Source organism: Papaver somniferum, chromosome 6 (assembly GCF_003573695.1).
Source record: "Papaver somniferum cultivar HN1 chromosome 6, ASM357369v1, whole genome shotgun sequence".
Taxonomy (NCBI): Eukaryota; Viridiplantae; Streptophyta; class Magnoliopsida; order Ranunculales; family Papaveraceae; genus Papaver; species Papaver somniferum.
The window spans coordinates 124239062-124311150 of record NC_039363.1 but is presented as its reverse complement, the minus strand read 5'-3'; the positions used below and the strand labels follow the sequence as shown (position 1 = coordinate 124311150).

The 72089-nt window shown below is 35.5% G+C and overlaps 3 protein-coding genes across 3 annotated transcripts; 1 reads left to right on the top strand and 2 right to left on the bottom strand.

Annotated features, from left to right (window-relative positions):
- Positions 1–18871: 18871 nt before the first annotated feature.
- Positions 18872–19943, top strand: LOC113289157 (probable carbohydrate esterase At4g34215). Its single transcript, XM_026538343.1, has 2 exons — positions 18872–19552; positions 19642–19943. The coding sequence occupies exons 1-2, from the start codon at positions 18917–18919 to the stop codon at positions 19879–19881; spliced, it is 876 nt and encodes a 291-aa protein (XP_026394128.1). The 5' UTR covers positions 18872–18916; the 3' UTR covers positions 19882–19943.
- Positions 19944–20059: 116 nt separating this feature from the next.
- On the bottom strand, positions 20060–25032 carry LOC113289155 (sodium/proton antiporter 2-like). Its single transcript, XM_026538342.1, has 10 exons — positions 24548–25032; positions 24072–24248; positions 23744–23872; positions 23375–23551; positions 22515–22621; positions 21812–21932; positions 21574–21635; positions 21189–21491; positions 20741–21035; positions 20060–20620 (listed from the first exon to the last, which is right to left on the bottom strand). Exons 1-10 carry the CDS (start codon positions 24809–24811, stop codon positions 20501–20503), a joined length of 1755 nt encoding a protein of 584 aa, XP_026394127.1. The 5' UTR covers positions 24812–25032; the 3' UTR covers positions 20060–20500.
- Positions 25033–30958: 5926 nt separating this feature from the next.
- LOC113291439 (zinc finger BED domain-containing protein RICESLEEPER 2-like) lies at positions 30959–31507 on the bottom strand. The gene has a single exon (XM_026540974.1). The coding sequence runs from the start codon at positions 31505–31507 to the stop codon at positions 30959–30961; it is 549 nt and encodes a 182-aa protein (XP_026396759.1).
- Positions 31508–72089: the final 40582 nt, after the last annotated feature.

The window sequence follows — 72089 nt, the reverse complement described above, 5'->3', positions numbered from 1 at the left end:
TCTTTGAATGGAAATTAAATAGGGTTATCTGTTAGAGGCATATTGGTATCAAACGTCTTCACTTCAGCTGAAGAAACTCTTAGGATATAAAGGGCGTCATCAAAGGGAATCAATTGTCTAGAGCCTTGTGAGGTTCAAGAGACGTAAGGAGCGTGAATGTAACTGAATCGCTTGGAGAGTAAATTCGGTTTATACTCCAGTCCGAAGTATGATAGTAGGCTAGTGTATGTGGCAGCTTAATACAGTTTGGTGTTCAAATATGGACGAGGTCCCAGGGTTTTTCTGCAGTTGCGGTTTTCTCTTTAACAAAAATTCTGATGTCTTGTGTTTTTCATTTTTCGCATTATATTGTTTATCTTTATAATTGGATTTGCGCAAGTTGTGTGTAGTCAATATTGTGATCCATTATGAGACTCATTTCTTAGAATTCGTATCTTGAAAGATAGATAACAAGTTTTATTACTTGGCAGAATTCCGATTGGATTATTTTGATACGACTATATTGATCTTGGATATTGACTTTTGAGATCGTCCAAGTACTCTTCTTAACAATCAGGTTCACGGACTCCTTACATACTGATTGAGAAAAGGTAGAGATATAAACTCTATATATATATATTGTCAAGGATCATTCAGTTGGTCTACTTGCAATTGTATCAAGTTTTGTCCATATAGGTTGCCGAACAAAAAAGTTGGTGGTGTACTTGGTACCCTCTCCCTTTCACCAACTATTAAGATCAAACCCAAGTGTTGGATTAACGTACAGGTACAAATATTTTAATTATAATAAAACAAATATAATACGAAAATAAAGTAAAGAACACGCCAAAATTTTGTTAACGAGAAAACTACAATCTCATAGAAAAACCCCTGGACCTAGTCCAGTTTTGAATGCTAAATGAATTAAGACGCTACAAAAAGTAAACCTGCGATTTCGTGTAGACGAGACCAACCAATCTAAAATCCTAGTTACCCAGCAGTATTTTTGTTTTGATAACATCTAGCAGAACCTGAATTCTTAATAGAGTTAGAATACTAGATATCCTAGCAGAACAGTTGTTCTATTTAGGACTAGATCTAGTAGATATTCTTAATGATTGAGAATAACTTATGCTATCAATCTGTCAACTGGTAAGACAAGATTCCTTTGGATCGTATTCCAAATTTTTAAAGGATCAAAACTGTTTGGTAACCAAGCTCACTTCCCAATGATGATACCTAGGTATATGATAAAAACCCAGTTAAGGATCTTCCGTTTGAGATATGTTACCAAATCTGAAACTCTTAGGTTAAGAGATCAATCAAAACAATGACTACCGAAATTATCAATCTTGATTACAAGGTTTATAATAAAATCACATACAACTTATAGATCTCAAAATACTTATGTTTATCGAAATAAATAGCCTTTTAATCCCGGAAAATAAAGTCACAGAAAGTCACACCAAGATCAAAAAAACAACAACAAATTATTCAAATCTTCAAAGTCTTTAGTCTTCAATTTAATCTTCAAAGTAACAACTTGAAAAATAAATAACTTGATTCCTCTATTGATTTGTTGCATCGAACGAAGTCTGTTAATGATGGAAAATTAATAAATTTATCTTCCAAATCTAGAATCACTTAGATCTGTAGTAGTTAAATCTTCAAAGTTCTTGGGTGGCCTTATATCAAAAGAAAATGACCATAGAATAAACAAGAACTAGTCTAGAAGATAACTGACTCGTTGGTTCTTAATTAAACAATAATCAAAGAAAACTAATATAACAAAATGATTCTAGTTTCCCACCAAAGGTACCTGTAGACGCTTCTTGATTCCAAAAAAGCTTTAAATCGAATCGGACATAAGAGATTTCACCTAATTAGATTACTCTCCTCTAGATAAGAATATTCAAAGTATATTCATGCATTACAAGTAATACTTCAATCAGCTTCCCACAATGACAAGTGCATGTGTCGGGATCAAATTTGTAAGACAAACAAACTTCTATATTTATAAACTAAGGTAGTTTGGATACTAAGTAATTACCAAATTCTGAAAATTCTCAAAGATACGCAATAAATACATATTCTTGGTTTTGTTAAAATTACAACTAATATACCTTGAGTATCAAGGAATATATTTGAACAATAGATAGATAAGGTGTTCAAATACCTAGTCGACATTCTTGAAGTTTCCTTATTAACCAAATATATTTTCGGTATGTACACCCTAAAGTGAAGACAAACCAAAAAGTTGCACTAGTGGAAAATAGAAGTTCCGTGACTGTTAGGACAGTTCATATATACGAGTTAAAAGATCTGTTTTAACGGTCTCTGATGGGGTCGCTAATAAAGCGTTTTTGTTTTTCTGCGACCATAAGCCGTGGATTTCAGAACAACGACTGATTTTAACAGTAACGAGGTACCGACTCATTAAATCGGTCGTGGATTTAAATTATACTACCTTCGTCCCACTATTAGTTGACCTGCTTTATAACTAAATTAGTTAGGTCAACTAATAGTGGGACGGAGGGAGTAATATAAAAAAAATAGATTCAGATTTGCTGAAATGCCTGAATGGTTGAATCTGAAATAATTTGAATGTACGTCAAATGAAACTCAAATTAACTCAAATAAAACCCAAATTGTAATTCAAATGAAACTTAAAAATTTAACCCAAATTTAAACTCAAATTGAGAATTCAATATTCATTGATTTTTTCCATTGGCTTTAAAATTACACAAAAAAGGATGAAATCTTAAAATCATAACAATACATGTCCAAGCTAGCTAGTAAGTTCTAAGATTAAACAAGAATATGCTAAACCAACAGACAATTGATTAAACAACAAAACGATAAGCTCCTTGCGATAACGATGAACTTAGCCAATACTTCATAATGGTGTACCTGTAACAAAAGAAAGATATGATTTTGAAAAGTAGAAGAAAGAAAAGGGCATAAATCTACTTAGCCAAGGAAATCATATAGGATGTATGAGTATGACTTACCAGTAAATTAGTGATGGATATGGTCATTTCCTTCAAATTAGATCCGACACACGGTAGAACAACTCCACTGCCACTAGTCACTAAGCTAGTTAACAATACAAGAGATAAGATAACCTAACATAAGGAACTTAACTTGCAAACCCAATTTGTATATATCATATCTCACATACATGTGAAATTTATTTCCAAAGTAGAGAAAGTAAATTGTAAAGATGCATGCTTTAAGAGACAACACCAAAATTATACTTATGCATCTAACTGACATGAGTACGTACCTAGTAAGGAAAAAGAGAGCCAGCGCGCTGCTAAAGATTTTAATAGAAAAATACGCTTTATTGTTCCAAACTTTGAAACTTCATCCTGAACGTCATCTTTAATATCCAAATCAAAATCAGGTTCAGTCTGTAAATGCAAAATAAACATTTAGCATACCATACGAAATGCGAATGGATCTTACTTGAATGCAAACAAATTAACTGAGAAGAGAAATTTTTGCAAGCCTCAGATGTTGGATCGAACATATTCTTCGGTATCATGCATTCACTTGGGACACCCAAAGAATCAAGAAGAGGCGCATATACTGCAATTACCGGAAGAGTGGAACCTGGTAAACCAGGTATAGAAGCTTGTCCAAATAATGCAGCAGCTAGTGGGTTGATGGCAGGTGTAACACCAAGAAATGATGTTTCTGGTAAAACAAGGGAAGCTCCATTTACAGCAGGAACAAGGCAGCAGATGATAGATGTAGAATTAAATTCACTTAAAAGATAATAAGAAGAGGTAAAAGGAGGAGAAAAAAAGATGGATAAGCAGCAACTAACTTTGACGTGATACCACTTCGATCTAACTTTTGCATGAGCATGGCTCTAAAGCAGGCTTTCAAAGACTATACGTGAAAAGAAACTAATATCATGTGTCAGTAAAGAGTTCAGATTTATCATTGGTTAATTCAAGGATGACATGTAGGAATACTAACATTCATGACTATATCATATAGTAACATGCTAGACAAAACATCTAGGTCCTCGATAACCGAAAAATATATAAAAGAGTAATTATTGAATTCTCACCTGAACAAAAACTCTCAATAGAGTAGAATTCAATCAATAAGAACTAATCTTATTCGAACTCAACGGTTCACAAACTTTCAGAATTCACAACACATCCACAATCCCTGATCATCATTGATCTCACACACTTCTCAGCTTCCTTCCTACAAATCGACCCTCATCCCTCTTTGTGACCGAATTGACCCTGGAACGGACATTGTCTTGGCTTATGCCGGAGTCTTACAGATTGATCTCTCGAACTCAAAGCACTCCCGTGTAGTGAATCTTTTTGGAAAAGGTTAAGGCAATTTTCTCAGTTGAGGAGTCTCCGCCCGCTCGAGTCTCCACCTTCCTAAAAAAACAGCAAATCGTTTTCACTCATCAACACAAAAACAAAAGAAATAAGAAAAAGGTAGCCGCCCACCATGATGATTAGACAGAGTGCAGATCAGAATCGGGTGCTACCTCCAACATGAAGACTTGTCATATTTGTCTACAAGAAAATCACTTTAAAAGGTTAACAACGTCAACTTGGATCAAAAATCACCTTGTTGGAATTAAGAATAACATCATACATTCGCCACTACAACTATCATGTTGTTAGAAACATAGAAAATCCCATTACAAGAGCTAATTACATGCTGGTACATTAAAAATCCCCAAATCAGTAATCATTTGACATCAACTGAAACAAAAATATTTCAAAGTAAACCTATTACTCCATCACAATCACAAAAAGAAAAACATGCTTGTACATAAAAATCCACAAACCAGTGATCCTTTACAACAATTCAAAAAAAAAATAGTTAAAATTAAACCTATTACTCCATTACCTAGACCCTAATACATGATCCATAAACTAAATCTAAACAAACAAACCCAACTTCGGTATCATGAAAACAATTAATAAAACCCAAATACCAGAATCAGATAAAACCTATACCCGATGAAGATTTTCCTGCAACCTAAGCTGTTGAAGATCTGACTGAAATCAAATAATAAACAAATATAATGGTTAAAATCCAATGAATACAATCAATCAAAAACAGAACAAGTTAAAAATAAAATAAAATTAAAACTCAAATCGAAACCCTTACTGTACCTGATGAAGTTTGTAAAATCAAACCCTAACTGAGAGATCAAACTGAAATCAACCGAAAAACGAAAAATGGTTAAAACCCAATGAAGGCAATTAAATAAAAACCAAATCAAGTTACAAGAAAAGAAAAAATTTAAAACTCAAATTCAACCCCTATAATTGCAGTTGATATTATTCGGAAAATCAAACCCTAGCAGCACTAAATTCATATATGTGGAAGGTTAATCAAGTTTCTATTAGGTTTTCAGATGAACTTAATAGTGGAGTTTCTGGTTCGGAAGCGAGCTTTTCTGGTTCAGAGAGAAGCCATTTTTTCTACTGCGGCGGCTAGTTTTGGGAAGGAGAAGTGAAGAGAGAGAAAGATAAGTGAGGGATATATAGGATCGATAATACCAAAGTTACAATCCAGCCATTCATGGATTAATGAGACCGTTGACCATGGAAATATTAGAGCTGCAGCGTACCCCTAGGGGTCTCTGAATCGGAGTTCCAAGAGGGATAAAATGGTATATAAATTTTGTTATTCAGTTACCGTTTATTGAGCTCTCGGATTTTTTCCGGTTTTTTATTAAATCAGAGACCGCTTTGTCTGGTCAACGGTCCAACTACCATCAACGAGGGTCTCAAATGTGGGTAGCTAAACGCCTATTTTCCACTAGTGTTATTTTAGGTTAACTTTTTATGTTAAAAACATAAAACGATATCGGTTCAAGTAGTGATCCTTGGGACTGGTCCTGCTATAGATCCCCAGGGAAGGGATTAGTCATGCTTTAGATCCCCAATGGGAATTGGACCACCAAAACCCTTTGATTTCTTTTAATTACGAAAAAAAGTTTCGCAAGTTTACTTCCGTTAAACACATATAATTAAACATGATTTCCTAGGCATGGAATCAACCGAAAGTTCAATACACAATCTAGTAAGAAGTTATAAAGATAAGCGTTATACATCGTAATTCCAATATACATAAGTCGTATAAACAACTTGTATATTATTCCTTGACACTTTAACCATACTATAATGACCTAGTCATCACTACTATAGTTTCATAAATATAACTTCGTATTTGTGTTTTCAATGAATAAAAACTTGAAAGAACAAAGATATAAATGGAACAGGTCATGCCTGTAATTACTAACCTCAGGCTGAAGGATGATGTATTCGTTGTCTTTAATACGTCTTCATATCTTCATGAGTAACTAGAACAAGTGTCAATATTTCTATGATTCCTGGTCTAAACTAACGAAATTGACTCTAGTCCACTTATCAACCGACACCGAGTCAGTTGTTGCTCAATGATTTAGGAACACAATATCTGTTTCAAAATTGACATACACCTATTGCACACCGAAACACTCAGTTTTCTTACACATGTGTTTTGCATATACACCAAAACACAACAAGTAATCTTTCTTCTAGAACTTTCTTAAAGGTTTCTGTGATTTATCTCTCATATAAGTTCATATGGAGGAGATTGTCCTTCCAACGCCTCACCTCCGTCTCCAAACAACCAGAGCAAAACAACCTGTTTATTTAGGCATAACCCTAAAAGCAATTTTTTCTCCTCTTTTACTTGTTTTTTCTTCTACCATTTTTTGATCATTATTCATATTCCTCTCTGGTTTCTTGTTCTTTTAGTTCGTTCTGTTGAATATGATGATTCAAAGAAGGATTACGAGCTTCACCAGGAGATTTTATTGCGAGACTTGTGCTCTTAAACATCCGGTAACTTATTTTTGATCTTCTTTTTCATTTTTTTTCAGATATTTTTTTTCCTCATATGTTCTTTGAACTAAGATATAGATGTTTTTCAGAAAGTGTGTTAGTTTTTCTCTCTTAAGGAAACACAATTGTTGTTTTTTCCAAATACATGTAAATCAGTAGAAAACCTAAGGACCTAAAAAGATACCTAACTCTTTGGGATTTGTTAAAAAATTAAACATGTGGCAGTATTTTTTATGGTTTTTGGATCTATGATTTCACAGCGAAGAGGTGCAGGATAGCTCAAAAGGTGGGAGCATGTCAGGGAGGAGAAGGCCTCAGCGGCCAAGGTATTCATTTTATCTCTGTCAAAACTTGTTTGGTCCTTGAAATAATGGCAACTAATGGAAAAAAGAATGATCATTACGTTTATTTTTATTAGAGTTTATTAGGAACTTGTAAGCGTTAAAAGGTGGAAACTTATTGGTTCATAACCTTAGTTGTCCCGCTTATATATGGTGAACGTGTGCTTCATAATCAGAAGCTAGATTATGCAAAGTGGAAGCTTTACTTTAAAGAGCATCTCAATTCTCAGTTAGTATTGTAACTCTAGTTCTTGGAGAAAAGTGTCATGTTATTTCTATTCGTCTGTCTGTTTGATCATAAAGATGTTTGTATTGGTTATTTTTATTGGGTTTGTGTGTGCTTATGTGACTGAAAGATGATTTGAATTTTACAATTATGATAGAATTCATCAACAAACTTGACCACGAAGGCAGTTGACAGAATTTTTGTAGAAGCTTTCGGAGCCTCTGCATTGTAGGGAGATGAAGATATGTGTGAAACAAGCTGGTACATAACCCTCCCTTCATCTGGAATTAAAAATAATTTATTGGTTAAACATGTTTATAGTTTTAATTTTATTTTACAATTATTTTCTGATTGGAATTATTAATTTCTTTTTTTTTGCCTTCTAGGGAAATTGATGACCCTTCTATAACAAGCAAAGTCTGAAGGCATGTGAAGAACCAAGTCTATAGTTATCGCAAGTTTTAATAAAGATAGTGTGTGAATGCGTTTTTTGATTTCACTAGACTTTCTATTAGCTAAAACACTTATCTACTTTGGAATATCCGATATTGATTATCATTGTATTTGAAAAAGCGGGGTCTAACAACCACTCTCAATATTTCGTTCGACAATCTGTATGGACTAACTCTAATATAATTCCAAGAAAATCAACTAGATAGTCAGACTCAATCAAGGAAAGATATCCAAGAGTTATATCTCTTTCTCAAATCAATCATCAAATCAACATGAATGAATCCGTGAACTGATTGGTATGAAAATAACTTGAACGGTACCAAAGACCAATGTTCAAGTGTCAATCAATTTCAATCAACAACCAAAGGTTGGATTTACCAATTGATTGAACTACGCACAAACTGTGATATTTCAATTATATAAACAAATTTAATGCGGAAAAGAAATAATACAAACACCAGAAATTTTGTTAACGAGGAAACCGCAAATGCAGAAAAACCCCGGGACCTAGTCCATATTTGAACACCACAATGTATTAAGCCGCTACAGACACTAGCCTACTATAAGTTAACTTCAGACTGGAATGTAATCAAGTGCTAACCAAGTCTCACCCGATTAAGTTACAGTCGTGTTCCTTACGTCTCTGAATCCCATCAGGACTCTACGCACTTGATTCCCTTAGATGATCTCACCCACAACTAAGAGTTGCTACGACCCAAGGTCGAAGACTTTATAAGAAAATATGTCTCGCACAGATAAGTCTATTTTGATAGATAAATTTGTCTCCCACAGAAGTACCTATGAAGTTGTGTTTCATCTTTTGATAAATCGGGGTGAACAGGAACCAATTGATAATCTTGTTTTATATTCTCGAAGAACGACCTAGAAATATCAATCACCTCACAATAACTTAACTATATGGTAGTAGAAAAAGTTATTATGGAATCACAAAGAATGAGACGAAGAGCTTTGTGATTACTGAAAAAGCGGGGGTCTAACAACCTCATCAAATATTTCGCGTAGCAATCTGTATGAACTAACTCCAATATAATTTCAAGAGAATCAACTAGACAGTCAGACTCAATCTTAAGAAAAGTATATCAAATAGTTATATCTCAATCTCTCAATTCAATTCGCAATCAAACAAATAATAATTTGCGAGCCCGATTGAATATAAGAGAGATAACTTGAACGGTAGCAAAGACCAATGTCCAAGGATCAATCAATTTCAATCAACAACCAAAGCTTGGATTTACCAATTGATCGATTTAATGCACAACCTGTGATATTTCAATTATATAACAAAATATAATGCAGAAAACAAATAACACAGACACCAGAAGTTTTGTTAACGAGGAACCCACAAATGCAGAAAAACCCCAGGACCTAGTCCAGATTGAACACCACACTGTATTAAGCCGCAACAGACACTAGCCTACTACAAAGATTACTTCGGTCTGGAATGTAGTTGAAACCTAATCAATCTCACCCTGATTCAAGGTACAGTTGTGTTCCTTACGCCTCTGATCCCAGCAGGATACTACGCACTTGATTCTCTTAGATGATCTCACCCACAAGTAGGAGTTGCTACGACCCAAAGTCGAAGACTTGATAACAAATCTGTATCACACAAAAAAGTATATAGGAATAGATAAATCTGTCTCTCACAAAAATACCTACGAGTTTTGTTCCGTCTTTTGATAAATCAAGGTGAATAGGAACCATTTGATATACCGGACTTATATTCCCGAAGATAGCCTAGAAATATCAATCACCCCACAATAATCTTAATCGATTAACGAAACAAGATATTGTGGAATCACAAACGATGAGACGAAGTTGTTTGTGACTACTTTTCTATCTTGTCTATCGGAGATATAAATATCAAGTCAATCTTACGATTGCACTTAATCACGATATAAACAGCAAGATCAGATCACGCAACTACATAGAAAATATTTGGGTCTGGTTTCACAATCCCAATGAAGTCTTCAAGTCGTTAACCTACAGGGTCTCGAGAGAAACCTATGGTTAAAGGAGAATCGAATCTAGCTTACACAACTAGTATCACACAGGAGGTGTGGGGATTAGGTTTCCCAGTTGCTAGTGTTCTCCTTTATATATATTTCAAATCAGGGTTTGCAACCTAAATTACCTTGGTAACAAAGAATTCAATATTCACCGTTAGATGAAAACCTGATTAGATTCAAGCTAATATCTTTCAACCGTTAGATCGAACTTAGTTTGTTATACACAAATGAAATGTAACTTCATTTAGGTTTGAGTAACCGTACCTAAACGTGTACACTTAGTTGGTTCTACAATAGTTAACCAATGGTTATCCATATGAGCACTTTTATATCAACCTTATTCATCTTCACCATAACTAGTTCAAATGACTCAAATGAACTAGTTAGAGAGTTGTTCAATTGCTTAGATCTTATAGAAGTATACAAGACACAATCGAAGCAAAATCGGTTTTGATTCACTCGAATCGATTCATGAACATTATAGCCACGGTTTGCAAAGACTGCATTCCTTAATATATAAATGTTTTAGTTCATGAACAAATCAATTTTAGAAAGTAACATACCTAAGTATGCGAACGGGTATGCGTACTTAAATAACCGGATTGAATTTGTTTTTCACTTTCAAACTCCAGCAGAAATTCACGGACGTAAACTTTTCGCCAGTATGCGTACGGGTACGCATACTCACCCGGATTTCCAACAACAACCAGTACGCGCACGGTATGCATACTTTGGGTTCCCGGTTTTGGACTTTTACATAAATGTGAGAACACACTATGTTTATATCCAAAGATGGTTACATGTTCTAAATTCTCATTTCAATCATTGAAACTTTCTTAGAGGATGTTATATAGTTGTTATTCACAAACTATTTTTCATCAAAGCGATTTTCGAGTTGTTGAAATAATCAACATGACTTTCGTCACGAGCAAAGATGAACTTAGCCAAAGCGAAATCTTACTAACACATATTTCGAGAAATAGATAAGCGAGATAAAATCGACTCGAAATAGCAAATGTGTATAATCGAAGTCTATATAGCAATACGACTTTTGTCTCAAAATAAGAGATAGAGTAGATAAACTTTTGAGTGATAGATAAGTTCAAGTCTCCATATACCTTTTGTCGATGAAGTTCCACAAGTTCCTTGAGTAGTTCTTCGTCTTCAATCGATGAACGCCGTGGAGTCTAAGGTTCAACTACACTTACTATCCTAATCCGAGACTTAGACATAAGTAGACTAGAAATCAAGACTTATAGTTTTGGCAACTAAACTTGAAAAACAAGCTTGAGATAGCAACGCTTGCGAGTTCGACCGAGAAATACTCTAACAACCTCTCCCAATATTTCGCTTAGAAATATGTATGGACTACTTCCAATATACTTTCAAGAGAATCAACTAGACATTCAGACTCAATCTTAACAAAAGTATATCAAAGAGTTATATCTCAATATCTCAATTCAATCCGCAATCAAACAAATAATAATTTGCGAGCCTGATTGAATATAAGAGAGATAACTTGAACGGTACCAAAGACCAATTTTCAAGGATCAATAATTTTCAATCAACAACCAAAGGTTGGATTTACCAATTGATCGATTCAACGCACAACCTGCGATATTTCAATTATATAACAAAATATAATGCGGAAAAGAAAAAACACAGACACCAGAAGTTTTGTTAACGAGTAAACCACAAATGCAGAAAACCCCCCAGGACCTAGTCCAGATTGAACACCACATTGTATTAAGCCACTACAAACACTAGCCTACTACAAAGCTAACTTCGGTATGGAATGTAGTTGAACCCTAATCAATCTCACACTGATTCAAGGTACAGTTGTGTTCCTTACGTCTCTGATCCCAGCAGGATACTACGCACTTGATTCCCTTAGCTGATCTCACCCACAACTAAGAGCTGCTACGACCCAAATTCGAAGACTTGATAAACAAATCTGTATCACACAAAAAAGTCTATAGGAAGAGATAAATCTTCCTACCACAGAAATATCTACGAGTTTTGTTCCGTCTTTTGATAAATCAAGGTGAACACGAACCAATTGATATACGGACTTATATTCCCGAAGAACAACCTAAAAATATCAATCACCTCACAATAATCTTAATCGATTAACGGAACAAGATATTGTGTAATCACAAACAATGAGACGAAGGTGTTTGTGACTACTTTTCTATCTTGCCTATCGGGGATTTATTTAAAGCCAATCTTACGATTGCACTCAATCATAATAGAAACAACAAGATCAGATCACACAACTACAGAGAAAATATTTTGGTCTGGCTTCACAATCCCAATGAAGTCTTCAAGTCGTTAACCTACATGGTCTCGAGAGAAACCTAAGGTTAAAGGAGAATCGACTCTAGCTTAGACAACTAGTATCAGACAGGAGGTGTGGGGATTAGTTTTCCCAGTTGCTAGAGTTCTCCTTTATATAGATTTCAAATCAGGGTTTACAATCTAAGTTACCTTGGTAATAAAGCATTCAATATTCACCGTTAGATGAAAACCTGATTAGATTCAAGCTAATATCTTTAAACCTTTAGTTCGAACTTAGCTTGTTATACACAAATGAAATGTAACTTCATTTAGGTTTGAGTAACCGTACCTAAACGTGTACACTTAGTTGGTTCAACAATAGTTAACCAATGGTTAGCCATATGAGCACTTTTATATCAACCTTATTCATCTTCACCATAACTAGTTCAAATGACTCAAATGAACTAGTTAGAGAGTTGTTCAATTTCTTAGATCTTATAAAAGTATACAAGACACAATCGAAGCAAAATCGGTTTTGATTCACTCGAATCGATTCATGAACATTATAGCCACGTATTGCAAAGATTGCGTTCCTTAATATATAAATGTTTTAGTTCATGAACAAACCGATTTTAGAAAGTAACATACCTAATATTGCGAACGGGTACGCGTAATTAAGTAACCGGATGGAATTATTTTTCACTTTCAAACTCCAGCAGAAATTCACGGACGTAAACTTTCAGCCAGTATGCGTACGGGTACGCATACTCTCCCGGATTTCCAACACCAACCAGTACGCGCATGGTATGCATACTTTGGGTTTAACCGGTTTTGGACTTTTACATAAATGTGATAACACACTATGTTTATATCCAAAGATGGTTACATGTTCTAAACTCTCATTTCAATCATTGAAACTTTCCCAGAGGATGTTATATAGTTGTTATTCACAAACTATTTTTCATCAAAGCGATTTTCAAGTTGTTGAAATAATCAACATGACTTTCGTCACGAGCAAAGATGAACTTAGCCAAAGCGAAAGCTTACCAACACATATTTCGAGAAATAGATAAGCGAGATAAACTCGGCTCGAAATAGCAAATGTGTATAATCGAAGTCTATATAGCAATACGACTTTTGTCTCAAAATAACAGATAAAGTAGATAGACTTTTGAGTGATAGATAAGTTCAAGTCTCCACATACCTTTTGTCGATGAAGTTCCTCAAGTTCCTTGAGTAGTTATTCGTTTTCAATCAATGAACGCGTGGAGTCTAAGGTTCAACTACACTTACTATCCTAATCCGAGACTTAGTTATAAGTAGACTAGAAATCAAGACTTATAGTTTTGGCAACTAAACTTGAAAAACAAGCTTGAGATAACAACGCTTGCGAGTTCGACCGAGAAATACTCTAACAACCTCTCCCAATATTTCGCTTAGAAATCTGTATGGACTAACTCCAATATACTTTCAAGAGAATCAACTAGACATTCAGACTCAATCTTAACAAAAGTATATCAAAGAGTTATATCTCAATCTCTCAATTCAATCCGCAATCAAACAAATAATAATTTGCAAGCCTGATTGAATATAAGAGAGATAACTTGAACGGTACCAAAGACCAATTTTCAAGGATCAATCAATTTCAATCAACAACCAAAGGTTGGATTTACTAGTTGATCGCTTCAACGCACAACCTGTGATATTTCAATTATATAACAAAATATAATGCGGAAAAGAAATAACACAGACACCAGAAGTTTTGCTAACGAGTAAACCACAAATGCAGAAAACCCCCGGGACCTAGTCCCGATTGAACACCACATTGTATTAAGCCGCTACAAACACTAGCCTACTACAAAGCTAACTTCGGTATGGAATGTAGTTGAACCCTAATCAATCTCACACTGATTCAAGGTACAGTTGCGTTCCTTACGTCTCTGATCCCAGCAGGATACTACGCACTTGATTCCCTTAGCTGATCTCACCCACAACTAAGAGTTGATACGACCCAAAGTCGAAGACTTGATAAACAAATTTGTATCACACAAAAAAGTCTATAGGAACAGATAAATCTTTCTACCACAGAAATATCTACGAGTTTTGTTCCGTCTTTTGATAAATCAAGGTGAACACAAACTAATTGATATACCGGACTTATATTCCCGAAGAACAACCTAGAAATATCAATCACCTCATAATAATCTTAATCGATTAACGAAACAAGATATTATGTAATCACAAACAATGAGACGAATGTGTTTGTGACTACTTTTCTATCTTGCCTATCGGGGATATATCTAAAGCCAATCTTACGATTGCACTCAATCATAATAAAAACAGCAAGATCAGATCACACAACTACAGAGAAAATAGTTGGGTCTGGCTTCCCAATCCCAATGAAGTCTTCAAGTCGTTAACCTACATGGTCTCCAGAGAAACCTAAGGTTAAAGGAGAATCGACTCTAGCTTACACAACTAGTATCAGACAGGAGGTGTGGGGATTAGTTTTCCCAATCTCCAGAGTTCTCCTTTATATAGATTTCAAATCAGGGTTTACAATCTAAGTTACCTTGGTAACAAAGCATTCAATATTCACCGTTAGATGAAAACATGATTAGATTCAAGCTAATATCATTAAACCTTTAATTCGAACTTAGCTTGTTATACACAAATGAAATGTAACTTCATTTAGGTTTGAGTAACCGTACCTAAACGTGTACACCTAGTTGGTTCAACAATAGTTAACCAATGGTTAGCCATATGAGCACTTTTATATCAACCTTATTCATCTTCACTATAACTAGTTCAAATGACTCAAATGAAATAGTTAGAGAGTTGTTCAATTGCTTAGATCTTATAGAAGTATATAAGACACAATCGATGCAAAATCGGTTTTGATTCACTCGAATCGATTCATGAACATTATAGCCACGGTTTGCAAAGATTGCATTCCTTAATATATAAATGTTTTAGTTCATGAACAAACCGATTTTAGAAAGTAACATACCTAAGTATGCGAACGGGTACGCGTACTTAAGTAACCGGATGGAATTATTTTTCACTTTCAAACTCCAGCAGAAATTGGCGGACGTAAACTTTCCGCCAGTATGCGTACGGGTACGCATACTCTCCCGGATTTCCAACACCAACCAGTACGCGCACGGTATGCATACTTTTGGTTTAACCGGTTTTGGACTTTTACATAAATGTGAGAACACACTATGTTTATATCCAAAGATGGTTACATGTTCTAAACTCTCATTTCAAACATTGAAACTTTCCTAGAGGATGTTATATATTTTTTATTCGCAAACTATTTTTCATCAAAGCGATTTTCAAGTTGTTGAAATAATCAACATGACTTTCGTCACGAGCAAAGGTGAACTTAGCCAAAGCGAAAGCTTACCAACACATATTTCGAGAAATGGATAAGCGAGATCAACTCGACTCGAAATAGCAAATGTGTATAATCGAAGTCTATATAGCAATACGACTTTTGTCTCAAAATAAGAGATAGAGTAGATAGACTTTTGAGTGATAGATAAGTTCAAGTCTCCACATACCTTTTGTCGATGAAGTTCCACAAGTTCCTTGAGTAGTTCTTCATCTTTAATCGACGAACGCCGTGGAGTCTAAGGTTGAACTACACTTACTATCCTAATCCGAGACTTAGTTATAAGTAGACTAGAAATCAAGACTTATAGTTTTGGAAACTAAACTTGATAAACAAGCTTGAGATAGCAACGCTTGCGAGTTCGACCGAGAAATACTCTAACAACCTCTCCCAATATTTCGCTTAAAAATCTGTATGGACTAACTCCAACATACTTTCAAGAGAATCAACTAGACATTCAGACTCAATCTTAACAAAAGTATATCAAAGAGTTATATCTCAATCTCTCAATTAAATCCGCAATCAAACAAATAATCATTTACGAGCCTGATTGAATATAAGAGAGATAACTTGAACGGTACCAAATACCAATTTTCAAGGATCAATCAATTTCAATCAACAACCAAAGGTTGGATTTACCAATTGATCGGTTCAACGCACAACATGTGATATTTCAATTATATAACAAAATATAATGCGGAAAAGAAATAACACAGACGCCAGAAGTTTGGTTAACGAGTAAACCACAAATGCAGAAAACCCCCGGGACCTAGTCCAGATTGAACACCACATTGTATTAAGCCGCTACAAATACTACCCCCGGGACCTAGTCCAGATCGTCCGTGTTTGGCATATGTGTCTATCTACAGAGGTTCAAGAGTGTTTTATCCTTTTTTTAACTAGTGCACATACATACTAACTTATATTGGTAACTGTCATCAGTTTACTAGATTAATTTAGTAGTTATTAAGTTTTAGAGTTACGGGCATGCTTTATTAGGAGAACCTACAATTATACCTTAGATTACATTGGTGTGAGTGTATCAAGTGAAATTCTCATAAACTGCAATGAATATTCATGTGATGGGTTTTATGTTGGTCTATGGATGTATATCTTGTAAACTAGTTTTCCTTTCTTTAAAAGGATGCTGAAGCACACAGTTTAATGAAGTTGAGATTTGGTAATGAACATCTGCCCGAAATCATGTATGCAGAGTTTTGGTTCAGTAATTTTGTTCTCTCTTTCCTGCCAGAAGAGGGAGATAAAGGTACACTGACTGAATTTACTAGTCTTTTCAACAGTTTTCATCTCAATTCTATTTATATTTGATTAAGCAAGACCAGCTTATTTAAATAGGTGAGCCGCTAGTGGTTGCAGGTAATCTGATAACTGATTAGAGTCATTATCCATTGACTCTGTCAGAATGTGGATTCTTCTGAATTTCTATCCTATACCTCTTCGTTGAGCTAAACTATGTGTTTATCTGCAGAGGTTCAAGATTGCTTTATCCTTTTTTAAAAAAAATATAGTGCACATGTAACTTATATTGGCTATTGTCATCAGTTTACTTGATTAATTTAGTAGTTAAGTTTTAGAGTTACAGGCAGTATTATTAGGAGAACCTACTAATAGACCTTAGATTACAGTGATGAGCATATCAAGTGAAACCATCATAAACTGCAATGGACTTTCATGTGATGAGTTTATGTTGGTTTGTGGTGGAGATTTGGATAGTTGAATTTTCTGTTTGATGGTGGAGATTTGGTTTACCAGAAATAGAGCTGTATTTGAGGCTATTGCTTCTTCAATTCCTCAGGTAAGGGAACAGAGTCTTGCATTTGACTCGTGACTGCAGATTTAGGATGAAGGGAAACATGTGAAATTCAATTTATGATTTACCGATTTTGAAGATCTTTGGTATTAGTTGTAGAAGTGCTAAGCCATCAGTGCTGTAGAGTGTTCTTTTAATTTTCCTTCTCCTGGTACTATTCTTCTATGCTGTGACGGAGCTGCTATAGGAAATCCCGGACTTTCAGGATATGGCTTTTTATGCAGAAATGAAATCAGTGATTTTTTTTGGTGCTGAGGCTGGTGGTTTAGACGTGGCTACCAACTTCATTGCAGAAGTTATTGCAGTTATCGAAGCATTAAAATGAGCAGTGGTGAATGGGTTTACTAGGATCTTCTTGCAATCTGACTCTTAAGGAAGTCATTTGTGCTTTCTGCTTTGATAGTCTGCCTTACATTGTATATGCTAGATAGTCTAGATTAATAAGTTTGCTGCTATTCTTTGCAGTTCAGATATGGATTTTGTGATACCAATTTCTCTGCAAATAAGCAGGCTAAAAGGGAGTTATGTTAGCCAGTGGACAAGTTGAAAGCTCTACTAGACCTCAGTTCTTATCAAGGTTGGGGTGGCCTGAAAAGATTCTGTTAACTTGTGTGCTTTGTAGCCTTTGGGCTTATTTTTTGGTTTCCTTCTTGGTTGTTGTTCTGTTTCTTTTGGTTTATAAAATTCAATGACTTGGCAAAAAATTAAGTTATCTTGGTCTATGGATGTGTATCTTGAAAGCTAGTTTTCTTTTCCTCAAACTGATGAAGCACAATGTTTCCCCAAAAATCATTAAAGCAAAATTCTGGTTCGGTAATTTTTTTATCTCTTTTCTGGCACAAGTGGGATGGAAGGTACACAGACTGAATTTACTAATCTTTTCTATAGTTTTCGTCTTAATCCCATTTAAATTTGCTTAAGCCAGACCAACTAATTTAATTATATGAGCCGCCAGTGGTTGCAGTTACTCTGACAACTGATTTTCAATTGTCACCAACTCCTTTATTCGATCACAACCCAACTAAAATTATTTGTTGTTTGGAAAAAAGACTAATTTAACGATCAAATTTAAAACTCAACAGCTCACAATTTAGGAATAATGTTACAAGTAGGATGAAGAGATGAACAATACAATAAAAGGGTAAAATTAACCAAGAAGTTGCTTCACTGAGCTATGATTCACCTTTTCAATTGCTTTATTTCTCTATCCAAGTATAACAAAAAATAATGAATCTATGTCAGCATTCCGAATCATTTCAAAATCCAGCTGCATCAGGCCACCAATTTAACATACACTATTACATGTATAATTGGCCCCTAAGGTCAATTTTATACTGCTGCTACTGAATAATAAAAAATCCTCCATCTGCCGATTTATGTTGCTTTCAGCCAAATGCAGCCAAACTTGTTATATAGAGACAGTACATCACAACTACTTAAATCACTCAAAGCTTCTTTAACTTTCACCTACTGCAGCTTTTAGTTCCAGAGAGAAATCATGTTCTCTCTTTGGTACTCTCAGTTTCTGCTTCTTCTTTTGGCTTACACTGGATTCCTAGCCAAATCATCTGCAGAGTTATTTGTTACCAATGGATCGAGATTGTTGCAGGTGCAGGACAAGAACATATTCATTCTAGCAGGGCAGAGTAATATGGTTGGAGAAGGCGGTGTCGTGTTTGCTAATAATTTCTGGGATGGAATTATTCCTACTGAATGTAAACCGAACCCGTCAATCATCAGATTCAGTTCACAGCGGAAATGGGTTAAAGCGCAAGAACCACTCCACGCAGATATCGATGTCAATAAGCTTTGTGGTGTTGGTCCCGGTATGGCATTTGCAAATACTCTTAGACAGAAGGATTCCAGAAATATTGGAACTATTGGGTTGGTTCCTTGTGCTATTGGTGGAACTCGTATTAGTCAGTGGGCTCGCGGAACTCAACTCTATAATATGTTCATAACGCGCTCCCAGAAATCGTTAACGGAAGGTGGAAGGATACGGGCTGTTCTTTGGTATCAAGGGGAGAGTGATACAGTTAGTCGAAAAGATGCTGATTCTTATGGACATAATTTGAAGAATTTCGTATTGAATTTTCGCCAGGATCTTCATCTTCCCATGCTCCCTTTCGTTCAGGTATTATAACTCAAGTTAATATGAGCTAACAGCTAACTCCTGCGTTGAATTAAGACCATGATACTGAACAAGTTCCGTTTTATTTTCAGGTTGCTTTGGCAACAGCAGAAGGGTCATATAAAGCAATTGTAAGGAAAGCTCAGCTGGAGCTAGATTTACCGAATGTTTGGACCGTTCATGCTAATGGACTACCTCCGGGACCAGACGGTATACACCTCTCAACTAAAGCTCAAGTCCGTGTAGGACAGATGTTAGCGGAGGCATATCTCACAAGGACTGCTCATCAAAGTAGTCCCATTAGCAGCAGTGCTTCAAAGCTAAGTCGCTAGATTCTTTGATATGTAAAGTTGAACTGTTTACCATTGAAAATAAGACAAGGAGTTGACACTGTTGGACTGTGGAATAACATGGCTGCTAAATTGCCACTGTGCCATGGACAATTTAAATTTAGTCGACTATGATTTCCATATATAACAACAAGAGCTCAACATATTGAGAAAATGAGCATAACAAACTATCTAGTGAGGATTTTTATCAGTAAAATCGTCTACATGACTCGTTACTATATTACTATTACACAACACTTCGAGGTTGAATGTTGATTCAACCCATGCTGATTATTCAGGTGAAGAAAAAGAAATGATCACACGACAACAGTCCTAATCTACCAAGTATATTTACTGGTCAATCCAAGGCAGTATCCATCTCATTTTGGTGTACAGCTCAAGATGGAGTGTGCAGTTCTGATTATAAAAACACACTGCTGATGCATACTAGTATCCCCAGTCCTGAGCAGTAGGTTTAGTCCAACGTTGACACCAAATAAATTGATCTTCCTTGTATTCACTGAATGAATATTGGGACATAGGGCCAGCTTGGATCCGTCCCATTCAGCAGTATGGATGGGAAAGAAGTAATAAATACCAAGAAACAACAGCACTGCTTTGCCTATGAACCGGGAAGAAAAGGAACCTGGGCTAAAGATGTCGGCAGGGAGATGTCGAGATTATGAGTAGCTAAGTACGCAACAATTCCAGCCGTATAACCCGCAAGAGCAAATCCGCTCACCTACACAAAAGAGAAAAGCTCGATCAGTACACCACTGTTTTTTTTTTTCTTTTTCTTTGTCTGTTGACAAGAAACATGATAAATGGTTAACAGATAACACCAATGAGGAACTCCATTTACCTTCCGCAAGTACCAAAAGAAGTCTACTTTCTCCATACCCATAAAAGCAACCCCAGCTGCAGAGCCAATGATGAGCATTGATCCACCAGTACCAGCACAGTAGGCAACCAGTTGCCAAAACTCAGAATCTTGTGGGTAGGATGAAAGATCATACATTCCCATTGTTGCTGCCACCAGTGGAACATTGTCTATAATAGCTGATACAACCCCAATTGCGCTTGCAATCAGCTGGATATTAGGGATATGGGCATCAAGGTAATTTGCCAATTCTCGTAGAAGCCCAGCAGCCTCTAGGCTAGGAAGGTAGAACGTTTGAATTTGTTAGCATATGAGAAGATTAAACAGGAGAAGGTGCAAACATCTAACTACTTTTAAGTTACTAGGTAAAATGCAGTATGCCACTCGATTCTGTGTTGGATTCAAGAGAAACTTGACAAAAGTTGTTTACCTTCCCACGGACAAAAGGATACCCAGGAAGAAAAGTGCTCCTTGGGTATCAATTCTTGATAAAGCTTGTGGTACTTTCAATCTCTGCCTTTCAGATTCCCCGTAGTGAATAGCATCGGTCAATATCCATAAAACACCAAGTCCAAACAGCATACCCAGATAAGGAGGGAGCCCCGTGACAGCCTTAAAGACTGGAACAAATAGTAAAGCACCGAGTCCAAAAGAGAAAACAAGCTTTCCTCGAGGAGCAATCTGTTCTGATGCCAATACATCAGAAGCGTCGGGTCCTTCCCCTTCAACTTCACTGCAGAAAAAAAGATAAGTCAGTTGAACATGAACTTGACCGGTTAGAGGCCCCAAATTAGCTTTAGGGGAAATATAAGTACCTAGTAAGGGACATGAGAGCCAGTGGGACTGCTAAAGATACAGCAGAGGGAATGACCAAGTCCTGAAAGTAAAAACATTTGCATAGGAAATCTAGAGTTAGTTAGAACTGATTCTAGAAGATGCACGAGCATATATATGTTGTTTCGAGCACTGCCACAGATGCATAGTTTTTTTAAAATGGTAACACAGTATAAATAAGGATCACCAGACAACCAAAATTGTAAAGAAAAACAAGACCTTCATTGTTTGCAAAGTGGATATTTGACCATGAATCCAGAGCATTGTTGTAGTAACATCACCAATGGGTGTCCATGCACCACCAGCATTTGCTGCTATCACAACAACAGCTCCAAGAAACCTGTCAAACAAGATATTAACATCTGGAAAAAGGTTCCAAAAGCCATCATCTTCTAATTAATTACAAGAATCAAAAAGTTCCACCAACAAAATCGGAACAGAAATGAAAAATAATATGCTGGTAGAGGAAAAAATTGAGCAGCAAATTAATGCCATCGTTGAGATACAGTGCGCAAAGACAGAGTATTCCTTATCAAGTATATTCTAGCATTGACAGAAGGCATGGTCAATGTTTAAGATATTGGAAGTACACCAATCATCGAAGTATAATTCCATTAGCATCATATTTCACTCTAGTTTTAAAATGATGAGCATGTAATTGCTGGGCACTAAGTAAATGTAAATAGCAAGGCATTACAGATGATGTTGGTTGCCTGGCTCTGTGTAGGGTTGAGTGGTTCCTTAGCTCTTTAAATGGGTGAAGGCAATGACAACCATGTCATGTCAGGATTCAAAACACGAACATGTCAAATCAAAAATCATGATATTCATAATACAAATTTAAGAAATAATCTAATGAAGAATGTTGTTATCTTAAATACAGACAGGAACATTTGAAATAAAAGACATGATTAGGACATACTTTCGATATTCTGATGGAGGCACTAGTTTCCTCAATAACGAGACCATCACAATGGTGGATGTTAGGTTATCAAGGACTGAGCTTAGAAAAAAGGTGACAATTCCAACCTGAAATGTACAAAAAGAACCCATAGTGTTATCATAGCAATGTTTATATTTCTAAGGGAACAGACAAGAAATTGCAGTTATTTTTCTTTGGAAATTCCATGTGAATATCTATAACCAAACTTTCATTTACTGCGAATTTTGACAGAGTTTTACAGCACTCTGTCTAAATGTAATCTTGTTTGACCTATCTGTAAATTCTGATCCTGGGTTTACGTGCACCTTAATAACCAATTTAAACTATTGATAAATGTAAGTAAACACTTGACTGGTTTTACAAAATTCAACTACAGATGGAGTGGATAAAATGCTTGAGTAAATAGGTTCGTGCAAGCTGCAAATGCATTTCAATCACATGAAGATATCAAAAAGCATCTAAATTTTCCTAACTGTATTCTTAGGCAAGTCTCAATCTAATGTACTTCAATATTTCAGCTTAGGCATGCATGGGACAGTCAGAAGCCACTAAAACTTCACAACATGAGCCATCAAAATATGGCAGTGATTCTTTGTCCTTGCAGATTTTTAGGATGAAGGACAGATATACATGTTTCTGCTGAGAAGGCATTTGTGAACAAACACTTCAAGGAAGCGTTTGGCTGTACAATATGTAGGCATCTGGCAGCAAAAAGTGTATAACACTTTACTTATATGATATTGGAGCAAATGCCTAAATAGAAATAACAGAGGTAACACCATGTCACAATATGGAATCAGAACTGAAGAACCAGTCATCGGGGAGTAGGGACCACTCACCACCCAAAGAAGAGTCCGCGGCTTTCGAGTTGTTATATTATCTGTAACCAGTTTGAATCCTTGATGAGCATCAACTATCTCTACTATGGTCATTGCACCAAGCAAGAAAAATACTATTTCACTGACTTCTGCACATGTATGACTGAGCTCATTCACAGCTATATCAGTTGAGGGAGCCTATACCAGAAAAAGACAACAAATTATCACAACCAACAAATTATCAGTTAAAACTTAAAAAAGCAATTGCTTACAGAGACGTTAGAAATGAAAAGGATAGCTGATTATTTCAAAACCGAAAATAGCCAGTATTAAGTTTCTATATACTTTTCCCATTGAGCTGAAATCTCAAGAAGTTAAAATGAATCTTACCCCGATGCTTCTGATAACCCATAAGCTAACAGCCATTAGTAATCCGACTCCACTTTTATTGAATGCTAAAGATTCCTCAAAGATAATCCCTGCATATCCTAATCCGAATACCAATGCCATGGCAATGTCCTGTACCATGAAACCACTTCCAGTTAACCCAATGTCAGCAAGTTCTTTTGCATGTATAGGCACTTCAATGGATATAAACAAGGATCAACATCGAAGAGAAACTTAACATATATGCAATGGTTCTACTCATAAGCATAGAATCCATCAAAGAAAGCACAATCTAATTGAAGAATCAGGCAAACAAAACATGGGGATGAACCTGATTGGCAGCAACCCACGAGTGATTAATTGCCACAGCCCCAGCTGCAGCTGCTCCAACGATTGCAAACGCTTTCAAGAAATCAGTCTTTGGCTGGTAACTCGCTTCAAAATCTTGGGAGCTCACATCATCAACTGAACATAATGGATCACATGTCCTTGAACTCTGCATCAATTCCTACAGAAAATGCAACTATCAATCAACTGAACAGTACGAATCATGTAATTTCATGTTTCCACAATAGGGAAATGCTTGTGCAGATATTTTAGCAAAGTGGGGTTCATTGCAGGTAGTTTGAACCACCTAGTATGATCCAAAATGAAATGAAGGTGGACACGGATGTCCTACCTACATATAGATTAGCTTTTTCTTTTGAAGGTCAGGTTCTTCGCCCCCTCTTTTCTGTTTTCATTTGTCTTATCAATAAATGAGAAAGAATCATTTCATTTCCATTAGATTGGGAAAATAACACATACCTGATACTGTTCATCAGCCTTATCCGTTGAAGAAAATGAACCATTTTTTTCCTCTTCTTCAGCTCTCACAAGAAACCCTTTTCTGCGCCATTTCAGACTATCAATTCCCCAAGCAGATGATCCAAATTGGAAATTCGATTGACCTAGGAATCTCCTCTGACTTAATGACTTAGGCAGAGATTTGGAGTTAGTAGAATAAGATCGTTTAAGCGGTGAAGGATATTGGAAACAGTTATAGTGATTTCCAATACAGAAAGTAGACATTTTTATTCTGCTCTTTTGAGATTATTCAATGAGGTAAGATTGATTCTGAATCTATGTTGATGAAATTTGTTAAGTAATCTTTCTACTCTGTGTTTTGATACTTGTAAATTCGTGGGTTTTTCGCTTCTCATCCGATAAGTAGACGACTCTGCAGGAAGAAATGAGAAACTCACTAGAATATCGGGAGTTGGAATCGATGGAATTGGAGGATCCAGACAGAGACTGCGGTTATGTCGACCAAGCCGTAACGTGGGTCAAGAATAAAACATTGCTCTCTTTCCTTCTAACCGGGTTTGAACATCCATGCATGGTTTGACGTCTCTGCCGATTTTGACCCGTATCTGCCATATCAAATCAAATCTATATCCATATATGTCTGGTACAGGTACTAGGGTGGGATTTGGGTTGGTTGGGCGGGTTAGAAGGCTTGACCGAGACAGACCCAAGCTAGGAATCCTTTGCCCGGATTGTCTATCGAACCCGTGGAATCCATGAAGGTACTGTCCAAGCCCGCCCAAGTTATGTCCATGGGGTTCCTGGGTTCCTTGGGTGGCCCAAGTTTCGCCAAACATACGAATTTGTTAATATGATAATAACAATTTTTAGTAATAATAAGATTTAGTTGCTTCATTTATCTTAAATTTCCAAATAACATTAACTACAGAATATTTACAATAATATAATTTTTTTTTATATTGAATGATTAACGAGATAGATATAATTTATATTTTCATTACATATTAAGCTATAAAAAACCAAGGTGATACTCTTTGAGTTACACAAACACCATCCATATTGTTTTTAATAAACAAAAACCATTTGATTAAAAAATGGCACAAAAAACCCATTTCTATTTAAAATGTTTAAATTTAGTTTTTATTATTTTTAAAAAAGCCAAACATACCCTTTTTACCTTAATTTCTTCGTCTTCTTCTTCTCTCCTTCATTTTTTCTTATTTCTTCCGCCTCCTTCTCCCTACAACCATCACCACCAACAACAACAATAGCTCCGCCAACAACACCTCCATCTCCTTCTCTTTCTCTCCTCTCTTTTCTGGAAATCTAGGGTTTGAAGTTTCGCACTCAGGATATCCTTCTCTTTTTCTCTTCTCTTTTAGTTTGTCTTTTTGATGCCTTTAATTATCTGGATCTTGGTTGTAGATCAACGAAAAATTATGAGAGAAAAGGTAATTTTGTTAGGGGATCGTGTTATATGAAAGCCGGTCTAGGTGGAGTTTGGGAATTTATGAGATTTGGAAATGAAATAAGGTGGTTTCTCGAGATTAGGTTGAAATTTGGGAGGATTTTCTATTTTTAATTGGTTTTGGTTTTTGATTGAGTAAGAATTAAGTCGAAATTGGGGATTTCTCGTATTTGATTTGTTTTGAATTACGATGAAATTTTTGGGGGATTTCTTGTTTCTAGTTGAGACATTGAGTGAAAATTAGGTTGAATTTCTTGCTTCTGATTTGTTTTGAATTGGACTGGAATTTTGGGATTTTTTGTTTTTTAATTTGGTGGTTGTAAATTAGCAGGTTTCTTCAGAAAATTGTGATGATACATCTTCATCGTCGAAATCAATATTGTGTTGGGGAAATGACAGATTTATGTTGAAACCAAAATTGGTTTCATCAAATTCTGACAGTTTTGGTTGGTGAAACCAAAGATTTTAATGATGAAAATTAAGTTCATGATAAAACCAAATGACAGCTTGTTTGGTTTCATCATTGAAGTTATGTTGGTGAAATGACAATATGTGGGAAAATGATGGAACCTAATTAGGTTTCATCGTATTTTTTTCATTTTGTTGAATATTGATCTCTATGGAACCAATGTTTGATGATGAGACACAGGTGGATTGTTTTTTGTTGAAACAAGTTTTAGTTGAGGAGGTAATAGTAGTGGTTGTTGTGGCAGCGATGGGGGTGGTGCAGTTGACGGTGGTGGTAGGTTTCATATTATTGTGATGGTGGTTAATTGTGACTTATTTAGTGCGTATATGTTGAAGATGTTGAAACCAAATTGTAGTGACTGAACGAGATACTTCTGGTGATAAATAACATTTCTGGGTAATGAGTGAATGTTTAGGAGGTGAAAATGCGAAAAAGTCATTCCTCTAGGAAACAAGTCTCACAATTTTATCTTGTGGGCTTGTGTATCATCTTACTTGCATACTGTGAATTTGAGTGGCATAAAGGAGTTGAATAATAGCTCTAATGTTGGGACACAAGATAGCACTATTCAGAATGGTTCACTTGAAGTTTCACAAGACTTATCGCAGTATATAAGGAATTTCGATGGTCGAGCCTTTTTCCTCTTTGCCTCTGCCAATTAATATCGGTCTTCCAATACATGTTAATGAATATGAAAGATATTTGGTTCTGAAATGACATGGAAAGGGGTGGAAAAGTGCGTTCAGAATGGAATGAATACCTTATTATGGTCGGTTGTTCGAAAAGGAAGTGCCGGAGATAGGTTTATGTGATTTGTTCTCTTCACTTTGTCCAGTAGCAAGCATGGTAGAGCCATGGGCATCCATGGTTCTGAAACTCTACATGTCCGTGTGTGATCTTGTTGTACGTGTTTTACACACTAAAGCTAGAGGTGGCCAGTGGATCTCCACAAAGCAAACAATTTTTCGTGATTTTTCTTTCTTCAAAGCAAAGGAGCTATTGGAAGCATTATCTTATGTAGGGTTGCCTCTTGTAACTTTCAGTTTTAGTTTTATAATTTGGTGAAACCAAAATAGGTTTCATCATATTTTTGATGGAACCCTTTTTAGTTTCACCATTGTTTTAATGTCACTTTTCTTCTGCATCTTTGACAACATAGTATTGTTGACAATCATAATTGAAACCATTCATAAACCATTTAAACATTTTTAAACTATTATAAGCATTGGAATTTTTTGAAAGAAAACATAATTTTACAGCAGGCTATTACAAGTTTACAACAATATTGCAGGCTAGTTGACAATACACTAAATGGACCACATGTGAGTATTATTCTCCGTTTTCAAGGAGTATCTTACATGCAAACTTTGGTCATTTCCTTTGATATTGGTACTATGAAAACGATGTGGGAGCATACCATCTTTTCTTTGTTCAAGTGAACTTAAAACCATCATAATGGATGAGCTCGTCTTCTTCCAATATATTATCATAGAAGAGCTTGAAGAAACGCCAAAATGGACATGATACAATAGCCTTCATATGTAGTTCTTCATTTTGTATCAATGCCTTTATTTCAGCTGCTACCGCGCACAAATGATGCAACGAGAACCTGCACTGCTTTGTTTCTCTTTTTTTTTTTACCTATTGTGAAACCAAAATTAAACCATCAAACAAACAAAAAATGAAATCTGGATTCACCAATAGCTGAAAATGATGTAAGCAGATTTGGTTTCATCAGAAAAACTAGAAAGAAACACACCGAAGTTATGTGAAGAATACATAAAACAAACACATGGTTATGGTGAAACCAAAGTATAAATGGTGTATCCAAATATGGTTACATCAAACAAACTCATGATTATGTCAGAATACAACAAACATCACCAAATACAATGATGGTGGAATCAATTTGAAAAAATGAAAAGTGATGAAACCAAAAAAGGTTTCATCAAAAAGACCAGAATATACCTTAGCAACCATTATCAGTTATGGTGGAACCAATTTAAGAATTGCAAAATGATGAAACCAGAAATGGTTTCATCAAAAAGAGCAGATTATATGCTGCATCAATGCCTTCATATGCACTACCAGTCCATCAAAAATGATAAAAACATATGTTGATGAAGATGATGGAAACCAACTTTGGTGTCATCAAAGAAAACATTGAAGAAAACAAATTGATTATGAAACTATGGAAACCTACGTATGAAATCAATGATGAAACCTAATTTATGCAAAGTCAGTGACTAAACCTAAGATTTATAATCGATTTTTTATAAAAACCTAAGATTCATAATCGATTTAGGTGAAACAACATCAAAATGAAATCAATAAAGAACATCTGAAGAACAATAAATTAGGTGAAACCACTAAATAAAATCAAAATTGGGTTACGATTTACCTTTAAGAGATTGTTTGACCACCTTCTTCTTCTTTTCATCTTGCTTTTTCTCTTGCATCTTAGCCATTTCCTAATTTCTTAAGAACAATAAATTAGGTCAAAATCAAAATGAAACTTAAACCTAATTTCCTTTCGAGGAAGGTTAGATTTCTTTGTTATGAGTTCAAAGAACTATTTTGTGGAGTAAGAAGAAGAAGGAATCAAACATGGTTTCAGATCTAGAGTTATTTTTCTGGTTTCTGTGGGAAGAGGAGAGAAGAAAAGAAGGTTTCTAAGGAAAGAGAAGTGTCGGTTTACTCGAATAGGAAAGAAAACGGATGGTTTGCGAAAATAAACGGAAGGGTTATTTAGACAGTTTAGGTAAAATGGGGTTTATTTGTTTTGTTTTTTTTGTTGGGTCTATTTTAGATGGATATGGACATCTGTGGTGTTATAACGCGCGCGTTATTTTCATTATTAGATTTGAAGATAAATACTAAAGTTACTCTAAATAAATAATAGTACCAATTATAAAAAATAGTTTTATATGATTATGTCATAGTTCTTCGGTTTGGGCGAGTTACTTGGTTTAGAAATACTTGTATCCATGCTTTCCCAAATTTAGCTCGGGTTTATAAAATTTATACCCAAGCTTGCCCAAAATTCTGAAATACGTTGCCCATGTCCAACCCCTAACAGGTAGGGCTGTCAACGACACTTAACGTAACGGATATTGGCTCAGCCGCTGTCGTTACCGTTAAAATTAATGGATATCGGATATCCATTAAGTTCCGACGGAAATCAAAAATTCAATTATGATTCCGTTACATTGGACTTATCGGATATCAGATATTTTTCCGATAAAATCCGTTATGTAACAGAACATACAGAGCACGGAACAAGTTATAAATCCTGCCACACAAAACAAGTTCTAAATCCAAGAAAATCAGTTTTAAATCCATGCCACACAAAACGAAAAGATACAGATGTTCCAAATGGACCAAATTACATGTTCATATGTTCTAGCAAAAGAAAAAACCATGTTCTTGAAAAAGACAAGACAAAGAAACTTCATCTCCATGTGTTGCAGGCAGCCTGTAGTGCAACTGCCAACTGCAAATGCATTCCTCTTTAGTCCTCCCTGAATCCTTACTTCTTACTCCTTAGTCCTGAACTTCTGCATTTTCAAAAGAAAATCAAAACTCAAAAGTTTTAGTTAAGCTGGAAATGTGCCAATATCAGTGCAATAAATATAAAAGCAAATGAAAGATTAAGCTGGAAAGTTACCAGTAATACAACTATCATTATCACTGAGACTGAGATCTGACAACCAATCACCCAAACAAAGCAATGCTTGAACAAGTTCTGGAGCTAATGAACTCCTATGAGATGTGAGAACCCTACACTAAACACTGATTCTGATGCTACACTTGTCACTGGAACAACCAATACATCTCTTGCAATCCTTGAGAGAGTTGGGTACTTAGGAGCATGATTGTTCCACCAACTTAAGATATCAAACCTCATTTCTTCAGTGGATGTGCCTTTAGGAAGAACTTGTTCTACTAAGTATGTCTCCAACTCTGACTTCTAAACCTCAAACACATTGTTTTCCATCATAAAATCATCATAACCAAATTCATTTGATGTTGTTGTAGTTGCAGAGATCTCAATTCCAGCTGAATTCATTTCACTATCAAAATAATTTGGAGTTGTAGTGTTGGTTTCATAAGCACAACAAAGATCATTGAGTGAAAGCTGAATTTTTTTGTAGTGACTTTGATAGTTTTGCAAACGATGTACTCTCTTCAAAACAAACTCCACCCATCTAGCCTTATACCTAGGATCTGAAACAACTCCAATGCCCATCAAAGTGTTACTTTTTTTCCGATAGCTATCAAATTTTGACCTCATATTCTTGCACATGTCTCTGATATACTCATGCTCACTTAATTCCAAGGCCTTAATGCATTTATTAACTTCTTGCACACCATTGTAATACAAATTTGTTGTGGGATACTTAATCCCAACAAATTTGGTTGAAATCACATCAAATAATTCCAAACATTCACATATATGTACTCCTTGTTGCCACTACTGAGAAGTTGGTAGTATCTTGAAGTCATTATCCAAATGAGCTATCCTAACAAAAGATTGTCTCAAAAAAATTGCATCTTTAAGCATCTTAAAGGTGGAGTTCCACCTGGTATCCACATCTAAACCAATACACCTTGAAGCAGGAAGCTTAACTTGGGCAATAGTACATTTAAATCTCTCTTTTCTAGCCTGACTTGACTTGACATATTTCACACACTCTCTAATTGCCTCTATAAATGGAGCAACTACTTTCATTCCACACAACACAATGAAGTCCAATACATGATCGCTACACCTCATTCGGAACAAATCCCCATTAAGAACTAGACAATCTTTGCTATCAAGCCATGACTTCAGATTTGCCATCATAACATTGTTGGAGCTAGCATTATCAGCAACTACAGCAAAAAGTTTATTATCTATGTTCCAATCTAGAGCTACTGATTTCACTACAGACGCTAGAACTTCTCCAGTATGTAGTGATGACACTAAAATGTATGCTAGTGTTTTCTTAATCAGTTTCCACTCATCATATATGTAATGCATTGTCACACAACAATAACCATCTTTTGTATGCTTACATGTCCACATATCTGTTGTTAACCTACATTTAGATGTAATTATGTCAAATTGTTCTTGTAATTGCAGTTTGAACTCAGCTGTTATTTTCATGATATCATCCCTAACTGTATTCCTAGTGTAAAGTATATCAACAGGATTCAGAGACTTAACAAACTCTCTAAAATATGGATGCTCAACTATAGTGATTGGATAACCGTGCTTAGCAATCATCTTGGCAACAAGTATCCTAGTAGAATCAACATCATATTTCCAGTTAGCTAACTTAGTTTGTGCATTACCTGTTTTGATTGTAGTAATCTTTCTTTGTCCTTTCTTATTCTCAGGCTTTTCTTTGCAGGTATTAGCATGGTGATGCAAGCGGCCGGTTCCTTGGTTACTGGGTGCATGTATTCTCTTCTTACAATGTTTGTATTAAGCCATAAGTATCCCAACCTCCTTCCCTTTTACCATCTTCTTTTCAACTGACCTTTCAAAATCAATCCATGCATCAGACCTTACTGAACGTAGTTTTTTCTTTTCTTCAGCTATAATTGGATCTTCATCTACTTCTATTTCTGCTTGTTTTATGGGATGAATCGCAGGAGTAACAACAGCAGGTGTTGAATTAATTCCTGAACCTTGAACTTGGTTTGATGCAGCAGGTAATTGTGATGCAACTGAAAGTGAGAGATTGTTTGAGGAACCAACATGGTTTGATGCTCTTTCGCTTTGGGACATGATTAATTTCACAAATTTGTAACTGAGATGCCTAAATTTCAGAAACCCTAAATTGAAAATCGAGTTTTTAAGATTTAAATTAAATTCAAAAGAAATAGTAAAAGAAAACCTTAGTTTTCTAATCCGTAATCACACATGATTTGTATAGAGAAGAAGATGATTTTGCAGGAATTGGAAGGAAAGAGACGAGGAGGTGAGCTTTTCTTCTCTTTTTTTTCCCTCTTTTGTGTCGACTAAACTGAAGAATGAGTGATTCATTCGAAGGATATTTACCTAGGTATATGAATTTACACGTGCTAAACACACGTTATCGGATATCAGAAATAAGGCTAACGAAAATAGCCTTAACCGGTAGCGTTACGTTAAAAAGATAAAAATATTCGTTATGTTATCAGATACGGATATCCGATTACCGGTATGTCGGATGTTAACCTAACGGATTCCGGATATTCAGATTCGGCTAGCGGATAACGGATATCCATTGACAGGCATGGGTACAGGGGAATGATCACTTCACACTTTTATTCTGACACTATCTCATATATTAGATATTATTTTTGTGAATAAAAATCAAATGGTTATGAATTTGAATCTAAAATTTTTGGGATATGTTCCTCTTGCAAAGATCGACATACCTACCGAAAATGGGCGCATTCTGAAATGTATAACACCATCATCTACCGATCTTAATTTCAGTGGTTAAAAATCGGTTGACTTTCAATGGTGATGTTGAATACGTTAATCTTTTGTGAGAACATAGAGCTTTGTAAGAGGAACATATCCCCAAAATATTAGCTTCAAACTTGTAAATGTTTTGTTTTTATTCACAAAAATGACATCCAATGTGTGAGATAGTGTGAGAATAAAAGTGTAAGGGGATCCTCCCTCTTTGATATATACCTAAGATCCTCAGTTTATTTGTATTTTTGGTATCAGTATATGCCTATACAGACTGTATATGTGTCGCATCGACGAATATCTCCTAATACTGACGGATCTAGAATACAAAAGACACAATCATTTAGGCATGAACAAATTTTCATACCAATCTGAAGAAAAAATTTAATTATTATTGTTAGTTTTGGTGATGACATCCTTGATAATCCTATTGGTACTCGATATCAAAATCATGGTGCTAAACATCAAGATATGTATATTTTACAACGCAACATGTTAGATTTAGTAGCTAACTTTGATAGTCAAGATGATGCATAGTTTCAGTTTCCACTCGATGAATCAAGATTTGATAGTTCAAGACGGCAAATCCATTAAATGTCATTTAGTGATCAATTCTTTTTTTAGAATGAAGAATCAATTGAATTTTATCAACAATCTCAATGTCCAATGCATGAGTGTCGTGATAGACGAGAAGAATCCTTTGAAGATTCATGTAGTTCCTACACATATCCTCTACAAATGCGATATAACCTTGAAAGAGCAAAGTCAACCATCTGCTTGTTATTCAAATTTTGAAGAAGTTCACTAGAATTATAATATCTTTCACATTATTTTATGATAAATGAGGACACTGAAATATGCTTAGTCATATATCTACATATGCATAATTCATTTAAATTACAATATCTTTCGGATCCAATGGTTCAATCATCTTTATTTAGTTTTATTATACTTCATAGTATATATGAACATCTAATATATGCAAATCTATGTGGTGGAGGATGATAATACCTTAATTAGTTAGACATAAATTCTTAGTATCAGTCAGCATCGCCGATAACATCGTATAGTATCAGCATTTATTGGCATTTGATGTTGGAATCGAAAAGTTCAGATGCATTGATTTTTTGGTATGATTCTTGACCAGTTTTTGGATCAACAGCATTTGGAAAGAAATGGATGGCAAAGTTGTTTTGGAAATGTTTCAAATTCGACGGTCATGGTTGATCAAGCAATCTATATGTTGTTTAGTTGGTCTCACGTTAGATACCGAGTCTACGAACTCTAGTGAAATCATGAAAAAATGGCATAATGTATATTGAACCTCCATAATTAGTTGATGGTATGTTACCTGATTTTTGTTTTTTTTTCCTTATTTTATTTGGCTTATGTTGGTATAAAGCTTCTTTCGTTTTTTGATCAGTTAAATATTTTCTTTGTCGATCTTAAAATAAGTATAATAATAATAATAATATGAGAGGATAAAAATGGTTTGGATAGAAAAAGTCAAAAGTTACTCTGCAATTGTAAATGAGTTTGGATTGCCAAGATCAATTACTATGCTGATATATGCAAGGTTCTACGCACTTGATTCCCTTAGCTGACGTCATTTATAGCCTAAGAATTGCTTCAACCTCAGTTAAGACTTTTGATGCCAATCTGCCTAAATAAGCCTATTTGATTTCCGTTTAAATCGATAGATTAAGGTGTGGAAATCTATTTGCACTAGACAAGCTAGCAAACCTCACAAATACAGAACTCACGACTCTCGAAGAGCACCATAGAATCTTAACCACCTCTCAAGAACTATCTTCAAAAGATCACTCAAGATCAGTTTTCAGATATTTATCTTGAGGAATCACAAAGTCTAAGACGAAAAGAACTTTGTGGTTTGTATTTATCTTGCCTGAAAGAGACTGCGAAAACCTCGATAACAAAAAAGCAAGATCATGATACATGAACTATCAAGGATAAAGATAGTCAGACCTAGCTTCACGAATCCCCAAAGTGAAGTCTTTTAGTCGTAAAACCTAATTATGTTTCTCAGAGGAAACCTAGGTTGATAGAGGACGACTCTAGATCAACTAGGACACAAAGTGTCAGGGATTGATTTTCCCAGTTGAAATGGCATCTCTATTTATAGTTTCCAAGACTGGGGGTTGCTTAGAATTCAAGTTAAGATAAATTGGGATTCAAGCAAACACTTTAGGTCTTGAATATACAGTAAAAGAATAAACACTATGGTCCGGTTACTGAACGGTGTATAACGACTATTCGGCTTGGCAAGTATGCCATGAGAACAATAAACAATTTTACGTTCATAAAATACCTAAGAAATTATTCATTATTCACACACATAAGTGTTTAAGTGATCAATGAAGTCTTAGAAGTGTTTAAGAAATCCAAAGTAATGCTAAGCATTTTTTTTTTAAAAAAGTCTTTGAGCATCTGCTAAATTTACTGGGACAGTTAGTGAAACGGTTTGCAAACCTTAAGGCTAGTTCACGATTCAGGTTGATACGATATAACCGAGTTCTCCAATCTTACTCGGATCGAGAACTTCAAATGGACACAATTTACGAACTGAGTTCGCCAACCGCTCTGTGGTTTATGAACTCAGATGGACACAGTTTGCCAACCGGGTTCGCCAACCTTAAGCCTTTTCTTCCAACCTTAAAAAATCAGTTCACCACGGTTTTCCAATCGGGCTCGTAAATTGTTCCCAACTGAACTTGAGGCTTGCGAACATGTTCGCCAACCTTCCTGTATTTATGAAATTCATATATCTATGGTTTGCAAACGGGTTAATTTACCAACCTACCCTGAACAGAAATATCAGAAGTTCATGAGTTACTCTCTTTGAGGTTTGAAACATTCTCAAATAATAAAATCACTTATATGGGCGATTTTCAGTTGATCATCAAATTAATTATCAAATAATAAATTGTCTTATACTAAATTGTTAAGGACCTTTGAACATCTATGTTAAAATCATATTTTGAGATTTTTAACAAGACAAGCTTGACTCGAAATTTGTTCTTGGTAAATCTACTAGAAGTCATACGAAATAGATAGAATGGTAATATAATGAGTAAAATAGAATGGTTCAGTCTTCATATACCTTATACAAAAGTTCTTCAAATATCTCAGTCGATCTTCAGTCTTGGAGGGTGATGTCTGATACTCAACTACCAAATTCTAACTTAACCCGAAACTTGACTTAGTAGACTGAAAATCAAGAAATAGTTTTGATCATCTAACATTGACAACAATCTTGAGATACAAAAACTTGTAGGTTCAACCGAGCATTGCTCTAACAGAATCTAGGAACGAAACTAAAAAAGATCGATGCCAAATCATAATAAAATATTGCAAAACGGGGTTTTTAGTAAAATAAGCATGTGGGGAAACACAATTAATAAAATGCTCATGTTTTTTTTTCAATTTTTATTTAATTCCCAAACTTTGACATCTTTTGTCCCGTTTTATTGAAAAAATGGCTAACGGTTGTTAGTGTGTACGTGGCGTTAGTTCATCCTTGATAAAATACAAGTAAGCCCCTAAATATTTGATTAGGACCGACGAGTTAGCAATGATTCATTGCCGAGTTAAATTATGAGTAAATATTGAGCTAAATGATAACTAGTTGTGGAGTTTTCACAAACGTTCGATGTGAAAGAAAAAGATGATCTAGAGGATGTTGTATTCATCACCTTTCATTGCTTTTTTCACCTGCAAATTTTAGTTTAACAACAACCCACCAATCCTAATACGACCGCGAGTCTAAATAATCTTCAATCCATAGTCATTCATCATTTCGATTACTACTAACATTGAAAAACCTCTTAATTAATTATTCCTTAGATTTTGGTTGTTCAATTGCAGTCGTTAATCTCCAAACTAAAACCAATCTTGACAAACACAAACAAAAAAAAAATCCCAATTTTAGAAATCATGATAAAAATTACTTACTTGAAGAACTGAATATGAAGATGTTTGGTGGTTGTGAAAAAGCGGGGGTCTAATAACCTCACCAAATATTTCGCTTAGCAATCTGTATGGACTAAATCCAATATACTTTCAAGAGAATCAACCAGACAGTCAGACTCAATCTCAATGAAAAGTATATCAAAGAGTTATATCTCAATTCCCAATTCAATCCGCAATCAAACAAATAAGAGTTTGCGAGCCTGATTGAGTATAAGAGAAATAACTTGAATGGTACCAAAGACCAGTGTTCAAGGATCAATCAATTTCAATCAACAACCAAAGGTTGGATTTAAAAATTGATCGATTCAACGCACAACCTGTGATTTTTCAATCATATAACAAAATATAATGCGGAAAATAAATAACACAGACACTAGAAGTTTTGTTAACGAGGAAACCGCAAATGCAGAAAACCCCGGGACCTAGTCCATATTTGAACACCACACTGTATTAAGCCGCTACAGACACTAGCCTACTACCAATCTAACCTCGGTCTGGAATGTAGTTGAGCCCTAATCAATCTCACATTGATCAAGGTACAGTTGCGTTCCTTACGCCTCTTGAACCACGCCAGATTCTGCACACTTGATTCCCTTAGCTGATCTCACCCACAACTAAAAGTTGTTATGACCCAAGGTCTAAGACTTGATAAACAAATCTGTATCACACATTAAAGTCTATTGAATAGATAAATCTGTGTCCCACAGATATACCTACGAGTTTTGTTCCGTCTTTTGATAAGTCAAGGTGAACAGGAACCAATTGATAACCCGGACTTATACTCCCGAAGAACAGCCTAATATTATCAATCACCTCACAATAATCTTAATCAATTAACAAAACAAGATATTGTGGAATCACAAACGATGAGACGAAGGTGTTTGTGACTACTTTTCAATCTTGCCTATCAGAGATATAAATCTCAATCCAATCTTACAATTGTACTCAAGCACGACAGAAAACAGCAAGATTAGAACACGCAACTACAGAGAAAATAGTTGGGTCTGGCTTCACAATCCCAATGAAGTCTTTAAGTCGTTAACCTACATGGTTTCTTGAAAAACCTAAGGTTAAAGGAGAATCGACTCTAGATATGCAACTAGTATCACACATGAGGTGTGGGGATTAGGTTTCCCAGTTTCTAGAGTTCTCCTTTATATAGATTTCAAATCAGGGTTTGCAATCTAAGTTACCTTGGTAACAAAGCATTGAATATTCATCGTTAGAAGAAAACCTGATTAGATTCAAGCTAATATCTTTCAACCGTTATATCGAACTTAGATTGTTATACACAAATGAAATGTACCTTCATTTAGGTTTGAGTAACCGTACCTAAACATGTACACTTAGTCGGTTCAACAATAGTTAACTAACGTTTAGCCGTATGAGCACTTTCATATCAACCTTATCCATCTTTACCATAACTAGTTCAAATGACTCAAATGCATTAGTTTGAGAGTTATTCAATTGCTTAGATCTCATTGAGGTATACAAGACACAATCGAAGCAAAATCGATTTTGATTCACTCAAATCAATTCATGAACATTATAGCCACAGTTTTCAAAGATTGCATTCCTTACTATACAAAAGTTTTATTTCATGAACAAACCGATTTTAGAAAGTAACCTACTTAAGTATGCAAACGGGTACGCATACCTAAGTAGTCAGACCGAGTTTGGTTACACCAGTACACGTACGGGTATTCATACCACTTCACACTTCCAAACTCCAGCAGAAATTTACGGACGTGAAACTTCCGCCAGTATGCGTACGGGTACGCATACTTTCCCAGATTTCTAACAGCCGCCGGTACACATACTTTAGGTTCCCGGTTTTGGACTTCTACACAAATGTGAGAACACACTATGTTTATTTCCAAACATGGTTACTTGTTCTAAACTCTCATTTCAATCATCGAAACTTTCTTAGAGGATTTTAAAATAGTTGTTATTCACAAACTATTAGCATCAAAGCGATTTTCAAGTTATTGAAATAATATGACTTTCCCCACGAGTAAAGATGAACTTGGCCAAAGAAAAAGCTTACCAACACATATTTCGAGAAATAGATAAGCGAGATAAACTCGACTCGAAATAGCAAATGTGTATAATTGAAGTCTATATAGCAATACGACTTTTGTCTCAAATATGAGATAGAGTAGTGTAGATGGGGAAAAACGATTCGCTGGTTTTTCAGGGAATTGAAGAGACGAGCGTGTTGTCGAGACTCCTCAACTGATCAAACTGTTCAACCTCTCACAGATGCACTGCAAATGGAGTGCTTAGATTCGAGAGATCAATCTGTAGGACTCCGACCTAAACCAAGTCAATGGCCATTCCAGAGTCAATTCGGTCGCAAAGAGGGAGATGGGTTGATCTGTAGGAAGGAAGCTGATAATTGTGTGGGATCAATGATGATCAAGGATTATGGATGTGTTGAAGGTTTCTACAAGTTTTCTGTGAACTTATGAGTTCGAATAAATTCTGGGAGATTGACGAATTCTTGAGGGTAATTGCACGAGAAATTCTGTGTAGACGAATGTTGTCTTTCAATCATGGATTCAGAGACTTATTTATATTGTCAGAATAGTAAACACCTTGATCCCTGTAAATGTAACGGTTTCTTGAGTGAAAGAGTGGGGAAGTAAGAAATCGTGGTGAAACCAGTTCCAGGTCATGCGGAGACGTGATTAACCGTCCACCCACTACTTTGATAACTCCTTCAACCGTTTGCACGACTTACTCACATTTCTCGTCATGGATGAATCCACGTGCCTCAGGCCGCCAGACCAAAACCCTAAGTGATATCCCCCCATGTGACGTGATTGATGTCTCATGAATCGTGGAATCTGCAAGGCAGACGTGTATTTAATTAGTCAGTTTTTGACTGACTATACAATGAGTCTAGGTTTTGTTGAATCGAGCATGATTGAAGAATGTTCAGTGATTCATGGATCGGACATGTATGTTGAGACGTATAGTTATTTGAATGATGTTGACATTGCGCGTACTAGCAAAGATTGTAAATTCTACGATTGAGCATCGATTCAATGAATTACTGAATATTGATAGTTGGATCAATATTCAAGCAACTGAGCAAGTACTGCTCAATTCGACGAAATACTGATAAATTACTGAATATTGATAGTTGGATCAATATTCGAGCAACTGAGCAAGTATTGCTCAATTCGACGAATTACTGATAAATTACTGAATATTGATAGTTGGATCAATATTCGAGCAACTAAGCAAGTATTGCTCAATTCGAAGAATTATTTATTGGTGTCGTGATCCAATAAAATATTAATTAAATTATTGGTAGACTACAGAATATTAGATTATTAATCCATATGTTGATTACTGGATCAACATAAATTTACTAGTGTTTGAACTTGCTCAGAATGGAGCGTTTGTTCGAAACCCTAATTTTGATCAATTGTTCGTCGATTGATGAATTGCTGAAAATAGGTCGTGAGTGAGGGAGGGACTGACCACATGGAATAATGGACGACCATGTGGTTCCCGAGTGCTCGAGTGAGCGTGCACTAGGGTCCTGAGTTGACCGATTGGTGAAATAATGATGATTAAATGCTGGTTTCATCATTTATTAAAATAGTGTTCGTATGAGCATTAGGTAATAAAACCTAATTTATGGAGAAGTGCGGGCCCGTCCAAGAAGGCATGAAACCGGTCCTTGGGGTGTGGGACCAGCTGATGGTCGATTGAGCAAATTCCAAGTTGTTTGGAAAGAGTTTGGACCCAATATGAGCAATTGAGCAAATTAGGTCAAATTTATAAAAATGTGTGGGACCGGCTCCTTGTAAGCCTTAGGGTCGGCCTTGGTCGGTCATGGAAGCATGCCCGTGTCACCATAATGTCTGTTTCTAAGTCCTGAGAGCTTCGGTATTTTTTGATGTGCGTTTGAGCAATATCTTGAGTTTTCAGAAGAGTTCGGTCTTTGATTGAAATTCTCGATTTTGCTCGAATGAGAAAGTATAACTTTGCTCATTTGATCAAAAATTTGGAAAATATTAAAATAGTGATATTTTAATATTTGGCGTGAGTATCCTAGTCGGTCATATGACCATCTAGGTTTTTGGCTTTTTCATGGTTCGAGCAATATTTGAGAAAATATGAAGGAATCATGATATTTTGCTCAAACGGAGGAGTTTCATGAGATGAGGGAAATAATAATTATGAAAGATTAGGGATTGTAAGGTGTGGGACCGTCCACATATAGGGCATGACCGTCCGTATAGGTTGCACGGTCCCGCAACACCTTTTCCTATTTTTTATTATTTTTCATGAAACCGTGAAAATATGGAGAAACCATGAGTTTTGCTCAAACAAGGAAAATTGCTAGAATAAAGGAGTTTTCATGAGTTCATGAAAATAATAGAATAATTAAAATAAAGGAAAAAGGGCGTGGGGGACCGGCCACGACGGCATGACTGGCCGGCCGGTAGGCCCGGTCCCACAGACACCACTTTATTATTTTAATAATATTTTCTCTCTCCATTCCGTGTAGGATTCCTCATTTGTCCATATTTTTGAATGCTCATTCGTGCATTTGGGTGCTCTTTCATGCATCATTGTTAAGTACACTTGCACCATTTTATGGGGCTTACTAAGTGATAGTCCAGATGCCCGATTGTTGAGTATTTATTACTAATTTATGAAATTCAGTGGGGAATGATTCATGAAACTGAGTAATAAAAGTGAGTAGTTATTTATCATCAATCCATAGGATCAGCCGTGGATTCGACCATGAATTCGGAATAATAAAATGAACATTACCATCCCATGGGATCGTGGATTCGACCATAGAATCGGAGTAACGAGATTATCTATTACCATTCCTTGAGATTAGCCGTGGATTCGACCATGGAATCGGAGTAATGAGATAAAATAGATTATTTTATAGGAATTCAATGGTGAATGTCACAGTAGAATTAATCTATTACAGAAGAAATATTCGCCAGTTAAAGCGTCATATCCGTTCTGAAAGGTGCATAGTCAGGAAACAGCGAGCGTTGCCGAAGTCCTGAAGGCGTTATTTCTCTCAATCTTACGGAGAACCGCCTGGATCTATACATGGTCTCTCTACATAGTCAGGGAACAGTGAGTGTCACCGACGTCCTGACGGCGTTGTTGCTCTCAATCTTACGGAGAACCTCCCAATCGTTATTCTATGCAGAGGTGGGTCTCTCTATGCAGTCAAGGAACAGCGATTCACCGACGTCCTGAAGGCGTTGTTGCTCTCAGTCTTACAGAGAACCTCCCAATTACGTTATTCTACATAGAGGTCATGATGAAATGCAAGGTATCGAATGCTCAGCTAGTGGAGGCCTTTCGAGAAGCATATTCATCATGGCTCGTAAAATATGAACCGTCACATGTCGGAATACGTGCCAGAAACATGCAGTATCATGATTTTACGATTTTGACCTTTGTTGAAAATCCACCATCTACAAGTAGATAGACTTTTGAGTGATAGATAAGTTAAAGTCTCCACATGCCTTTTGTTGATGAGGGTCCACAAATTCCCTTGAGTAGTTCTTCGTCTTCATTCGATGAACGCCGTGGAGTCTAAAGCTCAACTACACTTACTATCTTAATCTGAGACTTATCTATAAGTAGACTAGAAATAAAGACTTATAGTTTTGGCAACTAAACTTGACAAACAAGCTTGATATAACAACGCTTGCGAGTTCGACCGAGCAATGCTCTAACAATATCCCCCTTTGTTAATTTTAGTGACAAAACTATCAATACATATGGAATAGAAAATAAATAAACTTTGTAGATTCTCATACAAATGCTTGATCTCCTTGGTTCTTCAACATTACTCGAAATCTTCGTCAATTCCAAGTACTCCAATGATTCTAAACGTGTTCAACTAAGCATCATCGTTGTTGAATATCCGTAGCTATAACAATGAGAACACAATAGCTCTTAATCATTGTTATAACATGTCATAGTATTATCACGCAGCATCAAAGTTCAATTGTATCACAACTTCGACAACAATACTATGGTGATATCTATCACTCCCCCTTAGTCAATACTTCATCTCACATGAAAACCACTCCCCCTTACATAATGATCCGAAAACCATATGTATTTTTAGTGTGAACTATATATTAATTCTCCCCATTTTTGTCAATAAAATTGGCAAAGGTACGAAAATTAGTGGGATCCTAATGAAATTTCCATAGAGATACTTCATGACCAAAAGAAAAGCACATATCAACTTTTTTAGATGCAATCATATAACCGAAACTAAATGCATTCATCAAGGAGTTTATAAAGATACAAGATAACCCTTATAATATTCTACAGCCGCACTCCCCACAAAAATTTGGCGATTAAGCACAAGTTCAATTGAGAACTCTCCCCCATGAAATGTCATTCCCGAAAGAACAACAAGAGCGACCTTACTTTCACAAGAAAAGAAGGATTTCTTTGGACATTAACAAATCACATGAAACATGAATTTGTATCCAAAAATCTCAATTAAATTAACCACAAGAGAACCCATGATTAATTTAATCGAAAATACTCACATAAGGAACTTACGGAGCCACACAATATTTACATAAAGATATGGATCAAAGAAGATCAATATTGCGGAATAAACAAAGATTCATTCTATTTTTCATCACTATTTGCACAATGACATGTAATAGACTTAATCTTTGTAAACAAAAGTTCATCCTATCTTCCATCAATATTTGCATAATGACATAATAGGCTTAACTTTTATTTCTCAAAAGTTCATTATATCTTTTATCAATACTTTCATATCGGCATATGATAAAGTTAACTTTTGAACACGTGAAAAGACGAGGGTACCCAAATATACCTCAATCTAAAACTTTTCCTACCTATAAGTCCTTTCTCTGAAAGTGATTGTCTATGGACTGAGTCGAGACAATACAACTAATCGGTTCACACTTCGTATGATCGTCTATGAATACGAGATCGATACAATACAACAACGAAGTATGTCTACTTGATAAGAGGTTTGGACTTAACCAAACACAATAGGATTACTATCAAGTAAAATAGGAATTAACATTTGTTTAATTTACTTTAAATTATAATAACAAACAATTATAACTGGGAAAATAAAAGTAAATAACACAACAAGATTTTGTTAACGAGGAAACCGCAAATACAGAAAAACCCCGGGACCTTGTCCAGAATTGAATACTCTCAGTATTAAGCCGCTATACGAAATCAAACCTACTTCGTATAGCTGAGACCAAGCAACTAAACCTATAGTTCACCTAGTTCTGTCTGTATTCCCACGCCTCCAACTTATGAATAAGTCACCTACTTGGAACAATTCCTTTGGGTCGTATTCCAAACAGTAAAGGAAAAACAAATCTGTTTGGTAGCAACTCTCTTCAACCAAGTGATGTGAGTTCGACAAAGGCTCTTCCGTTTATCTCAATAAACTCCTTTGTCAGGTTCTTAGATCTATCTTATTCTCAACTACCAAAGGTAATTGTTAAGATTTTGCAATCAATACTTTTAGTCACAAAGAATTGTATTGATGCCGATCTACACAACTAATCGATCTAATCTACCACAAGGATAAACCGATTATAGTTGGATCCTCTATACTGAAACAAGTATTGTGCACACCAAAGATTATAAACCCCAAATCGGAAATCTTCAATATCTTCTTTGTCTTCAAATCTTCTTAGATCTTCAATAAACGTCTGCACACAACAACTTGAATCTTTTGTGATCAATCATGCACATAATGGAGTCTGTTAACAATGGATTATCACAAGACGTCTTTAGATCTACAAACAGTCTAAAGATCCCTGTCGAAACTTAGATCTAGTTTGAGTGAATCTTATATCATAAGAGAAGATTCTCAAGCATAAACAAACTAGGTGCAATCAAATTTCAACCACCGTTAGTCAATCAAATCAATCGAAAACACAAGATAAACTGCAATTATCTAGTTTCCCACCAACAGTACTAATAGAGCTTCCCAATCCCAAAGAAGACTTTAAACTGAGCGGTCGTAAGATATTTCGCCTAATTAGGTTACTCTCCTCTCTGAATAGGCGACTTCACCAGTAACAACACAACCGAGAAAGTTTGTTGTCACGAAGGATTAGTTCGCTAGAAATGCAAACTTCAAGTATTTAGAAACAAGGAAGTTTGGACACCAAGGAATTTCCAAAACCGAAAATATTCTCAAGATATGCAATATATTCCAAATTCGGTTTCCATAATTCCTGGAAATGCTCTGTCCAAAATAATGACCGAAAATATCTTTGGAAAATCTTCAACTAGTAAATGCACATTACTAATTCTCATTTTCCTAAAATAAAATTAAAAACCTTAAATAAAAGATTCTTAACTTATTTATCATTCGATCCTGGGATTTTCTTGCTTTAGTTATTAAGGAATAACTTTGAACAATTAAAGATAAGCGTTACTGCACATGTTCAAAGTATGTCGACATCCTTACTCTGTAAGTCCTCTTTCATACTTACAATCTTGAAACCGATTTGCCACACTTTCATACAAGTTTAGAATTGGTTCACTTGACTTTCAAGAACTATGTGATTGATCAAGAACACTCAATCACAAATCATGGGTCTAACGGTTCTACCAAAACAAGTTTCGGTTCTACCTCCATGTGAGTATTGGGCATAGTCACACTAGCTTTCCAACAGTTCGGTTGACTAGGTACTAGGATCGGTTCCCCACATATATATGGTATCTAACTTGAATGTGTTGCACATGTCCATAGGATCGTTTCCCCTTTGCCTAAATACGTGTTGCACATGTCTATAGGATCGGTTCCCCTTTCTGCTAAAAGATGATGCACCTCATACAAGGATCAATTCTCCTTTGTGATGTGTTTCACCTCTTACTAGGATCGGTTCCCCTTTACCCAGAGTCGGTCTTACACAAAATCACAAACTCGGTCATACCATCTCAGGTGATTACTTAAGATTGGTTTCACTAATAAAAGTCAGGACTTTGTGAATAGTTTTACCAAGAACACAAACAAGTCATGAGCGGTTATACTAATCACACAGATTGGTTGTTCACAAGATATGCAATGAATAACAATACCAAAACGCCCGGCGATTTCCTTTTCGATTCACAAAAAAAGTTCATGAATTTACTTCTTTAAAACACATGTAAAACATTGTTTCCTAGGATGAAATCCTCACCTCATATCAATACATAATCACAATAGCATTTAAACGATTATGTCAATATCTTATCTACAAAGTTTAATGGTTAAGCGACAAACCTCGTATTGTATTCCTTAATACTATGTCTATCTAGAGTGTTCATGCTTCACAGTTTTGTTTTCAGTATGCACGACTTGAAAGATATGTTAGGGAATGAAACAGGTCAAGTCAAATATCACTAACCTCAAGTGGAAGGATGATGTTGTCGTTGTAGCTTCTTACTTCTTCACTTATTAGATTCTTCGCAATACTTGTAATGTCTCATATCCTAATACTTTTAAGTTAACCTATACGAAGTTGACTCTAGTACATAATCAAGCGACTCTTTAAATGAGTTTTGATTCACTAAAATATGAAAACCAAACTTGACATACCAACGCTTGGTGGGTTCAACCGAGCTATGCTCTACCAATCTCCCCCTTTGTCAATTTTAGTGACAAAACTCTTACATCATATGGATAAACAAATTACAAGAATTCATTACACATACGCTTGATTCCCGAATTCAACAGCACAATAACCTGTATACATTCAATCCTTAAATGTCGATGTTGACATTATGATAACAAAGAATATTACTCCCCCAAAAGGTAAGATAGGTAGATTTTATCAATCCGCACGTCTTTGTTATTCCTTTGTAATAATATGTTACCCCCCCTTAGTCTATGCTTTCACTCTTTCGTCAGATAAACGTTTAAGCACAATTGTCCTTTCCCTTAGTGATACCAATCAATAAAAAATCAATGCCAGTATCACTTGTCTACTCCATATATTTCTCCCTCTTTCTGTCACAAAATGACAAAGAAACGAAAAAATAAAGGACAACCGAAAAGAATCTTACAAATCTCAAAATAGACTTGCAACCTATAGAGTTAAGCACGAGGGTTCCACACACCATTTTTGATAACCAATATGAAAACCGAAACTACAAAGTAATTGGTTTTGATATGTTGTCAAGGAAATAATTGCCCGAAGAAAATTTCCCTAATAGTTTAGCAAACCAAAAATCAACTAAGCATCTTAGTTCCTTTGCTAAACCGATTGTACAAATACAATCACTTGTTCGATAAGACCAAAATAAATATAACTCTATTTTTCTCATCAGGTTATAATTTTCCATATAACTTAGACCTTTAAGTTTTAAACAAGACAAGTACTAGGTTAGTTAACTAGCATTTCTTGTTTAGGCATTCGATTAGACTTGAATAATCGAAACCTCCACTTTGATAAGTCTAACTAAGATTAGAATTAACTTAGTTTCTCTTATCCGGAATCGAATTGGACTAAAGAATTCATCCTGTAAACCTTTTCTTTCGTTAAGCCATAAACAATCCATACAAACCAAAATAAATCAACTTGCATAATTATTCACCTCAACCGGAAGCAATTGAAACAAGATAGACATTAAAGCACCGCAATTGCACCGAAATTTTGTAAGCCTAAACAATTGATACCACACAATAAAGCAAGATAACAATAGTTTTTCTTAACCGGAAACAGTTGAATCACACACACATCCATACACACATAATGGAATAAAACATCAGTTGTACCGAAATTTTGTTAAGCAAAAACGATAAATATATGAAATAAAATCAGGCTTTTCTTAAACAGGAAAACAATTAACTAACAAGATTGTTACCTCAAATTTCGCATCCTCTTCTCCAATATGTTTGCATCTTCTTACAGGGAAAATTGATATTGAAATATCACTATGTTGTCATCCTTATGCAAAACAAAAGAATAATAACAACCAACCTTTACTAGAGAAATGTTGAAAATCGGTTTTTAACTATTGCAAGCAAAAGTTGAAAACCTTCGAAACACATATCCTTTTATGCTAAACCAAAACCGATTCAACATATTGTGACTTTTTCACATATTGTTTTTATCAGAACCCTTCATGATCCTTTGATAAAGCCTACCAACATGGGATAGAACTTAATCCTGCTAAATCAAAAAGTCACCCAAACCATAAGGGTTCACAACATTATGAGATCGAATATCAAGGTAATAAAACCGAAATCAAACATCCCATAAACATACATAGCAATAATCATAAAGCATTCAAGCACAAGCTATGTAAATCAAAAACTATCACAAGAAAAATTATAAATCAAATAATTTTATTCATAATAGACCTAATACAATTATTTGAAATAATCAAAAACTACTGTCTATTTTTCTCATTTTGAAACTCTAATTTCAGTTTGTTAGAGTATCCTTCAAAATTGAAGTCGGATCAGAAGATTTCACAAGATTCCAGTCATCTTCTATAATTACTAGACTTGATTGAAGACTAACAACATTGTCATTGACTTCCTTAAATTCCTTTCGCAAACCTTTTTCCATGTTCCTTACTTCACATAAGATTAGATCTAATTTTAGTGAAAGATTCTTGAGAAGATTATCATTGAGAGAAGAGATCTCTTCATTAGGAACATCCTGTTGAAGTTCTGGAGATGAATCAGAATCACCATCAGAAGACTCGAGACGAAGTTTTTTGTTGGGAAACAATATAGTCCAGACTTTTTCGGTTTTGCGAGAGTTGCAACTAGAGGTAGACATACTGTCAGATCTCTATGAAAATGAAGTAAGAGTTCTTTCCTCTTGAAAAAGCGGGGGTCTAACAACCACACCCAATATTTCGCTTAGCAATCTGTATGGACAAACTCCAATATACTTTCTAGAGAATCAACTAGACAGTCAGACTCAATCCAGATGAAAAGTATATCAAAGAGTTTATATCTCAATCTCTCGATTTGATATATACTCAAGCAAATAGAAATCTGCGAGTCTTTATCAAATACTAGAGAGATAACTTGGATGGTACCAAAGACCAATATCCAAGTGTCATCAATTTAAATCAACAACCAAAAGGTCGGAAATTCTAATTGATTGAACAACGCACAACTTGTGATATTTCAATTATATAACAAAATATAATGCGGAAAATAAATAACACAGAAACCAGAATTTTGTTAACGAGGAAACCGCAAATGTAGAAAAACCCCGGGACCTAGTCCAGATTGAACACACACTGTATTAAGCCGCTACAGACACTAGCCTGCTCCAAACTAACTTCGGTCTGGACTGTAGTTGAACCCCAACCAATATCACACTAATCCAAGGTACAGTTATGCTCCCACGTCTCTGATCCCAGCAGGATACTACGTATTTGATTCCCTTAGATGATCTCACCCACAACTAAGAGTTTCTACGACCCAAAGTCGAAGACTTTAATAAACAAATCTGTATTACACAGAAAAGTCTACGATAATAGATAAATCCGTATCCCACGAATACACCTACGAGTTTTGTTCCGTCTTTTGATAAATCAAGGTGAACGTGAACTAATTGATAAACCAGACTTATATTCCCGAAGAACAGCCTAGTATTATCAATCACCTCACAATAGTCTTAATCGACGCAGCAAAAAAAGATATTGTGGAATCAAAAACGATGAGACGAAGATGTTTGTGATTACTTTTTATCTTGCCTATCGGAGATAGAAATCTCAAGCCAATTATTACAATTGTACTCGTACGATAGAAACAACAAGATCAGATCACACAACTACAAGAAAAGTAGTATCGGTCTGGCTTCACAATCCCAATAAAGTCTTTAAATCGTTAACCTGGTTTAGAAGAATAAACCAAAGGTTAAAGGATAATCGACTCTAGCTTAGCACAATTAGTATCACACAAAATTTGTGGGGATTAGTTTTCCCAATTGCTAGAGTTCCCCCTTATATAGTCTTTCAAATTAGGGTTTGCAACTAATGTTAGCTTGGTAATAAAGCATTCAATATTTACCGTTAGATAAAAACCTGATTTAGATTCAAGCTAATATTTATCAACCATTAGATTGAAAACATGGCTTTTTATACACAAATGAAATGCACGTTCCTTGGCTTGTATAACCGTACCCAAACTTGTACATTAGTTGGTTCAACAATAGTTAACCAAATGGTTAGCCATATGATCACTTTCATATCAACCATATTCTTATTCATCATAACTAGTTCAAATGACTCAAATGAACTAGTTAGAGAGTTGTTCAATTGCAAGGAAATCTCATGTACTACACAAGACACAATTGAAGCAAAAACGATTTGATTCACATGAATCGGTTCATGAACTCTATAGCCATGGTTTGCAATTGTATTCCTTAGTTTATAAAGATAAGTTCACTAAACATCGTTTTTAGACATAACCTACTCAAGTTCGCGGACTAGGTTTGCGGACTTAAGTTCCCGGAGGGAGTTCACAAACTCCAACAGAAATTCTCGGGTTTGAGAACTTTGCCAGTTCGCAGACTGGATTCGCTGAATGAGTTCGCGGACTGAGCTCACGCACTTCTCCGGTTCACTTGATCAAAAAAATTCGCAAACTTCGGTTCAAGCAATAAGGACTTATACATATATATGTTTCCACAACAATGTTTATATTCTCTAAATGGTTATATAGTCTAAACTCTCATTTCAATCATTGAAACATTCTCAGAGGACGTTATATAGTTGTTATTCACAAACTATTTTTCGTCAGAGCAATTTTCAAAGTGATTGAAACATAACATGACTTCGTCACTAGGTAAAGATGAACTTGGCTAAAGCGAAAGCTTTACCAACACATATTTCGAGAAAGAGATAGGCGAGGTAAACTCGACTCGAAATACCAAATGTGTATAATCTAAGTCTATATAGCAGAACTACTTTTGTCTCAAGATAGGAGATAAATAGACTATTGAGTGTAAGTTCAAAGTCTCCACATACCTTTTAGTCAATGAAGATCCACCAGTTCCTTGAGTAGTCCTTCGTCTTGTATGATGATTTCCATGGAGTTCTTGAGCTCAACTACACTTTTTATCCTAGTCCGAGACCTTATCTATAGTAGACTAGAAATCAAGACTTATAGTTTTGATCACTAACATTGACAAACATGCTTGAGATAGCGACGCATGCGAGTTCGACCGAGCAATGCTCTAACACCTCTTATAAGTTCTAAAAAAAAATCTCAAAAATCTTTGAGAATATTGTTTCAATTAAATTCTTAACCGAAAAATTAATTTTTAGAAATATTTTTATCCAAAATATTTACATCTATATCCTTACTGTATACTTTTAAGGGTAACCAGTAAGGATCCATGATAACCAGTTAAGTAGTCACCTTTTGGTTGTTGAATTTATTCCCTTGAAGATTTCAACATTCTTACACGGTTGAGGAGACATCACGTTTTAACTATTAGGTTCAACTTCTAATCTTGATGTAAGATCATGATGTTTGAAGAACTTATTCTCCCCTTTTGAAGAGATCTTTGATCTATATTTAGATCTTGATTTTTCGGTTTTATACAGCCTCTCTCTCTGATTATTATTAGGACATTGCCTTTGATAATGCCCTTTTGCTTGCACATGTAGCAAACACCAGAAATATTACGTTTTCTGGATCTGGATTTCTCACGTTTGTTTAGTATTACCTCCTTGTTTGTTGAAGCATTCATACCCGGTGATGACTCTTCAAAATAATTGAGTCTATCTCTCAGTTTCTGATTCTCTGCTTTTAACTTTTTTATCTCATCTTGACAACATTGAATATCGAAGATGAGTTTAGATACTTGTACTCTTTCGGAGCATTGAGTAACCTCGATTTTATTTAGTCGCTTGTTAAATTTCTCTTTATCATTCAGAAAACTCTGTTTGAGTTGATCAAGCGATGATTTTATTTCAACAATGTCAAATTTAAGAAGGTGAGTTCTTTTATCTTCACATGGAAATATTTCCTTGAAAATCGAAGGGGTAAACTCTTCTTGAGTATCTATAGTTGGAAGAATTTCAGAGTTATAAACTTCTGCAATATTTGCAACATGATCTATTTCATCAACTTGATCACTCTCATTAGGAAAATAATCAAGTGTAGCAATGTAAGCATTTCTTTTCCACTGTGTGTCCTTGGTTGGACAATCTGTAGAGCTATGTACAAAACCTCTACACTTGTATCATTGAGGAGTAATATCATCATCATCCCAGGTGTCTTCACTTTTATATGAAGGGACATGTTTTCCTTTTGACACGGGTGCTTCTCTTTTTCGATGTCTCAAAAGTTTCTTGAATCGTTGAGTAAGAAGAGACAAATGATGATTTGGTTCAGCTTCATCTTCAGCAATTCGATCTTCCTGATCTTCGGAATCTTCCAAATATTGAGTCGAAACCCATTTTATGGCTTTGTAAGCCAGATTGTCTTTTTGTTTAGAAAAATTTTCTTGGTCAAATATATTTAGTTTTCCAATTAGGGAACTTCTAGATAGAGACGAAAGATCATTATCTTTAATGATTGCATGCTTTTTAGAATCGTATCTAGATGGCAACGATCTGAGAATTTTTTACACTATATCCTTTTCAGAAATAGTCTTTCCAAGAGAGAAAAAGGCATTAATTATCTCAGAGATTTTAAGATGAAACTCTTCAAAAGTGTCGTTCTCATCCATTCGAAGGTTTTCCCAATCGGACGTAAGAGTTTGAATTCTAGCTTCTTTCTCTGAAGTGTTTCCTTCGAATACAATCTGAAGATTATCCCAAGCTTCTTTCGAAGTTTGACATGTAGAAACATGATGTTGTAAATCGCGAATTACAGCATGAATAATAGCATTTAAACCATCTGAATTCTGCTTAGAAAAAGCCTTTTCTTCATTTGAAAAATCCACTAAGCGTTTAAACTCAGTTTCCGAATTTTCTACCATTGGGTAATTATAACCATCGATGACTAGTAGCCATGTATTAAAGTCTCGTGATTGAAGAAAATATCTCATAGCAGAATTCCACCATAGATAGTTTGTTCCGTCAAATCTTGGCGGTACGTTAATTGAAGTCGATTCATGAGAAGTCGAGTTCATTCTTATAGGTTGGATCGCACCAAACACAGATTGTTAGATCTTTTCGTGTTTGCCTGCTCTGATATCAATTGAAAAGGCGAGGGTACCCAAATATACCTCAAGCTAAAACTTTTCCTACCTATAAGTCCTTTCTCTGAAAGTGATTGTCTATGGACTGAGTCAAGACAATACAACTAATCTGTTCACAATTCGTGTGATCATCTATGAATACGAGATCGAGACAATACAACAACGAAGTATGTCTACTTGATAAGAGGTTTGGACTTAACCAAACACAATAGGATTACTATCAAGTAAAATAGGAATTAACATTTGTGTAATTTACTTTAAATTATAACAAAAAACAATTATAACTGCGGAAAATAAAAGTAAATGACACAACAAGATTTTGTTAACGAGGAAACCGCAAATGCAGAAAACCCCTGGACCTTGTCCAGAATTGAATACTCTCAGGATTAAGCCGCTATACAAAATCAAACCAACTTTGTATAGTTGAGACCAAGCAACTAAACATATAGTTCACCTAGTTCTGTCTGTATTCCCACGCCTCCAACTTATGAATAAGTCACGTACTTGGAACAATTCCTTGGGTTTGTATTCCAAACAGTAAAGGAACAACAAATCTGTTTGGTAGCAACTCTCTTCAACCAAGTGATGTGAGTTCGACAAAGGCTCTTCTGTTTATCTCAATAAAATCCTTCGTCAGGTTCTTAGATCTATCTTATTCTCAACTACCAAAGATAATTGTTAAGATTTTGCAATCAATACTTTTAATCACAAAGAATTGTATTGATGCCGATCTATACAACTAATCGATCTAATCTACCACAAGGATAAACCGATTATAGTTGGATCCTCTATACTGAAACAAGTATCGTGCACACCAAAGATTATAAACCCCAAATAGGAAATCTTCAATATCTTCTTTGTCTTCAAATCTTTAGATCTTCAATAAACGCATGCACACAACAACTTGAATCTTTTGTGATCAATCACACACATAACAGAGTCTGTTAACAATGGATTATCACAAGACATCTTTAGATATACAAACAGTCTAAAGATCCCTGTCGAAACTTCGATCTAGTTTGAGTGAATCTTATATCATAAGAGAAGATTCTCAAGCATAAAAAAATTAGGTGCAATCAAAGTCCAACCGCCGTTAGTCAATCAAATCAATCGAAAACACAAGATAAACCGCAATTATATAGTTTCCCACCAATGGTACTAATAGAGCTTCTCAATCCCAAAGAAAACTTTAAACTGAGCGGCCGTAAGAGATTTGGCCTAATTATGTTACTCTCCTCTCCGAAAAGGCGGCTTCACCAGAACAACACAACCGAGGAAGTTTGCTATCACGAAGGATTAGTTTGCTAGAAATGCAAACTTCAAGTATTTATAGACAAGGAAGTTTGGACACCAAGGAATTTCCAAAACCGAAAATATTCTCAAGATATGCAACATATTCCAAATTTGGTTTCCATAATTCCTGGAAATGCTCTGTCCAAAATAATGACCGAAAATCTCTTTGAAAAATCTTCAACTAGTAAATGCACATTATTAATTCTTATTTTCCTAAAATAAAATTAAAAACCTTAAATAAAAGATTCTTAACTTATTTATATTTCGATCCTGGGATTTTCTTCCTTTAGCTATTAAGGAATAACTTTGAACAATTAAAGATAAGCGTTACTGCACATGTTCAAAGTATGTCGACATCCTTACTGTATAAGTCCTCTTTCATACTTACAATCTTGAAACCGATTTTCCACACTTCCAAACAAGTTTATAATTGGTTCATCTGACTTTCAAGAATTACGTGATTGATCAAGAACACTCAATCACAAATCATGGGTCTAACGGTTCTACCAAAACAAGTTTCAGTTCTACCTCCATATGAGTACTATGCATAGTCACACTAGCTTTCCAACAATTTGGTTGACTAGGTACTAGGATCGGTTCCCCACATATATATGGTATCTAACTTGAATGTGTTGCACATGTCCATAGGATTGGTTCCCCTTTTCCTAAATACGTGTTGCACATGTCCATAGGATCGGTTCCCCTTTCTGCTAAAACATGATGCACCTCATACAAGGATCGATTCCCCTTTGTGATGTGTTGCACCTCTTACTAGGATCGGTTCCCATTTACCCAGATTCGGTCTTACACAAAATCACAAACTCGGTCATACCATCTCAGGTGATTACTTAAGATTGGTTTCATTAATAAAAGTCAGGCCTTTGTGAATAGTTTTACCAAGAACACAAACAAGTCATGAGCAGTTATACTAATCACACATATTGGTTGTTCACAAGATATGCAATGAATAACAATACCAAAACACCCGGCGATTTCCTTTTCGATTCACAAAAAAATTTCATGAATTTACTTCCTTAAAACACATGTAAAACATTGTTTCCTAGGATGAAATCCTCACCTCATACCCATACATAATCACAATAACGTTTAAACGATTATGTCGATGTCTTATCTACAAAGTTTAATGGTTAAGCAATAAACCTCGTGTTGTATTCCTTAATACTATGTCTATCTAGAGTGTTCATGCTTCACAGTTTTGTTTCCAATATGCACGACTTGAAAGATACGTAAGGGAATGAAACAGTTCAAGTCAAATATCACTAACCTCAAGTGGAAGGATGATGTTGTCGTTGTAGCTTCTTACTTCTTCACGTCTTCAAATCTTCTGTAATACTTGTAATGTCTCATATCTTAATACTTTCAATCTAACCTATACGAAGTTGACTCTAGTACATAATCAAGCGACTCTATAAATGAGTTTTGATTCACTAAAATATGACAACAAACTTGACATACCAACGCTTGGTGTGTTCAACCGAGCTATGCTCTAACAGTTTGTGTATTTTACTTCTAATTATAATAAAACCATTATAATTGCGGAAATAGAAAAGTAAAAGACACATCAAGATTTTGTTAACGAGGAAACCGCAAATGCAGAAAAACCCCGGGACCTTGTCCAGAATTGAATACTCTCCGGATTAAGCCGCTATACAAAATCTAAACCAACTTTTTATAGTTGAGACCAGGCAACTAAACCTATAGTTCACCTAGTTCCGTCTGTATCCTTGCGCCTCCAACTTGTAATAAGTCACACACTTGGAACAATTCCTTTGGTTCATATTCCAAATAGTAAAGGAACAACAAATTTTTCCGGTAGCAACTCTTTTCAAACAAGTGATATGATTTTGAAAAAAGGATCTTCCGTTTATCCCAATAAAATCCTTTGTCAGGTTCTTAGATCTATCTCAATACAACTACCAAAGTAATTGTCTACATTTTGCAATCAATATTGCTTAGTCACAAAGACAATATATTGATGCCGATCTACTCAAATAATCAATCAAGGTTATCACAAAGATAAACCGGTTATAGCTGAATCCCCAGCCGATCAAGTTTTGTGCACACCAAAGATTATGAACTCAAATAAGAAATTTTCTTTGTCTTCAAATCTTCTTAGATCTTCAATAAACACCTGCACACAATCAACTTGAATATCTTGTGATCAATCACACATAAAACGGAGTATGTTAACAATGGATTATCAGAAGACGTCTTTAGATATACAAACAGTCTAAAGATCCCCGTCGAAACTTCGATCTAGTTTGAGTGAATCTTATATCAGAGAGAAGATTCTCAAGCATAAAAAAAATAGGTGCAATCAAAGTTCAACCACTGTTAGTCAATCAAATCAATCTAAAACTAATAATAAACTGCAATTATCTACTTTCCTACCAACGGTACTCGTAGAGCTTCCCAATCCCAAAGAAGTCTTTAAAACGAGCGGTCGTAAGAGATTTCGCCTAATTAGGGTACTTTCCTCTCCGAATAGGCGGCTCCACCAGTAACAACACAACTAGGTAGTTTTGCTGGCTCTGAGGATTAGTTTGTTTGAAATGCAAACTTCAATATTTATAGACCAAGGAAGTTTGGACACCAAGGAATTTCCCAAACCAAAAATATTCTCAAGATATGCAATATATTTCCAAACATAATTCCTGGAAATGCTTTGTTCAAATATTGAACGAAATCTCAGTAGAAAATCTCCAATTAGTAAATGCACATTACCAATTTTTATTTTCTAAAGATATGCATTTTAATTGCTGGAAATTAAAAGCATATAAAACTAAAATCCTTAATTAAAAGATTCTCAATTTATTTCGATCCAAGATTCTTTCCTTTAGCTATTAAGGAATATCTTTGAACAATAAAAGATAAGAGTTACTGTACATGTTCAAAGTATGTCGACATCTTTACTTTGTAAATCCTTTTTCATATTTACAATCTTGGAACCGATTTTCCACACTTCCAAACGAGTTTAGAATTAGTTCATCTGAATTCCAAGAACTATGTGATTGATCAAAAAACAGTCAATCACCATTCATGGGTTTAACGGTTCTACCAAAACAAGTTTCGGTTCTACCTCCATGTGGGTATTAGGATCGGTCACACTAGTTACCAAAATTTGGTTGACTAGGTACTAGGATCGGTTACCACATATATATGGTATAAACTTGTATTCGGTTGCACAAGTTATAGGATCGGTCACACCAATTACTAAAACTTGTTGTTAGAGCACTGCTCGGTCGAACTTGCATGCGTTGCTATCTCAAGTATGTTTGTCAATATTAGTGATCAAAACTATAAGTCTGGATTTCTAATCTACTATAGCTAAGTCTTGGACTAGGATAGAAAGTGTAGTTGAGCTCAAGAACTCCGTGGAGATCATCACACAAGACGAAGAACTACTCAAGTAACTGGTGGAACTTCATCGACTAAAAAGTATGTGGAAACTTGAACTTATCTATCACTCAAAAGTCTATCTACTCTATTTCCAATCTTGAGACAAAAGCCGTTTTGCTATATAGACTTTGATTATACACATTTTCTATTTCGAGACGAGTTTATCTCGCTTATCTATTTCTCGAAATATGTGTTGGTAAGCTTTTGCTTTGGCCAAGTTCATCTTTATCTAGTGACAAAAGTCATGTTATGTTTCAATCACTTGAAAATGGCTTTGACGAAAAATAGTTTGTGAATAACAACTATATAACGTCCTCTAAGAATGTTTCAATGTTTGAAATGAGAGTTTAGATTATATAACCAATGTTGGATATAAGCATTGTGTGGTAACACATACATGTATAAGTCCTTATTCCTTGAACCAAAGTCTGTGTACTTTGATGCTCAGGAAACCGGAACAGAGTCCGCATACTTTTGGAGGTTCTCTTCCCGAGAAAATATGCTAGAGTTTGTGAACTATCTAAAAACTCATTCCGGGTACTTAAGTACGCATACCTGGTCCGCGTACTTAGGTTGGTTATATTCTAAAAACGATTATTCGTGAACTTATACTTATATTAACTAAGGAATGCAAGTATGCAAACCATGGCTATAAAGTTCATGAATCGATTCGAGTGAATCAAATCGTTTTTGCTTCGATTGTGTCTTGTATACTTCTATAAGATCTAATCAATTGAACAACTCTCTAACTAGTTCATTTGAGTCATTTGAACTAGTTATGGTGAAGAAGAACACGGTTGACATGAAAGTACTCATATGGCTAACCATTTGGTTAACTACTGTTGAACCAACAAACGTACATGTTTGGGTACGTTTACCAAACCTAAAACGTGCATTTCATTTGTGTGTAACAAGCTAAGTTTTCGATCTAACGGTTGAAAGATATTAGCTTGAATCTAATCAGGTTTTCATCTAACGGTGAATATTGAATGCTTTGTTATTAAGCTAACATTGATTGCAAACTCTGATTTGAAAGACTATATAAAGGAGAACTCTAGCAACTGGGAAACCTAATCCACACACCTTCTGTATGATACTAGTTGTATAAGCTAGAGTCGATTCTCTTTTAACCTTAGGTTTCTACCGAGACCCTGTAGGTTAACGACTGAAGACTTCATTGAGATTGTGAAGCCAGACCGATACTACTTTCTTGTAGTTGTGTGATCTGATCTTGCTGATTCTATCGTATTGAGTACAATCGTAATGATTGGCTTGAGATTGATATCTCCGATAGGCAAGATATAAAAGTAATCACAAACATCATTGTCTCATCGTTTGTGATTCCACAATATCTTCTTTCGCCGCGTCGATTAAGATTATTGTGAGGTGATTGATAGTACTAGGCCGTTCTTCGGGAATATAAGTCTGGGTTATCAATTGGTTCCTGTTCACCTTGATTTATCAAAAGACGGAACAAAACTCGTAGGTATTTCTGTGGGAGATAGATTTATCTATTACCGTAGACTTTTTTGTGTGATACAAATTTGTTTATTAAAGTCTTCGAATTTGGGTCGTAGCAACTCTTAGTTGTGGGTGAGATCAGCTAAGGCAATCAAGTACGTAGCATTCTGTAGGGATCAGAGATGTAGGAGCATAACTGTACCTTGGATCAGTGTGAGATTGATTGGGGTTCAACTACAAACCAGACCGAAGTTAGTTTGTAGTAGGCTAGTGTCTGTAGAGGCTTAATACAGTGTGTGTTCAATCTGGACTAGGTCCCGAGGTTTTTCTGCATTTACGGTTTCCTCTTTAACAAAACTTCTGGTGTCTGTGTTATTTCTTTTCCGTATTATATTGTTTATCTTTATAATTGAAATATCACAGGTTGTGCGTTTGAATCAATCAATTGGGAAATCCAACCTTTGGTTGTTGATTGAAATTGATTGATACTTGAACATTGCTCTTTGGTACCGCTCAAGTGATTTCTCTTGCATTCAGTTAGACTCGCAGATTTCTATTTGCTTGAGTAAGTATTGAATCGAGAAAGAGAGATATAACTCTTTGATATACTTTATTAAGATTTAGACTAGTTGATTCTCTTGAAAGTATATTATAGTTAGTCCATACATATTGCTAATCGAAATATTGGGTGTGGTTGTTGTACCCATGCATTTTCACTTCTTAACATACTACAAGGATCGATTACACATCTTGTGATTAGTCCCAACCAAGTTCTAGAATCGGTCACCCAATGACTAGGAATGGTCACACCAATTACAAATATCAATCATACCATCTTAGATGATTACTTAAGATCGGTATCACTAATAAAAGTCGTACCAATACAAAATTCAGGCATTGTGAATAGTTTTACCAAGATAAATAAACACGTTATGAGCGGTTATAATAAACACACATATTGGTAATCCAAAGATTTGCAATGAATAACAATACAAATAAACCTAGCAATTTTCCTTTCGATTCATAAAACAATTTTATGAATTGTACTTCCTTTAAACGAATGTAAAACATTGTTTCCTAAGATGAAATATTCACCCATATCCATACACATAATCACAATAACATTCATACGATTATGTCGATGTCTTATATACCAAGTTCAAAAGATAGACGTTATACTTCGTATTGTAATTCCTTAATACTATGTCTAACTAAAGTATAACCATTCACAGCTTCGCAGTTATGTTTTCAATAAGCACGACTTGAAAGATGCGTTAGGAATGAAACAGTTCAAGTCAAATATTACTAACCTCGAGTGGAAGGATGATGCCGTCGTTGTAGCTCTTTACTTCTTCACATTCTTCAAGTCTTCATGTAATACTTGTAAGTCTCATATCCTAGTAACTTTCTATCTAACTATACGAAGTTAACTCTAATAAATAATCAAGCGACTCTTTAAATGAGTTTTGATAAACTAAAATATGACAACCAAACTTGACATACCAACGCTTGGTGGGTTCAACCGAGCTATGCTCTAACAGTCTCCCCTTTGTTAATTTTAGTGACAAAACTCTTACATCATATGGATAAACAAATTACAAGAATTCATTACACATACGCTTGATTCCGAGTTTCAACAACATGATAACATGTATACATTCAATCCATAAATGTCGTTGTTTACATTATAATAACAAAGCTAATACTCCCCCTAAAGGTAAGATAGGTAGATTTTCAATCCGCACGTCTTTGTTATTCTCTTTGTAGTCCATATAACTACAAGTATCAATATGATATGTTACTCCCCCTTAGTCTATGCTTTACTCTTTCATTAGATATAACATTTTAAGCACCATTTTCCTTTACTTAGTGATATCAAATCACTTGTTTACTCCATATATTTCTCCCCCTTTTTGTCACAAAATGACAAAGGTACGAGCAAATAAATGACAAACCGAAAGGATCTTACAAATCTCAAAATACTTGCAACCTATAAGAGTTAAGCACGAGGGTTCCGCACACCATTTTAGGTAACCAATATCAAAAACGAAACTACAAAGTAATTTTGTTTTAATATGTTACCAAGGAAACAATTGCCCGAAGCAATTTTCCCTAATAGTCTAGTAAATAAAAAATCAACTAAGCACCTTAGTTCTTTTGCTAAACCGATTGCATATATACAATCGCTTGTTCGATAAGACCAAAATAAAGATCAGAATTAACTTTATTTTTCTCATCAGACTCGAATTATTCAAATAATAACTTATACCTTTCACTTTTAAACAAGACAAGCACTAGGTTAGTTAACTAGCATTTATTTTTAAGGCATTCGATTAGACTTGAATAACCGAAACCTCCACTTTGATAAGTCTAACTAAGATCAGAAATAACTTAGTTTCTCTTATCCGAATCGAATTGGACCAAACAATTCATCACGAAAACCCTTTTTGTTAAGCCATAAACAATTCATACAAACCAAATAAATCAAATTGCATAATTATTTACCTCAACCGGAAGCAATTGAAACAAACATAGACATTAAAATATCGCAATTGCATCGAAATTTTGTAAGCCTAAACAATTTATACCAAACAATAAAGCAAGATAACAATAGTTTTTCTTAACCGGAAACAATTGAATCACATACACATCCATACACAAATAATGGAATAAACATCAATTGTACCAAAATTTTTTTAAGAAAAAGCAATAAATATATACAATAAAATCAGGCTTTTCTTAAACCGGAAAACGATTAACTAAAAAATTCGATACCTCAAGTTCCACATCTTATTCACCCCCAAAATATATGTCATTAAGCGCAGGTTCACATTAGAACTCTCCCCCGTTGTGTTGTCATCCTCTCGCCAAAACAAAAGAACAACAATAAGGACCAACCTTTACCAGAGAAAGGTTGAAAACCGGTTTTAACTAATGCAATGCAGAAGTTGAAACCCCGAAACACATATGCTTTTGTGCTAAACCAAATGATTCAATATATTGTGACTTTTCACATATTAGTTTCAATCGGAACCCCTTATGATCCTTTGATAAAGCCTACCAACGTGGGCTAGAACTCAATCCTGCTAAATCAAAAAGTCACCCAAACCATAAGGGTTCACACAATATGAGATCCAATATCAAGGTTATGAAAACCGAAATCAAACATCCCATAATCATACATAGCAATAATATAAAGCATTCAAGCACAGGTTATGTAATTGAAAACTATCACAAGAAAAATTATAAACTAATAATTTTATAAACTAAATAATAGATAGTTTTATTCAAAATAGACCATATACAATTATTGAAAGAAATCAAAAACTGATGTCTATTCTCCTGGGACTTAATTAGTACCCTTCATGATCATGGGATTTCTTTCGCTTGATAGGAGTAATTTTTCGAATTCCCTGCAGAGATCCTTGATTGAAGAATAATTCTTCAACCTTGTGGAAGTTGGGTTCCTCTTCGTTCACTCTTTTAGTGAGCAAAGCTAATTGCTTGAAGATGAGCTTGAACAAGTAATAATTTCTCAAGACTTCGTTTCACTAATAAAACTTCCAACTTCGTTCAGCACATGTTCGATCCATCTTGTGAAACTCTTTTTCATAATCGATCATACACGTAGTATGATTCGTATCAATGTAGGACGAAGTTCTGTTTCCTTCGAAAATATGGAGACCGAAAGGATCACCAACCATCTTTTCAGCATACCTTTCTGAGACCCTTGCAGAAAGCTTTGCATGGTAATCGGTATTGTTCATGATTCTTTGTTCCAGATAGATGGACAAAAATCTCAATGACTACCGAAACTTTAAATACCAAAATTTCCTAAAACTTGTTCATCGATTATGGGAAAAACAAATATTCTTTCTTAATGTGGAATAATCGAAATTTATCAATATTAAGATTTTAAGGAAGTGCAATCCTTGATTATTTTCGTAAATCTTGCAAGTTTTACATACTTGTGCAATAGACACTGGACTCATCAAAGATATGTTTGAGCACATCATAAGCCAGTGTGTTTCCCAACAGATACTAGGTATCCGGTTGAGAAAGATTACTCTTTACACGAGTAAGAGAGAAACTCCCCTTATCTTTTATCTTAAGAATTTTATTCCTTTTGGTGGACAATCCAAACTTATCATAGAAATAATTATCATCAAGATATTTAAGTATTACCTTATGTGTTGATGATCTGTAAAGAGATTTACTCTTTTGTCTGTTTAGCTTCATTGTATTCTTTGGGATCCACTTCCAGGTGTTTCCAGTCTTCAGATCTTCTTTTCTTCTGTGATGAATGGAATTGGTTGAACTTTTTAAACTAAGGAGATCATCCTTATGTAGGATGTTTCTTGAAGAAGGTTTCCAATTACATCTTTGACCAGAAAAAGAATGAGCCAATAGTTGACATTCTTTAATAACATGTCCCTTGATTCCGCAACGATAGCATCGTCCGTGATGATGTTGAACACTCTGGTATGAGATGTTTATCTTGGAATTTTCCGAGAATATCAATGCACTTCTAGGTGATGAAACTTTCTTTCGAGAGTTTTTAATACCATTTTTCTTTCTTTTTGAGGGAAATATTAGATCAGAAATATTGGATTTTTCCAAGGTGGAAGTTTCCGACTGCTTTTCTGATATTAAAGAATCCATTTCATCTTTAAGACACTTGACATGTTCTGTGACAGTCCTTAGCTCAGATTCATATGATTTTTTAAAGCATTATACTCATCTGTAGCTGTTTTTCTCAAGATCTCAGCCTTCTTTTATTGATCAATGCTTTTTTTTAGCTTTGATTCTAAGGATTGAATCCTTGAAGAAGACGTGATCTTGAGAGAGTCTAACTCTTCTTTAAGGGTTGTTAGATCAAGATTAAGTTGATCATTTTCATCTTTCATATGACATAAGTCTTCAAGGAGATTTCCTTCCCTTTTTAGTGCAAGAGTGAGTTCGGTTGCACATGAGAGGAATTTTTTACTTAGTTCATCTAGCTGAGAATACTTTATATTCACATAATCACTTTCTTCTTTATCCTCATGAAGTGATTCAGAATCTGAATCATTTATTGTGATAACAAGACTTAGCTTAACTTCTTCTTGAGAATATGAGGACATATTTTCAGAAGAGTAGGTAGAACTTGTAGAAGATGCTCCTTCTAAACATTTTCTGAGATTAAACCCATAGAGAGTTTTGCCAAAATATTGTGGTACGTTATCTGAGTTTTTCTTTATAAGTTTATCCTTGATTTTATTATCTTGACTCATATCTTATAGGTAGGATCGCACCAAACATAGATTGTTAGATATTTTCGTGTTTGCTTGCTCTGATACCAATTGAAAAGACGAGGGTACCCAAATGTACCTCAATCTAAAACTTTTCCACCTATAAGTCCTTTCTCTGAAAGTGATTATCTATGGACTGAGTCGAGAAAATACAACTAATCGGTTCATACTTCGTGTGGTCGTCTATGGATACGAGATCGAGACAATATGACAACAATATAACTTGTGTGATTGACTATGGATACAAGATCGAGAGAATACAACAACGAAGTATGTTTACTTGATAAAAGTTTCGGACTTAACCAAACACAATAGGATTGCTATCAAGTAAATAGGAATTAACATTTATGTATTTTACTTCTAATTATAATAAAACAATTATAATTGAGGAAATAAAAAAGTAAAAGACACATCAAGTTTTTGTTAACGAGGAAACCGCAAATGCAGAAAAACCCTGGGACCTTGTCCAGAATTGAATACTCTCGGGATTAAGACGCTATACAAAATCTAAACCGACTTCGTATAGTTGAGACCAAGCAAATAAACCTATAGTTCACCTAGTTCCGTCTGTGTCCCTGTGCCTCCAACTTGTAATAAGTCACGCACTTGGAACAATTCCTTTGGTTCGTATTCCAAACAGTAAAGGAACAACAAATATGTTCGGTAAAAACTTTTTTCAAACAAGTGATATGAGTTTGACAAAAGGCTCTTCCGTTTATCCCAATAAACTCCTTTGTCCGGTTCTTAGATCTATCTCAATACAACTACCAAAGTAATTGTCTAGAGTTTGCAATCAATATTTCTTAGTCACAAAGACAATATATTAATGTCGATCTACTCAACTAATCAATCAAGGTTATCACAAAGATAAACCGACTATAGTTGGATCCCCAGCCGATCAAGTTTTGTGCACACCAAAGATTATGAACTCAAATAAGAAATATTCTTTGTCTTCAAATCTTCTTAGATCTTCAATAAACACCTGCATACAATCAACTTGAATCTCTTGTGATCAATCACACACAGAACGGAGTCTGTTAACAATGGATTATCACAAGACGTATTTAGATCTACAAACAGTCTAAAGATCCCCGTCGAAACTTCGATCTAGTTTGAGTGAATCTAATATCGGAAGAGAAGATTCTCAAGCATAAACAAACTAGGTGCAATCAAAGCTCAACCACCGTTAGTCAATCAAATCAATCAAAAACTAATAATAAACTGTAATTATCTAGTTTCCAACCAACGGTACTCGTAGAGCTTCCCAATCCCAAAGAAGTCTTTAAAACTAGTGGTCGTAAGAGATTTGGCCTAATTAGGGTACTTTCCTCTCCGAATAGACGACTCCACCAGTAACAACAAAACTAGGTAGTTCTGCTGGCTATGAGGATTAGTTTGCTTGAAATGCAAATTTCAATATTTATAGACCAAGGAAGTTTGGACACCATGGAATTCCCGAAACTGAAAATATTCTCAAGATATGCAATATATTTCCAAATTCGGTTTTCATAATTCCTGGAAATGCTCTGTCCAAATATTGACCGAAATCTCAGTAGAAAATCTCCAATTAGTAAATGCACATTACCAATTTTTATTTTCTAAAGATATGCATTTTAATTTTCTGGAAATTAAAAGCATATAAAACTAAAAACCTTAATTAAAAGATTCTCAATTTATTTCGATCCGGGATTCTTTCCTTTAGCTATTAAGGAATATCTTTGAACAATAAAAGATAAGAGTTACTGCACATGTTCAAAGTAAGTCAACATCTTTACTTTGTAAATCCTTTTTCATATTTACAATCTTGGAACCGATTTAGAATAGGTTCGTCTGAATTCCAAGAACTATGTGATTGATCAAAAAACATTCAATCACCATTCATGGGTTTAACGGTTCTACCAAAACAAGTTTCGGTTCTACCTCCATGTGGGTATTAGGATCGGTCACACTAGTTACCAAAAGTTGGTTGACTAGGTACTGTGATCGGTTACCACATATATATGGTATAAACTTGTATTCGGTTGCACAAGTTATAGGATCGGTCACACCAATTACTAAAACTTGTTAACCTACTACAAGGATCTATTACACATCTTGTGATTAGTCCCAACCAAGTTCTAGGATCGGTCACCCAATGACTAGGAATGGTTACACCAATTACAAATATCAATTATACCATCTCAGGTGATTACTTAAGATCGGTTTCACTAAGAAAAGTCGTACCAATACAAAAGTCAGGCATTGTGAACAGTTTTACCAAGATACATAAACAATTTATGAGCGGTTATACTAAACACACATATTGCTAATCCAAAGATTTGCAATGAATAACAATACCAATAAGCCTAGCGATTTCCCTTTCGATTCATAAAACAAGTTTATGAATTGTACTTCCTTTAAACGAATGTAAAACATTGTTTCCTAGGACGAAATCTTCACCCATACCCATACACATAATCACAATAGTATTCATACGATTATGTCGATGTCTTATATACGAAGTTCAAAATATAGACGTTATACTTCGTATTGTAATTCCTTAATACTATGTCTAACTAGAGTATAATCATTCACAGCTTCGCAGTTATGTTTTTAATATGCACGACTTGAAAGATACGTTAGGGATGAAACAGTTCAAGTCAAATATTACTAACCTCAAGTGGAAGGATGATGTCGTCGTTGAAGCTCTTTACTTCTTCACATTCTTCAAGTCTTCATGTAATACTTGTAAGTCTCATATCCTAGTAATTTTCTAGCTAACCTATACGAAGTTGACTCTAGTAAATAATCAAGCGACTCTTTAAATGAATTTTGATTCACTAAAATATGACAACCAAAATTGACATACCAACGCTTGGTGGGTTCATCCGAACTATGCTCTAACAACACGTATGGGACAATCATAGTTCACGGACGCAAACACACATATCCCATAACAAGTTGCAATATATAAAACCATAAAGATTAATATTGCAAAAACAATCTTTGCCCTTAAAAGGTAGAATCAATCTTTTTCGCACGTATTTACACCAAGAATAGCTACCAAAGGCGTATAAAAATATTTTCTTAACAAAGATGAACATACAAAGTCATTAAATACCATGCATCATAGTTCACATAAGAGAATTGTGAACATTCAAGAATCCCATAGCAACGCGTACTACTGCCCATTCTTGAATTCCTTCTTTGTGATTCACCAACATCATTCTTGTAAAAGCTACAATGAACTTAGAAGAGTATTACTCTAAGAATACAAGTGCCAAGTCCAAGAGAAGTGGAACAAGTGCAACGAAACTGAGCAAAACACTCAAAAACAAGAGATAGGATAAACACCAATCTTAACTCATCCAAATACAATAATTCTCATATCCATTTTGAATATAATTCAAAGAGGAAGAGAATGAAAAAACAATGAGGTCATTCCGAGTTCGGACGAAGAAGTTACGGACAAAACAAGTTTACCGAATATCGACGTCTACGGGCAAGTATGCATACCAGCTTGCAAACGAATTTTCAAGACCTGGAGCAGTATGCAAACAGATATGCGTACTAAAATCCCTGGATTTTAATTTTAAATGATGGTATGCATACCTGGTATGTGTACCATGAAGTCCAAACACCCCGAACTACTATTTTCAAACCTAAACATTTAAGAACCTTAAACACGGATCAAGTTAGGTAAAAATGAACGATAAGCAAGGTACATGGATCATTATAGGTACTCTAAGCAAATAAATAAAAACAAAAATCTTGCTCAAGTTTTATAGACATACCTTTTTAGAAGAATCCAATCGAATTCTACGACATTACCAAAGATTCAAAATCATACCTGACACAATATGTGTTCCCCGATTCTCGTGCTTCCCTCACCGTATGCATAGCAAGGCATTCCTTGGTGAGGATGCATTTACAACACAATCAAGTTGTGATGAGGTGAACAATGTCTTGCTTACCAAAAGTGACCGAAACAGACTTTTCTGCAACTATGGACTTTTCACCATCTATAGTTTTTGGATTATTACGTTTCATTTTTGGATTATCATGAAAAAGATCGCTTTTAGAACCTTTCACATACAAATCCATCTTTTTCAAAGAACTCTTTAAGTTCCAACATCATGGATACTGCCTTCTCCATAGTCATGGAATTTTCTGGGAGATCATTCCTTTTCACACTCAAAGCATCATTGACTTTCTTTGGAACCCACTTATGAGTGCGTTTAGAAAAAACCAGAGCCTTCTTCCCATTACTCTCTTCAAGATTTCTCGAAAGAGAATTGGATTGACTATTCTTTTGCAAGTTAGTCTTTCTCCAATTGGGAGCATCGGATTTTGTCTTCGTCTTCACTAAGTTATCCTTTTGATAACCGTTACGATTATGAAAAGTCTTCGTATGACGTTTATAGGAAAATCTAGGTTTACCACAATAATGATTCCTTTGCGTTAAAGTTGGAAAGTTACAACCTATAATGTTAAGGGGATTAGCCTTAGCATATGATCTTGGTTTCACAACTTCTTGTGATGCCCAAACAAGAACATCATGAAGTTTCTCATTCCTTATACGAAAACGACATCTCCTTTCCAGGTGACCTTTATTTCCGCAATAGTGGCAAGCATAAGGAATGTTCTTACCTCGATATGTATGTGATGACTTTGGAGGTTGATATACATTGCTCTTCCGAACTTTAACTGCCGGTGAAGGTATTTTACTTTTGCCATCAGTGGAAACCTTTTGTTGAGAAGAATCACTAGCCTTGACAAATTTTACCTCTTTGCTAATACTTGGAGCATTTATTCCCTTATAGCCCAATCCTCGTGTATCACGATGATTTTTACTTGCTCCTAGCATAGTGGTTAATTTGATTGAACTAGTATTGAACATTTTCAAGTCATCTTACAACATCTTGATTTTATCAAGAGCAACATCTAAATCAGCCTCAAGGCATTTTTCTCGAGCGAGATAAGCGCTTTCTCTGTCGTCAAAACTTGCTTGCTGGGAGTTAATCCTTGCTTCAGTTTCTGCAAGTTTCTCTTCCAACAAGAAGTATTTTTGATAAAAATTATCACATTCAAGTGACTTTCTATTCAGGTTTTCCTCGGAATCTTCGAAGATCGATTCGCAAGAGCGATTCCAACCATAAAGACCTCCGTAAATCCTTTTCAAATTCTTTTTTCTCGACAGAGAGGAGTCACAAGAGGTGTGACATGAGAAGTTGTAATCCTATTTATTTTCAACGAATCCAAGAACTTAACATACACTAAGACCTCCTCATCAACATATCTATCAATATCTGAATCACCTTTATCAGAAAGTTCATCCAAATGTTCTTCTAGGCGTGTTTCCCAATCAACAGTTTCTACATTCAGAGAATTTTTAAATATTGACCTAGATGTGACAATTCTCTCAGGTGAATTCATGCTTTGAAAAACATCTGGTAATTTCTGACTTGATACGTTATTAGAGATAGACTCGTCCATAATAATCAGATTGCTACAAACACAAACTTATGAGGTCTTTAACGTGTTTGCCTGCTCTGATACCAATTGAAAAAGCGGGGGTCTAACAACCTCACCCAATATTTCGCTTAGAAATCTGTATGGACTAACTCCAATACACTTTCAAGAGAATCAACTAGACAGTCAGACTCAATCTTAATGAAAAGTATATCAAAGAGTTATATCTCAATTTTTCAATTCAATCCGCAATCAAAAAAATAAGAGTTTGCGAGCCTGATTGAATATAAGAGAAATAACTTGAACGATACCAAAGAACAATGTTCAAGGATCAATCAATTTCAATCAACAACCAAAGGTTGGATTTACCAATTGATCGATTCAACGCACAACCTGTGATATTTCAATTATATAACAAAATATAATGTTGTTGATGGTGGTTTTTAGCTTAGGGTTAAAATCGTAAAACCTTGCATCTGACGTCACTCTGCAAGGAAACGGTGTCGTGAGTGCTAACCTCTTCACCAGCATATTTATTAATCCATTCAATATATTTACATGAAATTTATCCAGAATGGCGAATGTAGCAACCATCCCAAACACTCTGTAAATTTCGGCACCTCGCCAATACAAGACTCACTGAGTACTTTGCTGTGCTATGTTCCCCGGCAGAACCCTTAATATCGGTATGGCATGACGGATTTGTGTTCACTCGCAGCAGAGTAGCATGAACCTCCAAGTACCAAAGTTAAGGCCATCGCAAGAAATGCTCAGACGGAAAGCACACTGCATTCTGTAGATAAGGATTTTTGTGGCAGCATACAAAATCCGGCCAATTATTGTGATAACTCACAAAAACTCATAAACCCGGCTAATTTGCAAAACTAGGGTTTCGCGCCCGCGCAGTACATTAGACACCGTTGGTCGAAAAACTATGCTTAGCCAAACTAGGCGATTAAATCCGCCACAGCAAACTGGAAGTGTGACCACGCCCTAGCTTGCCGGCCCCACTTCCCATCGACCAATCAGGTCGCTTTAAATCTGCCACACTCACACAGAAGTGTGGCCACGCCCATGCCTGGCAGGACCTCTTACATTAACCAATTAAGTTACTTTAAACTCGCCACAGTGTTGAAAAGAAGGAAATCGCGCCAGATGGCCGCAAAGCCAATTGGCTTCCCAAAAACGCACCAGCATGCCAAGCAAGCATGCCAAACATGCCAAACACACATACCAGGCACACATGCCAGATGCACATGCCAAACGCGCCAAACATGGCCACTCACCCCATGCGACGTGCCATATAGGCTAATTAGGGTTTCGACAAAACCAAACCTTAATTTAGGCAAGACTTCCAAACCAACGTGCCAAAATTTCAGTGGCTATGGCTACGCGCGCAACCATGTTAAAGGCATGCACGAGCCATGCCATCCATTCCGCAATACCGCTAGCACAAGTTAAAGTTGCCACTACCAATTAAAGGTATGCATGATCGACGGATACCTTTCCTCCTGAGATGCAATCTCAACCATCCAAGTTCGCCACCAAACTAACAGCCTTGTGGCAACTTTTGAGCGACCATGCCGCCAAACCCTTTGGCCACGACATCAAATCCCAGTTTGGCTGTGGCGCCTAATTTCGGCCACAGTGCCAAACCCTAGCCTTGTCCACGGCGCCAAGCCCTAACCTTGGCCATGCCGCCAAGCCTTAACTTTAGTCACAGAGCCAAATCTTAACCTTGGCCATGCTACAACACTACAGACGTGGCCATGCCACTAACATGCTGTTATGCCACGGCTACTAGCATGTCACTATGCCACAACTACTAGCATGTCGCTATGCCATAACCCCTGGCATTCCACCATGCCACAGCTACTAGCATGTCGCTATGCCACGGCCATTGGCATGCCACCATGCCACAACTACTAGCATGCCGCCATGCCACGACTACTAGCATGTCGTTATGCCACGGCTACTAGCATGTCGTTACGCCGCGGCTACTGGTATGCCACCATGCCAAGACTACTAGCATGTCACTATGCCACGACC

Bases quoted from the DNA above. Each gene is read 5' to 3' on its own strand.
- LOC113289155 (XM_026538342.1), bottom strand. From the start codon at position 24,811: ATGTCTACTTTCTGTATTGGAAATCACTATAACTGTTTCCAATATCCT. The intron at 21,036-21,188 runs GTAAACAACTTT...CTACCTTCCTAG, and splicing joins ATCCTTTTGTCCGTGGGAAG to CCTAGAGGCTGCTGGGCTTC. The intron at 20,621-20,740 runs GTAAATGGAGTT...TCTTTTGTGTAG, and splicing joins TCTTTTGGTACTTGCGGAAG to GTGAGCGGATTTGCTCTTGC.
- LOC113289157 (XM_026538343.1), top strand. From the start codon at position 18,917: ATGTTCTCTCTTTGGTACTCTCAGTTTCTGCTTCTTCTTTTGGCTTAC. The intron at 19,553-19,641 runs GTATTATAACTC...TTTTATTTTCAG, and splicing joins CCATGCTCCCTTTCGTTCAG to GTTGCTTTGGCAACAGCAGA.
- LOC113291439 (XM_026540974.1), bottom strand. From the start codon at position 31,507: ATGCATTACATATATGATGAGTGGAAACTGATTAAGAAAACACTAGCA.